The sequence below is a fragment of the Parasteatoda tepidariorum genome, chromosome 9 (assembly GCF_982258835.1).
Source record: "Parasteatoda tepidariorum strain Cologne lab strain chromosome 9, Ptep-v5.0, whole genome shotgun sequence".
Taxonomy (NCBI): domain Eukaryota; kingdom Metazoa; phylum Arthropoda; class Arachnida; order Araneae; family Theridiidae; genus Parasteatoda; species Parasteatoda tepidariorum.
The window spans coordinates 40,570,220-40,641,957 of NC_141763.1; the positions used below are offsets into that span (position 1 = coordinate 40,570,220).

General features: G+C 29.2%; 1 protein-coding gene and 6 non-coding genes across 7 annotated transcripts; 4 read left to right on the plus strand and 3 right to left on the minus strand.

Moving 5' to 3' along the window:
• Window positions 1-23,264: 23,264 nt before the first annotated feature.
• Window positions 23,265-23,338, minus strand: TRNAI-AAU (transfer RNA isoleucine (anticodon AAU)). The gene has a single exon. It is a non-coding gene; the product is annotated as a tRNA-Ile (tRNA).
• Window positions 23,339-23,711: 373 nt separating this feature from the next.
• TRNAI-AAU (transfer RNA isoleucine (anticodon AAU)) lies at window positions 23,712-23,785 on the minus strand. Its single transcript has one exon. It is a non-coding gene; the product is annotated as a tRNA-Ile (tRNA).
• Window positions 23,786-24,175: 390 nt separating this feature from the next.
• TRNAI-AAU (transfer RNA isoleucine (anticodon AAU)) lies at window positions 24,176-24,249 on the minus strand. Its single transcript has one exon. It is a non-coding gene; the product is annotated as a tRNA-Ile (tRNA).
• An 11,585-nt stretch (window positions 24,250-35,834) lies between these two features.
• On the plus strand, window positions 35,835-37,661 carry hry (bHLH transcriptional repressor hairy). Its single transcript, NM_001323826.1, is given in 3 exon segments — window positions 35,835-35,984; window positions 36,101-36,196; window positions 36,603-37,661. Coding segments are annotated over 3 exon segments (795 nt in total). The 5' UTR covers window positions 35,835-35,939; the 3' UTR covers window positions 37,257-37,661.
• A 15,872-nt stretch (window positions 37,662-53,533) lies between these two features.
• TRNAD-GUC (transfer RNA aspartic acid (anticodon GUC)) lies at window positions 53,534-53,605 on the plus strand. The gene has a single exon. It is a non-coding gene; the product is annotated as a tRNA-Asp (tRNA).
• Window positions 53,606-53,865: 260 nt separating this feature from the next.
• TRNAD-GUC (transfer RNA aspartic acid (anticodon GUC)) lies at window positions 53,866-53,937 on the plus strand. The gene has a single exon. It is a non-coding gene; the product is annotated as a tRNA-Asp (tRNA).
• Window positions 53,938-54,031: 94 nt separating this feature from the next.
• On the plus strand, window positions 54,032-54,103 carry TRNAD-GUC (transfer RNA aspartic acid (anticodon GUC)). The gene has a single exon. It is a non-coding gene; the product is annotated as a tRNA-Asp (tRNA).
• Window positions 54,104-71,738: the final 17,635 nt, after the last annotated feature.

Below are 71,738 nucleotides of genomic sequence, written 5' to 3' on the forward strand. Positions count from 1 at the left end.
CCCTTTAGAAATAGATTGTTCAAATTGAATTCTATTTAATATAATATTATATTTACACGTTACTCCTCAACTTAATCTTCATTAGATATTTTTTTCTTTTTACTAAATTTTAATATTTACTGTACCTGCTCATCCCTTTCATGCCAAGCTGCCACATAAAATCTTGGGTGTTTTTTACCTGTCTTTGGCCAAGCAAGTTGCTTCCTTCCAACTTGTCAGTCCTGTTTTGACCAGGACTTCCTTTATGCCCTTTTGTTTTATAAGCCCTAGTCTTCCCTTTTTTCTTCTTTCGTCTGGTATCAGTGTGATCGTAATTAGAATGATTAGACCAATCAGTTCTTAGTATCATTTTAGTTTTATGATTTCTTCACTAATATATTTGATATTAGCTATTGTTGAAAGATCTTTATTTGATATAAAATATTGGGCCAGATGATTCTTAGAATTATTTTTAATTTTTCTTTTTCCGATGTCAGGAAGTTCTGGCATTTAGCATCAATGCAGAAGAATGAAGTTTGTAATAGCCTTCTATGACTTTATTATTGTATTGACAAAATAGAGAGAGCATAGAAAAGAGATTTCTTTAATAATAGACGATCCTCGATATTTAAATTGAATATCATTTGACATTAATTGCTGATTTCTTTGCCACTAAATCTTGTATTGACATTTATTTTATTTCAATTTCATAGACTCCGATTTAGTATTTATATTCCGTATGTTAGAATTTTCATTCTAAAATTACGGTAAAATAACCGACCGCTGTCTGCCCATCTGATCAACCGTAATCCTTACGGCAATCAGATGGACAGACAGCAGTCGGTCCTAACAGTAAGTTAGAGAAAAACTGCAAAGAAACGCTCCTAACTGTAAGTTAGGAACGTTTCTTTGCGGTTTTAAAACCGTTTACATCTGGTATGGTTAAAAAGCCGCGAATAAAAAATTATACAGATTTGTAACTATTATCACTTAACAATAAATAAAATGGGATTTATTATGGAATTTAGACTTTTAGTTAGGTAATGGAAATGGAAGTTAATTTGGAGTTAAGTTTTGTTTTTAAAATGAACCGTGGTGCCATCTATGTTGTGGAGTGTGGCTTAATTATTTTTTCTGATGGTGCCAACTATCGTTAGAGAGGGGAGATACTGTACTTCTTCTGTTAAGCAACTCTGCATTTATGCGGGAATGAGAGTTCTGTATTCTCCAATTGGGAAGTGTGGGACATTGGAAACTCTTCATGAGTTGAAGGAATGGAAGAAATATTGTGGTGTCAAAGCTGGGATTTGAACCCCCATAGCAGGTCATGAGGTTCACAGATTAGCCCTCTAGACTAAAATATGTATCCAGTTTCAAGGAACTTAAGTGGTTTCATAAGGAGGGCGTAGTTGAGAGGATAAAATTATGGTTATTTAACCGTATTAAGTAAAAACACTTAGTAAATAATCATCTTTTTATAGTTATTTGAGTGTTTTGGTTGAATTATTAAAGTGCAAATTTAATAAATTATTTTACCATTTTTTTCTTACTATTTCATTTTATGAACCATTTCTTTTCATTTTAACTGACTAATCTGATAATGATGATCTTTAAAAGAATAAAAGACATTCAGTAACTGTGTTTATAACGGGCAATATTCTATTTATGACCAGGATGTAGGAAAAGAAGTTTTAAAAAGAAGAATAAGCTCACGTGTTTGTCTTACAAATACTGTTCCCAGAGTTGTTATTGGTAACTTCATTGTATTTCTGACTCAATGGTCAGGCAATTTTCAATGGTTGTCATTTATTGATGAAACGAACCCCACTCAGTTGAAAGATTAGTTCAGGTGATTTAAAATAGTCCCGCATAAGGTCCACAGGTGTTGTTTATTTGATCAGGTAACGTTCAAAGCAATGACGCAAGTCTGTTTCTATTGTTAACGGTTAAATCATTTCATTATACAAATAAAATTCGGAAATATCATGTTAAAAAAAATTTTGTAGTTAAAAACAACATTGAAATAAACAATGATAAATCTCACAATTCTCTCAAAAAACATGTGGTTACAAGAAAGAAAAGAAAAAAGTATTTGCTCTTTTTTTATTTTCAAACCTCTCATTTTCTAAACATTTTCACGAGTTTTACTTAAAAATTATATAAATTTCAAAAGAAAATTAATGATTGAAATAATGATAAAATTCTTTGCCTTCTCAGAAAATATTTTGCTTTTTTTTTTTAATTTAAAAAAAACTGCTGCTTTATTTAGTTTCTAAATTATATTTAGGAGCAATAGCGGAATTCTTATTTAAAACTTAACGAAGCCTCATGTGCAAATAAAACAGCAATAGAAAACAATTAATTAAAAAAATATCATTTTACATTTATATGAATTAATAGAGAAAAAAAAACAAATTAAGATAATTTGAAAGAATATCACAATAGACAGTGACAAAAAGAAAATCTCAGTCTTCTCGGGAAATATGTTGTTGCAATAATAATAATAAAAAACATTTTTTTGCTTTTTTCCGAGAATATTATAGTTATTATTATTATTATTTTTTGAGCGAGATTCTGAGTTTTTTTTCTCCCAATGGTTAGACCATCCCTATGCAAATAACATTACGAAGTGTTTTATTAAAAAATATAATTTAAAATTCAAATATTTAAACAAACTGAAGTAAAATAACAAATGATAAGACTCAGGGTCTTCCAGAAAACCTGTAGTTAAAAAAATAAAATAAAATAAAACGAAAATAGAGGACAAAGCACCTTATTAAAAAAATAATTAAAAATATCTATGAATTTTTTTCAAAAAAAAACTTAATGCAGCTAATAACAGTACCAAAATAAACAATGATAATATCATCAGCCCTATCAGCAAATATGGTTTGTCAAACGGAACAAGCAAGAAACACATTTCTTCAAACATTGCATAAATCAGCCTAGCTTACTTAGAAATCCTTCTAACATAAACTGTTTAGCTTTGTTCTTTTCTTTCTCTTTTTTTTTTCTTTTCCAAAGTCTTAAAGATAAAAGGTACGTATCTTAAGTTGCGCATCTTTCTTAAATTTGTTTCATAGGTGTGTTTTGGTTAAACAGAGATAAATCGTGTTTGAGCTATGGGCAGGTATTCGAGAGCCACCCCACAGGATTTTCCCAAGAACTCACGGATCTTATGCCTAACATTGTTACACCCTCTCTCATCACCCATTACACTCGTCTTCTTTTCATTCCTTGAGATTAAAATAACTTATTTTTACACAAAATAGTTTAACGACAAAAGATCCGTCACGTGATTCACTTTGCCTTTTAAAAGAAGCCTCTTTCTTCTCGACTGAACTCAACCGTTAGAAGGGTGTAGACGAAATGGCAAAATACTCTATATACTTTTTAGTTATCTATTGGGTTGTTCGGAAAATAATTTACTTTTCTTTTAAATGAAAACAAAGGTGGTTTTCTGATAGTTTATTTTACTACCGGTGTTGAATAGCCGACCTAATTCTGAATATACATCTATCAATGTTAAACTCCGTAGCCTTGTAATTTTGACTCCAACCTAGAAGACAAGGGAACTCCTGGATCAAGCATTTTTTTTATAATCGTCGTTGAACAGCTAACCCAATTTTTGGGTTTAAGACTACTAATGTTCAATTCCGTAGCCTTGTAATTTTGAATCCAATCCAGAAGACAAGGGAACTCCTGGATCAAGTATTAGGAGAAATTTGTCTTAATGGAGGACTTTTTGATGGAATTAACCCACATTTGCGTTACATGAAGAGGAAGACCATGAGAACCTCCCACGGTTAGCCTGACTGCAAAACCCATGATCCGTCTACCACTGAGGACATTTCACGTCAGCACTGCGGTCGGTGCAAGTCGGATGCGGAATTCGTATCGACCAGCCATCGCCTGGATCGAACTCCGGTTCACCTCATTGGAAAGCGAATGCTCTATCCCCTGAGCCATCGCGGCTCATGTATCAAGCATTTAGAGAAACTGGCCTTCGTGGAGGACATTTTAGATGGAACTAACCTGCATTTGCGTTACAGGGAGAGCAAAACCTCCTATGGTTAGCCCGACAGCAAGGGGACCTTAACTCATAATCCATCTACCACTAGGGATGTTTTACTTTAGCACTGTGATCGGTTCAAGCCGGGTGCAGAATTCGTATCGATCAACCATCGGTAAGATTCGAACCTGGGTCACTTTATTGAGAGGAGAACGCTCTATCTCTTCAGCTTCCACGGCTCCGCGATTTTCTTATAGTGGATAAATATTTTATTGAATTATGTACTCTTCCTGGTCGGGAAAGCCTGGTTGGCAGGGCTCTGGACTCGCGTTTGGGAGTATGGGAGTTCGAATCCAACCGGTCGAAGACTTCCCGTGTAGTAAATGGTGACTGGTGCACATTAAATCTGTCGGGTCACAAAGTCATCCGTCTTAACATAACAAATCAATATCTCTGACGATACTGAAGTGGAGATTGATCGTTCTCTGGTTCAGGTCGATATTACGATCCGTGGATGAATGAATTTGTCCGCCCTATAAACGGGTGCGACGTATGGGCGTAGCAGAAGTCGAACTCTTGGCAATAGATGGTGCCACTGGAAAACAAGAACAATAGCACCCCCTCTGCCTAAATGGCGGACGGCAGCAACAACATGTACTCTCCCTTCTGGCCCAATAACTGTTGCCACTTCTCTTACTGTAGCATAATTCCACACTCATAAAATTTTTATTATTTGCTAGCAAAATACTGATCCAGATGATTCTTGACCTCCTTATTTGAAGTAAAGTTTTGACCTTCTAAAATATTTTGTTGAGACCGGACAACACATTTCTCATACCCAGTAATGATGCACTTCAAAAACGGATAATTTTCCTGACGTTTGAGAAGCAAATCACAGTCGTTAACACGACGGTACTATTTTCTGTCCCTAAGAACATAAGGAACCCGTATGTTGAGCTTTGAGATTAAACCTTAGCTTTTCAAATGATAATGAAAAATCGAATTTGATAAATTTAATGTTTCAACGATCACTCGAGGTGCTATTCGCCGGTTTGTTACAATTGATGTTTTTATTGTGTCTTCACCGTACATCTTGATTGAAACTTCATCAATTTTAAGGTCACGCCAAATACACACACCTGATTTTGTCAGCACTATTTATCAGTAAACATTCACAGAAATCTATACCTTTTTGGTTCACTTTGGCACAAGTTAATTTTGAAGGGTAGAAGTAGATTTGACAAGTAGATTTTTATTTATTTAAGAAAAAAGCAGCCTTATTTTGAAGATATTTGAATAACCTTTGACCTCTAGGACAAGAGCGCATTGAGCAAGTATTGATGCCTTAATATTTAGTGTCGAAGTAGTAGAACATAATATAATGGAAATATATCCCACTATATATACCTAATTTCACAGAAAGTATCACTGCTTGTAAATAGATGCGTATTTTTTTCTTCAAAATTTAAGAAAAAAAGAACTCATTTTTTAATTAAAAAATTCGATAAAATAATTTTTAAAAGCGATTTGTAGAAATAATTAGCTTAAATTTTCCGCAAAATCTTTTTCCTGAGCTGAAGTACATTAACAGCTGATTAAATTATCAGGAAATAATCTAAGAAAAATTTGTTTCATGTTATATTTAGATTATTACTTAGAAGTAATTAATATATGAATTTGTGTTAGTTATATACTGTTTGAATTCGTATATTTATGCATTATATTTTTACAACTGTATCGAAAATAACGATAATGAACACACGTTAAATAGGTTATTATCATTACTTTTAATAAAACATTTGTAATGTTATATCCGATTTCAAATATGACAAAATTCATCCTAATTGCATTTTAGGTGAATAAAAATTCGCTAAAATTAGATTTCTAAAAAAAAAAAAAAAAAAAAAAAAAAAAAAAAAAACAGCAGTTAAATCTTATTGCAAAATTAATTGACATCCTTAAGTCCGGTCAATTAAAATTAATTGAGCGGCCTATGAAGAGTATATAATGCATATGTATATAATACAAAAAGTGTCTTTTTTTTTTCTTGTAGCTGATATTTTGAAGTATCAAAATCAGCCCCATCCCCACCCATCTCACTGGTACTCTGGTATATATTGTAAACTCAAAATTGGGTCGGCTAGTGAACGCTGATGGTTATAAAGTAAGATTCGATGGAGCAGTGGTGGCTCTGGGTTCTCCTCCCAGTGAGTTAACCCAGGTTCGACTTCCAGCGGTGGCTGGTTTATACGAATTCTGCTCCTGGCTTGGGCCGACTACAATCCTAACGTAAAATATCCTCCGGGGTAGACGGATTATGGGATAGAATCCCCTTGCCGCTGAGCAAACCGTAGGTGGTTTACCACTCCATGCGACGCATTTGCGGGTTAGTTCAACCGAAAAAGTCCTCCACAGATGCTAGTTTGTCCCAATATTTGATTCCTGGATTCTCCTTGTCTTCTGGGTTGGGTTCAAAATTACAAGGATATGGAATTAAACACTGAGAATCTTAAACTCAAAATTGGATCGGCTGTTCAATACCGATTATAAAATAAAATAAAGTGAGATTTGAAGAAACACAAACTTAAAGTACTATTTTAATTGAACTACGCATGGAAATATAGTTTGATGTCTATTGCTTATACAGTTGATTTCTTAAGCTTTCTGAAATTAAAATGAAGAAAATATTGTGATTTGTTTTACAAAACTTTTACCTTTAAAAATTGACAAAATAAATTGCAAGAAATATTATTTAAGTAGCGTGTTTTTTAAGTGCATAAAAAATAGCGTCTTCCATATTGTTACTTTTTCTAATGATACTAAAATATAATAGCCAACCAATGATAACGCTTCTCATTTGCAAGATTATTGTACTAAAGAATGCATTATTATGCACGAAACGATGCCGATAAAATTCACATTACATGATACATCGAGTTCTTTAGGAAATTAATTACCGAATCCACTTAATTAAAGTGGAATAGTGGTCGTCCGGTATCATGTAGGAACTTTCGAGTCAATTATCACACAAAGTGGACGATATGTATAGGTAATTTGATAGGGAAAACTGTTTATCAACTGAAAACGATTTCACACAAGTGTCACTTAAAGAACTTTGACTTTCATTATTTTAATAAATTATTTAATACCTTCGTCTTATGTTTCTACCATCATGCTGGCACCTGCTTGAAGGCATAGTTTTTTCTTTTATTATTTAATTTACCAAATTAAGGGTCATTCCGTGATTCCTAAATAGATAATGAAAGTTGGAAACTGGCTTATGGCTCGCATATTAAATCTCCCACAACTAATTTTCGTCTCAACTATTTTACTTATCGTCTGACGTGAATCATTTTTGACAGTGCAACAGTTAAATTGCGAGTAATGAACCAGATGAAGTTTGCAATTCAAGAAAATAAGTCTAGATTTAATTGTCAGCGGGTACGAGATATACCAGAATTTCGTTTTAGAGTCATTATTAAAAAATGTACTCGTATTTAACATCAAATGAACAATAATTAATTTTAATAAAGCATAATTCTTTTAACTAAGCTTTATGAGTTTTCTTTTATAGAAAATAAAATCGAAAATTACTCTGACTAAATACCGTGTGTTAATTTAACAACACTTTTTTTCATTGTTAATTTTCATGCCATCAGTTGCATGTTTAAGTGAAGTTGGGTATTATTTTTGTACTGTGTATGTTTAAAAGGTAAGTTTATACAGCTTTAGCAAGTTTATACAGCTTTCATCATACGATTAATACGTTTCATAACTTTAATCTGTGAAGAAACATTCTCTCACCTATTATTCAATTAATGTTTCGTCTCTCTCCCAAATTAGGACATTAATATAATTTCGAGGAAAAAAATCATTAGGAATGAAAAAAAAATTATTTTTATTTCTTTTATTTACTTTACGTTTAAGTTAACCAGGATGTAATCACGATAGATTTTAACTCTTAAGATAAATGCAATTAAAAAACAGATAAGGTTTTAAAAACTACAACAGGAATCGGATTTATTTACTATGAATAGCAAAAGGATAAAGGTATCACAAAATCAGCCACTTAACCCGTTCTTTCTTTAAATGATAATTAGCTGTAAAAATAATAACAAAAAAGTGAGTAAATAAATATTTGCACAGCAATTGTGTGAAAAAAATTACAAATTTTTTACAATATTTCATTTTCTGTTGTTACAGAACAACAAAAGATTTTTTTAATATCCTTTAAATAAAAAAAGAGAAAGGAAAACATAAACTTCTTAAGCGATAATTAAATTTTATAACGAACTGACGCACAATCTCAATACCGTTAGCCTAACCATGGGGGTTTGGGTGGTTTTCCTCTCCATATAACGCAAATGCGGGTTAGTTCTATCAAAAAGTCCTCCTCCACGAAGACAAATTTCTCCCAATACTTGATCCAGGAGTGCCCTTGTTTTCTTTATTGGGTACAAAATTACAAAACTATGGAATTGAACATTAGTAGTTGGAAAAGTGTTCGTGCGTTTATAATTTTCAATGAAATAGGGCTATATTCATTAATTAAAATGAATATTTTAGAATGGTTATTTAATGATAAGATATTTAGTATATTTCTAACAAAACTGCAAGGAATATTTTAAAAACAAAGGAAAAGTTTATATCCATTCTGAAATATTAATTTCAATTAATGAATCGAGCAATATTTTGCCGAATGCTCTTGAGAGCCACTGTAGCTACATTTTCCAACGCGTGAAGGACACGTAACCACTAAAATTTTAGATTTTTCTTAAAATTTCTATAAATGTACAGGGGTTGGAGAAAAATTATGGAAATCTCATTTTCTCATATTATCTCATTTTTTACATACTATCTCATTTTTTCATATTTCTCAAGAAATACTCTGATAATTTTTTTTATAACTTCAAAATCATTTAGATTATGCCATTTCTCATGCATATCAATGAAATTTAACACTTTTAGAAGTTTGAGGAACCGACAATAAATTACGAACGAAAAAGAGTGTTTTTGAACACCCTTTGCTAAAACATGTAGCAAAAAGCATACAACTTGTGTCGAATACCTTGGTTATTTATATGTAATAATTGCGCAAAATTACGTAAACTAAATATTCAGGAAAATATGGACTTGTTTATATATATAGGGGAGAGTGGGGTCAATTGTAAAATTTTTTACTTAACTATTTTTAACAAACGAAAAATCCACTATATTATTAGTATTAATTGTAGCTAATTAACAATATATTATTAAAGTAGACTATCCTCTACTAGAAAAAAATAAATACCTTATTTTAAATGTTATTATATAAGTTATTAAAAATTTCTGACAGTCGTGCAGTTGTTACAATTGTCCCCACTTACGGGGTCAATTGTAACAGTTCATAAATTCAACTAAAACATAGTTAATTATACACATTATCATAGTTGTGATATATTTTTTTATTGATCAAAATAGTAGTGATATTTTAGGAGTAAAAATAATAATAAGTAGAGACCTAAAGGGTTAAACTTTTAACTTTAAGGGGGTTAAAAATTTTAATTTATGCTGTTAAAGGTGAAAAATAAAATAATGCACATGCAACATTATATAAATGATATAGGAAACTATTGGTGGTCTGTAAAGAGTTAAGTAATGATTTGTAAATATAAGATTATTTATTTTCAGCTGTTACAATCGTCACTTTACTTATTGTTACAATCGTCCCCAAGACGCCATTTCAGCTTCATTTGTTAAAAACAATGCTAGTTAATTAACAAAACTATTTTTTTTATTGAAATGTTAATTAAGGTGTCCACTTACATATTCGGTTAATATTTTTTATTTGCTTAAACAAAATTACTTTGTTACAATATAATATTCTAATACCAAAAAAAGTACTTACGTAGCGTGAAAATATCTTTTGTGATGTAACTCTTTCAAAAGTACATAAAAATGGTTGCCAGCAGGGGTGTACATGTAGATTTATTAAATACACCTTGTGCGCCACCTAGGAACCAAATCTAGAACCCGACACTCGAAATTTTAGCTCTGTTACAATCGTACCCTGTTACAATTGACCCCACTCTCCCCTATATATATATATATATATATATATATATATATATATATATATATATATATATATATATATATATATATAGTGGAACCTGTCTAAATTGACCACCCTCGGGACCAAGTCAAATGGTCACTATATAGAGGTGGTCACTTTACGAAGACTCTTTAAAAAGGACTCTTGAAATAAAACTAATAGAAAATGGTCACCTTACTCAGGCGTTCACTTTACCCAGGTGGTCACTTTTACAGGTTCCACTTATATATATATATATATATATATATATATATATATATATATATATATATATATATATATATATATATATATATATATATATATATATAATGTTAAAACAATTATATATTAAATATAATCCTTAAATAGAGCATTTATCCAACGCGCAAACGTTTAAAAACTTTTCCCACAAGAAAGTAATAATATTGATCTAATTATCTCAAAAAATGTGATGATGTGGCTTCAGCAGCTTGGGAAATTGAGCAGTCCCACGCTACTGAGACCTATTAACATTTAAATATATTGTCCAGAAAGATATAAAAACCCTCTTTCCAAGGTCAAATGTGCTATTCTATACCTATCCACCAGCATGTAAGGTTGTCATTCTGGGGCTCTGGCCCTTACTTTAATAAAATTATATTATGTATGATTCCTGCATTTTCCTGTATCTTTTCCAAGAAGCACCGGCCACACTACAAACTTACAATGTTTAGGCTTTCAAAGCGTAACAGATAAGTCGGCAGTGATAGTTTCCTGTTGCGAAAAATTATTATTGAAAACTGAAAATGATATTTAATTTAATAATGGAATACATCTTTTGATAATCGACTTTCGCTTCTTAAATGATTCGTAACCTTGGATTAGAAATTCGAATGCGTGGGTGTGGTTAAGAAGAACGAGGACTGTTATTTCTCTCTTTGTTTTGTTTTCTTCTCGCTTTAATCACCGATTAGAACTTTATTTTGATGACTTTGGAATTAAGAAACAGAAAAATTAAAAGAATAATGTCTGATTCAGAAGAAAAACAGGTGGATGCTCCAGCACGCATTAATATTTCTCCGTGTGATGATAAAAATAATTTCCCCAACTGGATCAAGTATTTCAATAAAAAATGTGAAATCCTACATTTGGAAGAAAACTGGAAAATAAATAACATATCTGAATACCTGAAAAGAGACTTATTTACCTTCTACATTAATGAATGCATAGAAATTGAGAAATGGACCGAACTCGAGGAAAAACTACAAGAAAAATTTTCTCTTTCTAGAGAAGATAAGTATGAACTTTTTCTATCTATGAGGCCATCTCCAAAAAAGACATTTTCTGAATATGCTACAGAGAAGTGGAGAGCGTCGAAGGATCTAAGCATGGATGAGGAGCTGTTGCTAGAATCCATCAAAGCTGACGTACCAGAAAAATTTCGTAATTTTCTGAGTATAGCATCTCCTTCTACTGTTGAAGAACTTATTAAGTTGTGTTCAAAGTTAGAAAAAAATGAAAAGTGTGCCTTCAATAGACCTACTCCCCAACGACAAAACTGGAATGATAATCCAAGATACTATGAGCAACCAAGGCAGTGGATTCCCCAGCATCGGTACAGAATGGAGCAGCCAAGGCAGTGGATTCCCCAAAATCAGTACAGAATGCAGCAGCCAAGGTTTGTGAATTCTCTTAATCGCTATGGTGTACCTCAGCATGATTCCCAGCCTCCGCAGCACAGCAATAACAACAGCTGACCATCAAATGACTATTTATGTGTGACATCGCGAGTAAACAATAAGAACTTACTAACTATATTGGACACAGGATCCAACATCACTATAATTCCAAAACATTTTATACGACAATCAAAAAAACATTCGAACTCTACTAGGATTTTAATTTCGCAATTTCAAGGAAATATCAAAGGAGACCTCCAAAAGGTAAGTGTTAAAATAGGAAACATTACAAAAGTAATAACATGCGCCTTTATAGACACCCCTCTTAATTATGCAATACTTGGTCTTAATGAAATTTCATTATTTAAGTTACATATTGATTTTGAAAATTTTAGAGTTTTTCAAAAATTTAAAGATGTTACATATGATAAATTTTCTCAGTCTAATAATTATTATAGTGCTAAAAATAAATATCATGCTAATATATTTTACAACAATAAACAAAAAATTGTTCTTAAAAATGTGAATTGTAATGTAAATGATTGTGTTAATACTAGAAATATAGAAACTAATAATTTTTATGATGAAAGAAATGTCAATAGTTTAAATATTCAGGAGCATGGGCTCAACCCACCCTCAGAATTTCAGGATAAAATACCTGTAACTTCTGAAGAGGATAGGGTAAAGTTAAATTATCTTTTATCTAGTTATGATCATGTATTTTCCAAAAATAATTTTGATATTGGCAACTTAAATCTTCAACCTGTTAAAGTAAAGTTAACTTCTGAACTGCCCATATCATTGCGTCCATATCGAGCATCTGTTAAAGATAATGCAGAAATTAAAAATCAAATAGATAATTTATTACAAGCTAACATAATTAAACCCTCCTATAGTCCATACTCTTCCCCAGTTACTCTTGTTTACAAAAAAGATGAAGGTAATAAAACCAGATTGTGTGTAGATTTTAGAAAACTTAATCAGATAACCAAAACTGACTCTGAACCTGTACCTAGAATTGATGATTTAATTGATAAATTGTCTAATGCTAAATATTTTTCAACTATAGATTTAAAATGTGGTTACTGGAATTTAACAATAGATCCAAATGATACTGAAAAATTAGCATTTACAACCAATTTTGGCCTTTATGAATTTTTACGTTTACCGTTTGGTTGGAAAAATTCACCCGCTATTTTTCAAAGAGCTATTCGTCAAATTTTACAGAAACATAAAGTTGATTTTGCTTTAAACTATTTTGATGATATTATCATATATTCTGATAATTATTTAGAACATTTAGATCATTTAGAGAAAATTTTTAAAATATGTGAAACTGAAAATTTAAAACTTAAATTTTCAAAATGTCAATTTGCTAAAACTAAAATAAAATTTCTAGGATATGAAATAGAAAAAGGTCAATATTCACCTGCAAATGCTAATATCGAAACTATTAGACAGTTAAAACCTCCAAAAAATGTTAAAGAGCTACAACGATTTCTTGGTAGTATTAATGTATACCATAAATTTATTAAGAATTATGCAGAACTTAGATTGCCACTTAATAATCTTCTTAAGAAAAATGTTAAATGGAATTGGACAATAGAATGCAATACCTCATTTAATCAATTAAAATCGTCTTTAATTTCTAAACCTGTTTTAACTTTGTATAATCCTAATTATCCATGTCATTTGTTTGTTGATGCCTCAAAAGAAGCAATTGCTGCTGTTTTAAAACAAAAACATCCCGATGGCTCAATGCATCCAATAGCTTTTCACTCCAGATGTTTATCTCAACATGAAAGAAATTATTCTATTACTGAATTGGAATGTTTAGCTATTATTAATGCTTTAGATAAATATCATTGTTATTTGCATGGAAATAAATTTATCATTTATAGTGATCATTCCGCGTTGACTTGGTTAAAGAAAATAAAAAATCCTACAGGTAGACTTTTTAGATGGTCTTTAAAACTATCAATGTATGATTGTGAAGTGAAATATATTAAGGGTCAAAATAATCATGAAGCTGATATGCTTTCTAGATATTCCGTATTTTTTAGTTTATTTGATAATAATCCAGTTGTGACTCATGATGAAATTAAAGAAGCACAACTAAATGAAAATTTAAGTAATCCTAAATTCATAACAATTAATGATTTGTTAACGATTAAGAAAAAAGGTTTGCATAAAATAGTAATACCATTTTCTTTGAGAACAAAAATATTAGAAAAAACTCATTTTCAATTTGGTCATGTTGGTATTAAAAAAATGATTGCTTTAATCTCACCCTTCTACTATTGGCCTAATATAATAATTGATATCTCTAACTATGTTAAATGTTGTGAAACTTGCCAAATTAACAAAAAATCTCACCAAAAAAGATTTGGGTTGTTACAAAGTATGCCCCCTACAGAGCAACCATTTGAAATTTTATCAATTGATACTGTCGGAGGGCTCAACTATTACAACTCAACTAAAAAATATTTGCATTTAGTTATTGATCATGCTACTCGATATCTTTGGACTTTTCCTTCAAAAAGTGTAACAACTGAAACATATACAAATTGCTTAAAACAAATTTTTCAAATTCAAGTTCCAGATAAAATTTTAAGTGATCGTAATGCTGCATTTACAGCATCTAGATTTAGAAGATTTCTTAGAAACTATAATGTTAAACAATTATTGACTTCAGCTCATCATCCGCAAACAAATGGAAAAGTTGAAAAATCTAATGCGACAATAATCTCTAGGTTAAGATGTAAAATCAACGAAAACTCTAAAACAATTCCGTGGACAAAGTTATTAGAAGAAGTAACACATGAATATAATTACGCCCCTCATTCTGTAACTCAATTTCCTCCTGCTTATTTAATGTATGGAAAATTACCTTGTGATTCTCTTGTAAATCAAAATATTTATCCTCCAGTTGATGAAGCAAGAAAAATAGCTGCTCAAAATACCCAAGAGTTTTTTAAGAAAACCAAAATTCGTTATGACACTCATTTTCTGGAACCTAATTTTAAAGTTAATGATTTAGTAATTTACGAAGAATTCCATTATCCTAACACAAGGAAATTAAGTTCACCATATTCTGGTCCATACAAAATTTTAAAGAAATTATCTGAGGTGTCATTTGAAATTGATAAACCTAATTTTCTCACTAAGAAAGAATCAGAAATAGTACATGTAAACAAATTAAGGAAATTTTATCCAAGTCAACAGTTTCAATTGTATGTAAAAAATTCACAATAGCTTTTCAATGCTCGTATTTTCATATGTTTTTCATTTTTATTTTCTGCCCCTATTTTTGGAGTCCCGTTATTTTTTTTTTTTTTTTAATGCATCTATGTCTGAATTTTTTTTATTACATGATGGTTGAGAGTTACTTAGTAATTAGAGTAAATTTAGGTAAATTTCCTAAATTTTATTTTTTCAAATGAAATATATAGAAATGTCTTTTTGAACCGTGGGACTCCTCACATAGAATGTTTCTTTACTGATGTTTTCTCCTCAATTAAGGATCAAGCATGAGTAAACAAACTTAAAACCCTATTTTTTTCCGTCTAGTTGGGAATATTTTACCCAACTTAGACCATCAATTGTTTTCAATGGATAACGCTTATATTTTTATTATTTTGGAATAAAGCATATCATTTTCTACAAAGATTTATAATGCACTTTGTATGTAAATTTTTATGCTATCGAAGAACTTAATTATCATGTGGAAAAGTAAACATTTTAAATTAGATTACTTATATTATTTGTATTGATTTCTTCAAGTGTATGTCATATGTTGTGAATAATTCTACACAATATTTGTGAAAATACATAATTACTAATGAGAAAGTAAGAAAAACTATGTAAATGATAAGTGAATTTAAATGACTTTATGAATAATAATCGTTTCGAAAATGAAACAATGATGATTAAGAACATAAACTTTTTTTTTTCTTCTGAAATGGATGAATAACTTAATAAATTTAGGCCCGAACAATGGATCCAGTTTATTTCAAGAAAAGAACTTTTCACAAGTTGTGAAATTGTGGTTTGATTTATTTTTATTTTATATATGTCATGGTATATTTTGTTTTAGATATTCTAGAGTTGTTTTGATATTTCTTATTCTTTTCAACAGGAAAAGGAAAAATGTACATAATCATTATTAATTATTATAAAGTTATTAATTATTGTTATTCAAAGTTATGCAGAAATATTTAGTTACTTTTATATAAATGTTATTGTTGTAATACTTTACTTATAAATGTATAATATTGGACAATATACCAAAAATAACAAATTTTAATTTGAAATCGCGTGAAGGGGAAGTTCTGACCAATAGGCTAGCATATTGATCAGACCTTTCTTCAGAGGGGGGGAATATTATGTAATGTTAAAACAATTATATATTAAATATAATCCTTAAATAGAGCATTTATCCAACGCGCAAACGTTTAAAAACTTTTCCCACAAGAAAGTAATAATATTGATCTAATTATCTCAAAAAATGTGATGATGTGACTTTAACAGCTTGGGAAATTGATCAGTCCCACGCTACTGAGACCTATTAACATTTAAATATATTGTCCAGAAAGATATAAAAACCCTCTTTCCAAGGTCAAATGTGCTATTCTATACCTATCCACCAGCATGTAAGGTTGTCATTCTGGGGCTCTGGCCCTTACTTTAATTAAATTATATTATGTATGATTCCTGCATTTTCCTGTATCTTTTCCAAGAAGCACCGGCCACACTACAAACTTACAATGTTTAGGCTTTCAAAGCGTAACATATATATATATATATATATATATATATATATATATATATATATATATATATATATATATATATATATATATATATATATATATATATATATATATATATAGGTCGTCGAGAAAATATCTCACAAGCAAATGTTAGCGTTATTTACTTAATTTTTAAAATATTGCGAAGAATCCCCATTTACAAATATGGAAAATATAAAAACAACCATTTTGAATAAAGGCGCTTCAAAAATTTTACTAAGTTTGAAAATAAGACTTTTTGTTTTTTGAGGATAGGCCCATAATAAATTTCATCCTAGGGCCCATAAAACCTATGTTCACCTTTGTTTGTACGAACTTACGTAGCTATTAAATATCTTTTGCTAAAAAGCCTTATTATAAATAACAATAGAGCTTTCGAAGAAAAGGCCTAAGTGTGGTCGGAACATCGATATTAAGTCTCGGTTCCTCGCACGCAAAAAAATAAGATGTGAATTCCAGAATGAACTATCTTTAAGTCGCTTCCTTATAATATTTTTCGATATCAGATATTTCATGGTTTACTATATAATTACGTCATGGATGTGACATCATTTAAAGTAGATGGGACGAAATAAACAGAACGTGCACGCGCTAAACGTGCGCGTTCTCTTTTGTCTCCAGGCCGCCGAGGCACGTCCAACATTTACATCTCACGATCCATGATATAAGAAATGTTTACTTTTTTATCAACTTAGTCACTTCCGTCAAAGATATCTGAAATGACACTTCAGAGCACGATTGCGGTTGCGGTGAAATGAATTCCTGGTGTCATTTAACGCGGTAGATCAAAAGGTTGGGTCGTATTGGTAAAAAGTAGGCAAATTCTGGAATAATATAACTATACTCTTCCTTGATAAAGTCATGACTGAATTGATGAAAGTCGTGGAAATATTAATACATCAAAGTGTGAGTCATTCTTCTGATTCATATTTTACACTGATTTTTTTTTCCGGGGAAAAAATTATTTTACGCGTACACGAGTGTAATGACCACAAAAATATTTAAATTCATACACAACATAACCCCGATTTTAGGACACTCAAGGGACCATGGTTATGTCATAAAAATGAAACAGTTGATTAATCAGAAGGTTCTTATCAAGACAAAATTTCTTATATATAAACATCAAAATATGATTAAAATTACTCAGAATTAATTAGCGACTACAATAAATTTGTAAAAAAATCCTTGAAGTATATTTTTCTATTTAATTAATGATACAATATGTCTACATACACACGAGTGTAATGACCACAAAAATATGAATTATTTTGATTTGAATTGGTATACAGCATGACCCTGATTTTACGACACTCAAGGGACCATGGTTTTGTCATAAAAATGAAGCCGTTGATTAATCAGAAGGTTCTTATCGAGACGAATTTTTTTTTTATGTAAACATTAAAATATGTTTAAAATTACTCGGAATTAATTAGCGACTACAATAAATTTAAAAAAAAAAAACTTAAAGTATATTTTTCTGTTGAAATTAATGATACAATATGTCTACATACACACGAGTGTAATGACCACAAAAACATGAATTATTTTTATTTGAATTGGTATACAGCATGACCCTGATTTTACGACACTCAAGGGACCATGTTTATGTCATAAAAATGAAACGTTTGATTAATCAGAAGGTTCTTATCAAGACGAAATTTTTTGTTTATAAACATCAAAATATGATTAAAATTACTTACAAATTTTAACGACTACAATAAATTATAAGATAAAAACGTTGAGAAATATGTTTCTATCACATTTATATTTTTTATCATGATACGATATTATGGGGGGGGGGGGGGTCACTTTTTTCTTGTCGTTTTCAAGCTGCCAAATGTTACTATTCGTGATCACAACAGTTATTGATTTCAATTTAAAGCCGAAGGACCATAAATGCAACAGTAATCAGGAAAATATCAGTGGTCATAATGTTAAAAGTGTTGGAAGCTCTTGTAAGGCATAAGAAAGGATGACGTATAACCGAAGTGTCGTATGATCTAAGGCTCCTATACTATCAGAGCTGACCTATCAAGCAATATTGGAGCAAACAAGTTAGCAAGTTAACGTTATGTTAGTATTAGTTTTGTTATGCGCTTATGTTAGCTCTTTGCTCCAAAAATAAATGATAAGTCGGCCTGTCTAATTCAGGGGCTCTAGTATGATCGAGTGTCGGATTATTGGGGCTTCACTGGGTCAAAAATTTAAAGTGCCTCGCAGTGCCTCATAAAAGAAAGCTGAGGTGCAGAGTGCCATTTTTAAAATAGAAATAGTCAATTTTTTCCTTATATGTCTATCAATATCTTATGGAACATTTATATATATATTAGAGTCGCCGCGTGATCTTTGTTGTCTAAGTGAAAAATGGACGTGATAACGTGGGGTTGCTATATTGCTTTTACTAAGAAATACTGTGTCAAAGCGCTTTTTGACCAAATTCATGTCCAAGAACTTAGGGGGTCATTTACCTTCCTGCAGTGAAACGAAATTCGCCATGCATAACGTTTAATATGCTATGGTATCAAATAGGGATTTAAATCATTTCTATAAAACTTTTGCTAACTATCGATACATATTCAATGAAAGTACATATTTTTGTTTCAAAAATGTCGTTTGATTTTCTAGGAAAAATTATATCGGATGCCATATTGAAAAGAACGGTTCAGATAGAACGATATATTAAGTGTTAAAATAACATTCCTAATAGGACTTTGTGTGTTGGTCGTCATAATAGAAATGGCCGTTACAATAAAGGTAGATCTAAGGAGTGTAGACTGTATTAAGCCAGCATGTCTAATAGTCCGCATCAATAGATTGTCAAAACAGGAGCAAAATTTTTCTTTACCTCAAAAATGCATAGCGATTCAATTTACATTAACATGTGAATAATTTAATTTTATAAGACTTTTTTAATTTCGTTTTGAACAGTAATGAATTTGAACAATGAGAATTTTTTTTAATTTCCTTTTGAGCAAAGTTTTCAGAATTTATGAACATAAGCGTTTTATTCAGAAATTATACTTCATTATTAATAAATTTAAAATTTCAAAGAGAATCCCTCATGTTACGCAGTGCGTTGAAAGATATGCTCTTTTTAGGGTTATATTCTAGAATAATCTTTCTTGGTAATATATAAATAAAAGTTCGAAATTGGTGAAGTTCGAGAAAATATTTAAGGCATCAAGGTTTATAAAAATTCGTGAAGATGATTTTCATCACGAAGAAAAAAGTTATTCTAGCTATAATGACCATCAGCTATAATCTGTAAGTTTGATCTCACAATTCCTGTGGACAAATTGTCTTTGTTTATCACCGGGCATTTTTCTCGGGTTATTTCATAGTTTATTTTACAACCGACATTGAACAGTCGACCCAACTCTCAGTTAACGAATATTAGTGTTTAATTCTTTTACCTTGTGATTTTAAACCCAACCCAGAAGATAAGGCAACTCCTGGATCAAGCATTATGACAAACTAGCCTTCTTAGAGGACTTTTTGATGGAACTAACTCGAATTTGCGTTACATGGAGAGAAAAACTACGAAAACTCCCTCGTTTAGCCGGACGGGTAGGGGATTTTACCTCATAATTTGTATGTCACTGAAAGTATTTTATTTCAGCACTGTGGTCAGTCTGAGCTGGAAGCGGAATTCGTAACTACCAGCTACCGCTGTGATTCGAAACTGGGTCACTTCATTTGGAGGCGAACGCTCTATCTCCTGAGCTTCCACGGCTGTCATCGGTTATTTTTAGTAATGTAAATAATTCAGGTTTTAAGTAAAAATTAGATAAAATTTAAAAAAAAAGGAATAGAAAAGAAAGAAAGAAAAAAAGAGCCATCAAAATAATTTGGAAAAATTTAAGACTCATAAATGTTCCCCCAGTGCATTATTTTTTGAATTTTGCATTCAATTTAATGCAAATTTCAAATCTGCGAAAAGCATTCAAATAATGAGTGCAATTTATACCACAAAGGTTCCCAAATTTTTTTGGAATTTCACATACTTCACAAATTAAAAAATATTTTAGAGTCGCTTATTAAAAACCATAAGCAATTGTCGGAATAAATAGTTCTGATGAAGCAAGAAAGTGTTGTCGTTAATAAAATCACGCTACATTGAAAAAAATTCCGGATAAAATTTGGGTAATAAGTACTAGCATATAGGGTGCCAATGTATATTTTTACCATAAAATCCTTTTTATCGTAAAATTTTACGAAATAGACATATGATATACGGAATATTTGCAGCAATATTTACGGTAAAAATTTTACGTTAAAATTGATTTTACGGATGCTGCACTCAGGGTGCTGGTATTTTTCGCCGAAATTTTATGCAGTGTAGTGCATGCACCTGGTAATAATATCCTGCAGAGCAATAAGAAGTAATCAGTGTTAATGATTGAAACTCCTTTGAAAGATTGACTCATGATACCTTTTTAAAGCAATATAAGTAACCTTGTGGATGATATCGAGGTTTAAAATATTGCAGTGCTCTGTGGAGCTTATAAGTACAGATTGTAATGATCTTAGTTTAACAAATTTCAGGAAAGCCTGCTGAGTTAAACACATTCTAGGACGATCTTCTTATTCTAAAGATCAGTACTCATTCGACGTTGGTGTTCAAACTTCGTGGGTTGGCGCAATCTTTAAATTTGACGCTAATAAACAGCTTTGTTGAAGCAAGAAAGGGTTGCTGTCAGTAGTAAATTTTCACTGAAATCCATGCACCTGTTATTGACATCCAACAGTGCAACAAGTGGTGAATACTGTAACAGTGCAGCACAATAAGTGAGATCAAGTTGTAGTGATTACAATAGAACCTGGTAAAGTACACGTGTAAAGAATGAGGTAGAAAAAGAATCATTATAGATTCTTTTTTACCTCCTTCTTTACAGACCAGGCTTTGTTCGAAACTGCCTTTTCTGACAAGGTGTGTGGCCTAACTACAAACACTCAAAGCAATGTACGACACCAAGCAGCGCAAAAGGTAAGATCCTGAGAGATGAATCATTGGTGTCTATTATGGTCTATTGGTGTCACATTACGAAACATAACGAATTAGACAAAAATTAGAATTTTCAATAATTTGTTCTACTCTATTGATCTGAGACCAAGCACTGCAATAAATGTATCATATAAAAACTTCAAGTATTTATTGGCAACTGTTTAAGAAGAGCAGAGCGTACCTAGTGATTCCACAAAATTCGCAATGCAGAAATCCTTGGAAATGCAAAACAGAAACCGATTGATCTAAAATTTTAAAAAATGTAAATACGTAAATAGAAACGGATTAGTCATGTTCTATGTAAACCTGAAAAATTTAAAGAAAAAAAGAGTTTTTGATTGGAACCTTCAGGGCCAATCAAAATCAAAAGAAACAGAAGAAGAAAGTAATAGAAGCCCTGTACCCCAATTTGGAATATGAATGTATGCAATTCCTTATTAATGTGAACACAATGTTTCATATGAACAATTATAATGAACACTATTATGAACAGGCACAAAATGATATACTTGACCCATGGGTATGATTGAACCCACGTCCTTCGCATTATTACACGATACTTTAACGAACAGAGTTCACGGACCACAATGGCTCATACAGATATATGACAAAATATTTGAAGTATCATGCTTATCTGTAGTCATTTGTCTACCGTGTTCGAAGTTTTTTTTTTTACTATAATAATTATTATTTTTTTTTTATCAAATTTGATTTTTTCTCATGGAATGGTTTTTAAAAGTTAATATAGAAAACACTTAATTTGATAAAATCTGTAAGTCTAATATGTAAATATTATTCATATTTTTTCAACAAAAAAAAATACTTATTGTTATTATAGATGCTAATTAAATAAATAATCTATAAGGCATTGATAAGATGAACTACAATAACAAGTCAATAGAACAATTTTGTCCACGAAAAAATTTCTTTTGATGCAAATACAAAATAAAACTTTATAAGCACCTGGATAAATATTTGTGTAATTTTCATAAATATTCGTAATGTTCTACGCTGAATTTGTATTTTTCACACAAGTTTTATTTTTTATCATGGAATGTTTTTCAAAGTTAGTATAAAAAAGGGAAATTTTGTAAAACTTTCTTAATTGAGATCTAAAAGGGTAGAGAAACATGTAAATATTATTCATATTTTTAAAAAAATATTCTGGTTACTATAATTATAGATACTAATAATTTAAATAATCAGCAAACAATTGCCCACGTAAGCTATAATAATTTACACATTATTACAATTTAGTCCACTTAAAAATTTATTTTCTGGCCATGGGATCGAACCCACGACCTTCGCGTTATTAGCACGACGCTCTAACCAACTGAGCTAATGGGCCACAGTTAAATTTTATTGATTCTAATACAAAGTAAGACTTTATAAGCACCTGGATAAATATTTGTGTAATTTTCATAAAATGTGCAAAATGTTCCATGCTGAATTTGTATTTTTTACACAAGTTTTATTTTTTATCATGGAATGGTTTTCAAAAGTTAATACAAAAAAAGAGAATTTTGTTATACTTTCTTAATTGCATTGAGTAGAGATCTAAAAGTTAGAGTAACATGTAAATATTATTCATATTTAAAAAAAAAATCAGGTAAGTATAATTATAGATACTAATTATTTAAATAATCAGTAACGCATTGCCTACGTGAGCTATAGTAATTTACCCATAATTACAATTTAGTCCACTTAAAAATTTTTCTTCTGGCCCATGGGGGGATCGAACCCACGACCTTCGCGTTATTAGCACGACGCTCTAACCAACTGAGCTAATGGGCCACAATTGAATTTTATTGATTTTAATACAAAATAAGACTTTATAAGCACCTGGATAAATATTTGTGTAATTTTCATAAAATGAGCAAAATGTTCCATGCTGAATTTGTGTTTTTTACACAAGGTTTATTTTTTATCATGGAATGGTTTTCAAAAGTTAATGTAAAAAAAGAGAACTTTGTTGTACTTTCTTAATTGCATTGAGTGGAGATCTAACAGGGTGGAGTAACATGTAAATATTATTCATATTTAAAAAAAAAATCAGGTTAGTATAACTATAGATACTAATTACTTAAATAATCAGTAACGCATTGCCTACGTGAGCTATAGTAATTTACCCATTATTACAATTTAGTCCACTTAAAAATTTCTCTTCTGGCCCATGGGGGGATCGAACCCACGACCTTCGCGTTATTAGCACGACGCTCTAACCAACTGAGCTAATGGGCCACAGAAAAATTGTATTGATTCTAATACAAAATAAGACTTTAGAAATAACTGTATTAAATATTTGCGTAATTTTTATAAAATATATTTTTCTTTTATCTTACGTTATTACATATCAAATCTGTATTTTTAATATAAATTTTACTTTTCATGTAAAATTAATTTCCAAAGACTAAACTGCCAAAGAAAATAATAGACATTAAATAAAAAAGAATATTTTCATTGTATTGAATGATTATAAAGTATTATAATTTTCAATAATTTATTACTACTTCATCCGATTTATAATAATTATTTATTATAATTGCGTTATATCACCCAGAAAACATTGTATATATGAAACACAAAACTCAATTCTGTCAAAATTATATTCTGTGAGTAAAAATGAACGCCTGGCCCATGGGGGGATCGAACCCACGACCTTCGCGTTATTAGCACGACGCTCTAACCAACTGAGCTAATGGGCCACGTCTAATCGTTTGACATGAGATATAAAACAATTCTTTACTACAAATAATAAACAATAGTGTAATTCTTGTCAAATAATTTGTTTGCAACTTATCTGTAAAACATACTTAAAAATTTAAAGGATTTTAAACCCCATGTATATTTTGTTTGTATTATTTTTTCCTCCGAAAATAGAATAACTTTAGTTTCTGAGAATAAGAAGAAAATGTATGTATACATAATTATATCTTTTAAAATTATGAAACAAAATTAGATTTTTCATGCATAACATAATAATTTTTCTTTATTTTTATTGTAAATCATTAAATCGCGTTAAAGGAAGTAAAACACTTTATTTAATGACATTTCGACATTTGATGCATGTGAACTAATGCAAATTATTATTTATTAATTAATTTATTATTATTTTTTTTGAAAAAAAATCTATAAAAAGAAAGACTTTATTATTCTTGTTTCGTTAATTACATTAATGTTGAAGTCCTTCAAGTTTTAAAATAGCTTAATTAAAATACACACAAAAGGATATATATTTTTTATTTGTTAAGTTTGCAATCAGTATGTAGCAAAAAATAAATTTCTTAGACGTTTTCTTTAAGAAATCAGAAAAAAAATAAATAAAATCTTCACGCATTTGTCGATTACCGGGGAAAAAATATAACTATTGTGAAATAATGTACTTTTTTTAAATTCAGTTTTTCTTTCACAGTTTTGAATTTTTAATTTACTTCACTTCCATAATTCGATTCAAAATTATCCGGAAAAATAGAGAAAATTCAATTTACTCGAAGAGTAAAAAATATTCGGCTTCAAAGATAATTATTTTATTGAGTTAAATTAAAAATAAATTGATTGAATTAATAACATTAAACACACCACTGAAGATTTTGTATTAAAGTTAATTAGTAAAAAAATGTTTCAATTTAGAAAATAATACATTAATTTAGTAAATAAAAATTTAATAATTTAGTAAAAGAATGTTAGTCTGCAATTACTTTCTGAACATATAGTAAACGAATTTCTAATATGTACTTATAAATGTAATAATATTCTTACAATAAGTTCATAACAGCCTTTTGAAAAAGAGAAACCTTGGCCTATGGAGGAATTATTAGTACGACGCTCTAACCAGCTAAGCTAATGGGCTTCGTTGATATTCAAATGGAAAAATTAAATAAAAATTAATAAAAAAGTAAATTTTGATTTAAATGATATTTTACTATTATTCCTTCCTTAATGAAACTTTTATCTGTAGAATATATAAGAAATATTATTAGAAAAACAGTTCATAGGATAATTATTAAAATTTTTCTCATTATCATAAATTGTTTATCACGGTAGTATTAACAATAGTAATCTTAAAAAACAATAGCAGAATGCGTCTTCGTTAACTATTCATTAGAATCAATTCTATTTTAATATACAGGGATACTGAAATGTACTCAGGTGTTTAGAAATGCAGGTTCATGTTTACTAAAAATCAGGTACTGAACAAGACCCAACAAGTGGACGGGTGACACTCTTTTCGGACAATAGGGGGGTGGACAACAACGGAAAATTCCTCCACTTCAAAATCCATAAAAATAAAAATACGAAGCCCCCCCTCCCCATCTCAACTACCCACCTTGTCATTTGAGCTATATCCCCCTTTTTATTCACATGGCATTGAAGGGGGAAAGTAATAACCAAACCTCCTTCCCCGCGCACGGAAGAATGATAAAGAAAAAGAAGGAAGTGGCGACGACGAATGTTTTCCCACGGTTTTCCCTGAGCTTGCTGCAGTAGATTCCCTCATCAGTTGTTGGGGAGGGATGAAATGGAAAGAAACCTCCCGGGGAGGAAAAGAAAAGATGTGTGTGTGGAGGCACGCGCTTGGCATCGCGTCGCCAATTAATGCAGTTTCCGTTCACCTTTCCCACGGCACGCAAGAGAGTTTCTTCTACTTTTTTCTTTTCTTTTCAACGTTCTCTGTGCGGGTTCTTCACTCTCCCTTCCCTACCTCCTTTGCAGACGATGATGGGAATCGTGGAGAAAGGGGGGCAGGAGACAAGTAAAAGTTATTACCTGAGATTCAGCTTACCTGAGAAAGAAGGCAAGGGAAGAGAAGAGAAAGAAAAAAAACGTTCTTCGCTTTTCTTTTTTTTTTCTTCTTTAGTAGACTGAATCTGATTCAATCAGTTTGTTTTATTTCTTAAAAGTCGCCAAATTAGTGCCTAACAAACTACACGTAGAAATAAATTTAAGCGTATTTGCGTACTATTTAATAAATCAATTTAATTGGTTGTTTTATTGCTTAAAAGTCGACAAATCAATACTCAACAAGCTTCAAGTTGAGATAAATTCATTTACATCTGCGTGATACTTAAGAGATTCATTTTGTTAGTTGCTTTGTTTTTTTTAATTCGTCAAATTTGAACTCGATAAAATTGTGGTTCAAACAAAATTATTTGCATTTGTATAGTATTTAATATATCAGTTTTGTTGGTGGTGTATTTCTTAAAAATTGACAAGTAGATACTTATTAAGGTACGGAAAAATTTATTCAGATTAGTGCAATATTAAATAAATCATCTTGTGTATGTTGCTGTAATAAAAAAAAAAAAAAATTTGGAAATAAATTTGCATGCGATTGTTTAAAACTGAATTAAATAGATTGTTCAAATAGTTTTTATTTCAAAGTTGTCAAACAAGTTCTTTACAAATATATACGAAACAATAATGAACTCTCATGTTCTATATTCTTGAAATGGTGATTAATTTTATTCAAGTTTTACTAAACAACCTTACAAAGAAAATATTAGTACCTATTATTTACCGGGGTTAGTTGGTTCACTTTTCGTTTTTCATTCTTTATCTCATTGAAAAATTAATAATATCGTCAAATCGCTTACTTACCCCCATTTATGATTTTTTTTTTCTTTCAAAATGCTCAGTCAGAAATTTTTTTAAACAATAATTAAAAAAAAAAACTTAAAAACTTGTAGAGTTGACTAACATGCCCCGAGCTTGGCCCACCCCATAGGGTGTATTAGATCACGCAACAAAATGCATTCCGAAACAATATTGGAGGTTAAATGCTATGCAACATAAACTTTCATTATATTCTTTAGTATTTAATATTAAAAATCCTATATCTTATATCTTAAAATGTAGAAAAATCGATAATAATTCTTACTGCACACAACTGCATAATGAAGCATGACATAATAGTTGAAAAATAATTTTTAGCAAATTAAAGTACTGAAAAGACATGTAAAACAATGCAATAAAAACTCTGATCTTTTCTGAACGGAATTTTTTTTTTAATTATATAATCTGCATTCACTATTATTTATCAAGATTTGTTGGGCATAAACATTTTTATTGGCAATGCTGCACTCAAATTCAATCCATCCTATAACTTTAAGACCTTAAAACATACGGAATCTCACTATCGTAAAACATTATTATTAATTATTAAGATTATTAAGACACAATCTCACTATCGTAGTTTTTAGGAGTAAAGCAATGATTATTCAGCTCAATTTTTTTTTTTTTTTTTTTTTTTTTTTTTTTTTTTTTTTTTGTCCAGTTTACTTCGGAACTAAATTCTGATGCAATTTAACAAAAGAAGAAAAATAACGTTGCTGACAAATTTTACTAATGAAGGTGGATAAAACTAGTTCAGTGAATTTTAATTTTTGAAGCACTTTTATGATATGATTGCTGGCTTTGAATTTCTGAAATTTTGTTTTGGTCCTTTTAGATTTGTGTAACTTAGATTGTTAAAAGAAGAACATTTTGAAGGCTTTTCACTTCTAAATAATATAAATAAATTCAAATAATCATTTGCAAATATGTAAAGGTAAAATAGTTCAACTCAAAAAATTACTTAGCAACACTCAAATACAACTTTTTGAAATAAAAAGGAACACTTTAACTAAACTATGTTCTTTTATGCGATTTGTGGTACAGTCGTCCCCACTTAATCGCCCCTCGGATAATCGAATAACCCGCTTATACGAATAAAATTTAATGGAACCAAATCATTTTACATTAAACTAATGTTGAACTTCCCCGTTTAAACGGTTATTTGTTGTTTTTTGCCCCCGCTTAATTGCATAAAGAAGTGGTACTGAAATGAAAAAAAAATTTTCAATTTTAGAGAAATATTTCACCAGCTAATATAGAATTTCCCTTTTTCAATTAAGATATGGTTACAATAGGTGGTCATTTCAATAGGGACTTCTTATTATAGTAGGTGCTTGGGATGAAGTTGAAAAATTAATCAAATCTTGCTGTCAGTTATACATTGAAGTAAACGAAGGAGGTTTTACCCCTCTTTGACTTACTTCACTCACACATCATTTAGTATGTAAAAAAGGGATAGAGTGATTTGTTTTTAGGTCAAGACTTGTGGTCCCCTCTTGATGCACTATTAGCTTTGATAAGAAAAAGTTTTAAAAACCTAATACACTAGTGTAAAGAGTGTCTTTTTCTTAAGTGGAATAACGGTTTAATCCAGTGAATAATTTTGAGTTGGTTGCAAGTTGAGCGCGAAAAAGTATGATTTAAATTTATCGGAAAAAAACAATGACTCTTAGAAACAGTAAATTTCAAAGAAATCCCCAACTAATATAGCGCATTAATTAGGAATTTCTCAAGTTTCAAAGATTAGAAGAAAAAAAATTCGGCATGTGTTTGAAAGGAATACGCACAAGTTATGAAAATTTTTGTAGAAACAAAAAGGGAATATTTAATCTTGATAAATTGAAAAATTAAACCGGTATACAAAAGTCTTCAATTATAGAATTTTTCGGAAAGGTTTAAATAATATTTTAGTTCCTACATGATACTTTTTACTATCATTGATTCATTTTTACGTAACTGCAAATGACATTTTTTTATGATACTAAGGAAGAAAGTTTTAATTATAATTATTTATTGATCATATAAGTGAATTTATTTAATCAAACCGCGATACTAAACCATTAAAAAGTAAGATTTCTTGAAAATTCAGAATTTTAGATTGAATATTGCATTCCCCTTTTAATCGAATAGCCCGCTTAATAGCATAGATTTGGCTGGAACCGATGGTATTCCTTTAAGCGGGGTTGACTGTACTAGAGATGCAACCATGTTAATGGGAAGGAAAAATAATACATAAATATTTATAACATTAAAATAATTGATCCCGTTTCAACGGCTTCTTAAATCCAACCTACCCCCGCTCTCTCTCCTCAATACACAGTTTTATTTTGAGGTAGTGTTAAATAAAATTTACGACAATCTATCAACAAAGGCTTTTAATGGAAAAGTAATTTATGACAGTTTAAACTAATAAAAAGTAAAGTAAAAAATGATAGATGTTTTTAATTACAATTGTAGCTGTTGCTAAACTGGAAGACTGAGAATAAATTCAAAATGTATTATTGAGTATATTGGAAACTTTATTCGTAATTGGACGATGTAAGCGTAAGTCATCGATAATCTGTAACCATAAACTATTTACTTTAAACCATAAAATAAACATTCGGTAAAAAATATCTTTAGAATTTTTAAATATAAATTTTCAAATTAAATTATGTGTATTTAATTATTTTTCAATATATGATTAATTAATGTACATATTTTTAGACAGTATAGAAAAAATTGAGCATTATTTCTTTCCTTCAAAATTTAATAGCATCTAAAAGTTCCTCAGTAAATCAATATCAGTAGTAATTGAATAACATTACGGTGATATTAACATAAAATCAATTTCTTTAAAGAAATAAGTTATTATTTTTATTTATTTACCTTATACATATGGAACCTGTAGGATTCTGTATTTTCTCAACATATTTAATGATATACCAACATTAATACAACAAGTAAACATGAATAACAGATGATTCCATCAGGAAAAGTTATAATGTTTTTAAGAAGATTATCGTCTGATTATTCTTAGACGATTAAAATCAGTTTTAACATTTTATAATAATCTTTCTCGAAAATAAAATCTCAGTTTGTCGACTTAGCCTTTAATAATAAAAACCAAACTAAGTTTATTCAATAGAAGTAATTATCGTCCGTATAGTTACCATTTTTTTATCGTTTTCATATAGATTAGCTCATTTATTTAGTAATTAACTATAGTTTGCATACGACTTTAGTTTCTGATAATTTTCACATTATTTATTTATTATTGCTAAAATTTCAATTATTTGTAAAATGGAAGAACAAAATAAAAATATTAAAAAGTAGAAAAACGTTATGTATCAAAATATATCAGACGATCAGTCCAATAATAATTTATTCTGAACAACTACACTAAATACATTAGCAACTAAATACAATAATGCAAAAGAGACTTTAAACATTGATAAAATAAATTAAAATCGCTAAAAAAATATTTTGCATATAATTATGAAAGGCTCTTATTATTTTATTTTTATAACATTCCATGAGAGTGCGCCATGGAATACCAAAAGAAACAAAATAGCGGCGCCCTCTATATTAACATCTCCAGTGGGGGTGCATAGCAGAGCTTACCGCCTTTCACAAAGCTTCATTTTCATTCAGCAGATCCTCTCTTTCATTTCCATCCCCCTCCCAAGCCTTCCAATTGAGTGCTTTTGGAGAATTTTTTGCTACGTTCCCACGACATCGCCTTCGAAAAGGTTTCAAACTGTCGTCCCCTGCCCCTCTACCAAATAATGGTTGAGATTCCATTAACGTAAAAAGTTTCCTTGCCCCATGCCCACCTGTATAACTTTTTCAACCCCCCCCCCCCTTTCTTTTTTGCACGCATCAGTAAACTTCTCTTGTGTTGTATGTTCTTTTTTTACCGTAGGGAAAATCTGTTTCCTCTTTTTGAAGGCAATAGGGAAAAACACTCTTCCTGACAGACACGCTTCTGATGATATTCCACAAAACTAGTTTTTTTTTTCCTCCTAATATTATACAACGGGTATTACAAATCAAATTTTCCTTGTTAAATAAGTTATTTTATGTATTATCTATTTCATTAAATGTCAATTCTTTAGTTTTGAAATTTTACAATTGAAATAAATATACAATCTATGCCCCGTTTCAGGGACGGTTTGAAAAAATTTATCATAAATTCAAAGGAATAAATTATTCTACGTAAATCTTTTATATTAATTTTATCAACGGCAGCACTTTTCAAGCAATCGGTTAATTACGCAGTCATTATTTATTTTTGTTATTATTTATTTTCAGTTTCGCCACTTTCAGTACTTAGCAATTATAGGAATGAAAGCATTATTTTGTTTAATTATATAGAGTATTTTATTCACTTTCAGCAAAGAAATTTATTTCCTATATTATTCTATTTTTATTAGTCTTACGTAATCTTAGAATTCAATAGAGTTTTGATTTTTGCATTGTGTATTTCTAACTTTGGTTCTGATTTCAACTCTAAATTACACGGAATTTTCATTTTCAAATGAAACAAAATGTCTTCTATCAGGATTTTAGTGGTTTTCACGTCGTTCAATATTAATGTAAAATTGCATGATGCAATTTCACATCTCAAGAATTTGAAAAGAAGAAAAAAAGAAAAGAAACACAACTGGAAAAACATTTGAAAAGAAAATTGCATTTGAGTTTCAAACTGCTGAATTTTAAACTGCTTATAATATATTCCCATTTTTTTAAAAATTATGTTTTAAATTTAATGCAAAATTTTCATATTTGAATTTTTTAAATAATGAAACCGAAATTCCGACCAAAAATTGCGTGTTCAATAGTAATTTTCGCTATATCATTACTATTTTTAGTTAAATTCAATCATATTTCAATACAAATTTTTATATTTTTCAGGTCTGTTTAGGGCTTAAACTAAACCCGATTAGTAAACAAATATGTAAACATAATGATGAGCATAAATAAAATCTTATTTATGAGTTAAATTTTTTAAAATCATTTTTAATAATTTTCAATTTTGCTTAAATTTAAAGAGAACGTTTTAATGAAAAAGAGAAGTTACGGAATTCCGTTGTTTCCCCTCACGAAAACTGTTCCCTCCAAAAAATCCCTCAGATCGTTTTGATTTATCCCTATCTTTCTGATATGTAGAATAATTTCCTACTAACACCGGGATGTATTAAGTCCTGGCTACCCCCTTCCTTTCCCACCCTGTCAAAAGCAGGGTGGGGAGCAGCAAGTGGGGCGCGTGGGCACAGGGGGGGAAAGATTCTCAGTTGTTTACACTGCAAGCCCGCTGTTTAGTTCCTTCCTTCAGAAACGGGGCGGAGTTTTCCCACACTCAAACGCATGCGCTCTTCCATAAAAAAAAAAGTCAGCCACGTGCTACTACTATGGGCATATGTCGCGATTTCGACTCGATTTGTGCGTGGGGGAACGCAGAGAATAAAGGGGGGAAGACAATTGATTGGAGATGCTGGAAGTAAGGTGAACTTGCATCATGGAGGTTGCTATATTTGGCGATCTCTCCACATTTTAGAATATAAATCAATGCATATGAATAACATATAGAATTTTTTTTTAAAACACTAATTTTCGGAGAAAATAAAAAGCTTCTTTAATGGCCAAATTCTAATAAGCATATTTTGTATCTAAATTTGCATATTTTGTATCTTGTTACATAAATTGGGCACTAAAAATAATAGCGAAGAAAGTAAATTCTTTGAAAAATTATTAAAATTTAAGAGCTATTAATTTTTCTAAACTCTCCCTGTTCAACAATTTTATCTAATAATTTGCATGAAAAAAAAACCAGCATAATTGAAATGAAAAGAATGCAGAAAAACTGTGAAAAATAACCAGCTGTGGTGAAAAGTTAATTTATTTTTCTAACCAAATAACAAACAATATTTCCAAGGAATAACTGTTATTTACATCATACCAGAAGCCAACATAAAATTATGTCTGAAAGTTACATTTTCTGTTTAGTAAAACATGTTACAATCGTTAATTATTTATAGAAAATAATATATTACATTGAAATAATGCTTATAAATTTAATTACGTTATACTATTAAAATTATTTGTCCCCCCCCCCCCTATGTTTGATTGAATAATATTGAATACAAAGTTTTGTTTTGATTAATTGTCCTACCGTTCTCGTTCCGGCAAAGTCCTAAATATTTGTGTAAGTTCCATTGACTATGTAAAGAGTATTATTAATTATGTATGACGCTCTTAACTTAAAAACGTCATAGATTTAAATTTTTATGCATAGATATGTACACATTTATTCGAATTATATATATTTTTTTTTGATATTGCATTTTGGATGTTTTTATGATAGATGTTTTTAGGTTGAGTGGTGTAAAATTTTCGAATTTTCAATCAGTTTAAAAGAAGAATCTAACCAAAGGGTGCAGGAATATTTTGGTATATTATAACAGAAATTTACGGTTAAAACTCCATATTAATTTTACTTAATGATTCTATTAATACATTTGATAAGTTTATGGTTTATTGATAAATTTATTATAAAATTTGTTATGGTTAAAATTAATTCTATTAATTAACTTACTATATGGTAATATTATTTAATTATATTTATTTATATATTTGGTTAATGCTATTCTTATATTGATAAAATTCTACATTAGCCTTAAATAACAGTTCTATTAATAAATTTGATATAGTTATGGTAATGTTGAGGTCTATTAATGAATTTATTGTGGTTAAAATTCTGTACTAATTTTACTTAACAATTCTATTCATAAATTTGGTATGGTTATGGTAACGTTATGATCTATTAATAAATCTGTTTTGATTGAAATTTTATATTAATTTTACTTAACAATTTTATTCATAACTTTGCCCCCACCTTATTTTTCCCGTTTTTATTCCAACATATCGTTGTTTGAGCTAGTTATTTTTAAATTACTTTGTGTGCATTCTACCACAAATTAGTTAAATAGCGACTTTTAGAAATAAAATAAAAATAAAAAAAACGGAGCAAATGAAGCTTATATTTATTTTTAAAAAATGCTATGTTCTATCATTGTACTAGTTATACATGCAACGTGCATATTCGATTTCAAATTGAAACAAAACGGTTTCTAACATCTGTTGTCACGAGCAACAGCTGATGAAACGGAAAAGAACGGGGCTTATGAATGAAAATCGTGATTGAAGTTTATGAAGAGCTATTAAGAGCTTCCTTCCATAAACAATACACCACTCACGTGAATGTGTAGTAAGTAAGTGGCTAACTTCCGGACACACTAAAATTAAACTCATTCAATCATTTTAAAGAAAGAGTCTTCTTACGAATTAAATCAATCTCTTAAAAACCATTCAATGGACACACAATACGCAGTTTAAAAATAATTCATTTTCATTTACAAGAACAAAGATGGTATTGTGTTCTATTAATTTGCATTGTATGAACACTTACCACGCCTATTTCATTGAGGAACAAAGTTGCAAACTGTTGCGCAACTTTTTAGAACACTTTACTTGTTGAAAATTCATAAGGAACAATTATAATATTAGTTCTCACCGATGTAATAGAAATTAGTTGTATTTTATTATAAAGAAGTATTGTAAATTGGCATACTAGATATAATGCTGGTCAAATTGATCAATTATCTAAAAACAGCAAAAAAGTGTTAATATTTTTGGAAGACTTTCACATTTATACTTTAAATATTTATGAACATATTTAGAAATTTATCTTGTGTAAATTAATTATCTCACTTGAAAAACATAATAGGTTTAACAGCTCTGTGGAATTAATTTTTTATTTTTGAGTTACGGTTAAATTTTTTTGAATATTTTTCTCGTTCATTTCGGAAAAAAAAGCATTTTCAAAACGTTATTAAAGATATTTGAACTGTAATAAATACTACTATAACTATATTATGCATGAAAAAACTTAAAAATGTGTAATTTAAATCTTTGGTAAAAAACGTATTTTTAAAACCTCATAATTATTATAAAATGATCTTAAGTTTTACATGGTTGTAAAATCACAATAAAGTTTTTAGGTAATAAATTTAATTACTAAAATTAATACGAAATTTTAAATCCATATTTATTATGTTTTCATAATTGTTTAATTAAGCACCGAATATAAAAATTAAAGAAAAAGCTTTGAACATGCGGATGATATTTAAAAGGATATCAAATTTGAACTAAAATAACAAGTAAGGAAATTAAGGAGTTTAACTAATAAAAAAAGTTCAACACCTCATGTAAACAGAAAAGATTATAAGATATTTTTTCAAGTATTGATGTCTTATGTTCGATTTAAAATGCAATTTAAAAAAAACGAAACTATCCAAAATTCTCCATAAAATATATTCAAAAGGTAGACGCAACACAGATTCACGCCAACCGAAATCAAACGCCAACCACCAAAAAACACAGCCAAGAACTAAAAATGGCACACCTGTTCACGCGTCCGCTTGCTTATCGCCTCACGCACTACAACCCTAGAAAAGAGCCACATGTCCGTCGCGAGCCAGAACACAAATGCTTCCTTCTGATTGGTCGAGAGGCTTGGGATCTAACCGTGGGAAAGTAACGCTTGACACGCTCTCAGGATCATGGCTGGGTGACCCTGCCTCGTAATAAAACTAACCACCCGACCTCAGATTCCTACACTTTTGCTCTTGCACGTGTTCTGATCAGTCGCTAGCTTCGAACGCTCTTGCTCTCTGATATTTTTCAAACTTGTGTTTACATTTTCTTCCGTACTTTTTGGATTACTTCACACTTGATAATCATGCCTTCTGAAAAAACAGTGACAAAGTCTAGCGAGACTCGACGGGTAAGCTATTAATTATTGTTATTATTATTTAAATTAAAATTTATTAAAAATTTAATATTTGTTTTATATGTTTATTTTGAACTGGAGGACTTATGATTTTTCTTGTTTATTTATAGAGTACAAAACCTATTATGGAGAAACGTCGAAGGGCTCGAATCAATAACAGTTTAACGGAACTCAAGAATCTCATCTTGGATGCATTAAAAAAAGATGTAAGTATTCGTACTGTTGTGTTTATTATTCTAGATATACTACAGTTTAGTATTGTTAAGTAATTAATTGTTAAAGATTCAAAGTGTTAAAAACCAGTATCAAATAAATAAGACTGATAATTTTCATTAAAATGCAAAATTATTAAATTAATTAATTTTTTTGCTTAATCTATTTAATGTTTAAGTTTACAAGATTGAACTTAGTACTTTTAACTTTTCATAACTTAGTATTTTTAACTTTTCATATTTTTTTTTTAATAAATGGGTTTTAATAAACTTCAAATTTTAATAGAAAATTAAGGTTAAAATATTAATGACTTATAAAGTTAAAAATTTGAATATTTGCAAATGTTGTTTTCAATTAAAAAAATTCATGATTACTTATGATTCTTTTAATCTCTTTTAGAATGCTCGCCACTCTAAATTAGAGAAAGCTGATATCCTGGAGATGACAGTGAAACACTTGCAGAATCTCCAAATGCAGCAGATGAACCCTGATCCTGCCATGATTGCCAAATTCCGTGCTGGATTTGCTGAATGCGCCAATGAGGTCAATAGATTTATGGGTAGAATCGACGGTGTTGACCATACCATTCGTCAACGACTCATGAACCACCTTGCAAACTGTCTCACCGGCATGAACAACCCACCACCCAGTCCTCTTCCTCCAGTTCATGTCCAAGTTGGAGCTTCCACCGAATCTGACAACACCTCCACCAGACTGCTTGGCGGTGTCCAGCTTGTTCCAACCAGACTGCCCAGTGGTGACATTGCATTCCTTTTGCCTGCTCAATTATCTGTTTATGCACCATCCACAGTCCCCATCAGTCCAGCCAGCTCCACATCATCCATATCTTCACCAATGTCCACAACATCATCTCCAGGTCCTATCAATGTCCTAGGTTCATCTGGTATCCTTAGTCCTGCATCAAGTGACCGATGCAGTCCAAGTCCTCTAATGCATCATCATCAAATGCAAATGCCAGTTCAACATTGCCCAGTTATCGTTCCTGCTATGAGCATCAAGCAAGAATCCAAGGCAGTTTGGAGGCCTTTCTAAATTGGACTATTTCATCTAAAACCTTTATTGTTTACCTTGCTGAACTGGACTAATTCTCGAGATTCCTACTTATGAACTGTTAGATTCATAAAACCATGAGTTCCTCTACAGAACGACCTAGTTGGGAATTCTAAGACATTTTTCTCTTTTACACCGAGAACTATTCAACAAGGACTAAACGCACAAATTGTAAATATTATTGTAAAAAATGTTAATATATTATAGAGCTTTATCTTGCTATAGGACAATTACATGTCCTATTTTATCTGTGATAGAATTCAAGCCGGTGCTATGTTGATCATTTGTTGACATCGATATCTGATACTCATTCAAATTTTTGCAATGCAAAAAAATCTCCTTCCATATTTCGTCGGAGAATAAATAAGATTTTATTTAAATATGAAACTTGTGTTTTCAATGGCTTCTTTTGCTTTTCAGGTAAACATTGGATTATTTTCGCAATATTTGCCAACTGTGTTTTCAATTGACTAGATTCATGCTTTTATTTCATTTACTGATGCTAAATTTTTTGTTAATTAAATATTTATTTAATATCTTTGAAATTTTTTCTTTGCTGAATTAATTTTTTACTAGTTGGCAATTGTTGTTAAAATATTCCAAATGCTCATATTTCAAATCTGCAATTGAAAGTTGTAAAATTTTATTTTATAGCATTTTAAAATCATTTTTTTGCTAAGTTTAAGGTAGAAATGTTCTAATTTTTCATTCTGATGATAACTCAGATAAGCATTTAATTTCTTTGTCAAATTTTTAGTTGGGATTTTAATACATGCTATTTGTCTTTAAATATTACATTTAATAAGATTTACTACTGTAAAAATAGGAGAGTAAAGTTATTGAAGATGACTTTAAAGGAAAGTAAAAATCTGTTAAGATTTCTAAAACTGTTTCAGATGTTTATTTATTTAAAATAAGAAAATTAAACATATCAGGAAATACTCATTAACAACAAAAATCATACTTCATTATCACAGTGAATCTATCAGCTTTTATTTTAAAGAAAAGCATTTTCAAATCAAAGCACATATAGTAGGAAATTGAATTCACAAATGATACTTAATGAAAAAAATTTTAAAGCAATAACTTCATGGTTAGAGCATTTTGAAAAAATTAGAGAAAGTTAAAAGAAAAGAGAAGGTTTTTAATTTCAGAGGGGGAAACAACATCTTGTACTTTCAGAGCTGTGGGAGTAAATATGCTAGGCCCAAGCCATATTTTTTTCGAAGAATCCAATAGCTTAGTTGATACTAGTTTAAATAGGGACATTTATTATCAAGTAATTATTGTTAGTTTCGATAAAGTTACAGAATCAGTTAATTCTGGTTTGCAATTTGTTAAATCCATAGTATTAAAAAGTAACAGTGAAAAACAAAAAAGCATACATCAAACGAAGCTTTTATTTAATATTTAAATTAATTTTGTAGGGTAAAATACTATTTCCTTCGTATTCAAACACCATTTAATTCATTCTCTTATTTTTTTTGAATAAAATAAATAGTTAAAATATTAACTCATATCTTAGTAAAATTGAATTTATTGGAATAAAAAAAAAAAATTCTCAGTATTCATTTGTGTAAAAGAACGAAATTTCTAGATTAAGCCGAAATATCTGGAAGCTTTTCTTTCTAAACTTACTTAAAGTAAATTTAGCTAATCTGAATAACTTTAATTGTACCGGAAATTATGTACCCCCAAAAAATTATAGACCTGACTCAATCAGATTGAGGGAGTATGTTGAAGGCAATGAAGTGAATATAGGAACTCAAGAATTCTTAAAAAAGCGAACGCAATTTTTTTAAAAAAAATACAAATATTTCATCAGCCCCTTAAAAGGATTTTTTTTAAGGTGGCATTGGTCATCTTAACTGCGAAAAAATTTTATTTAAAAAGAAAAAATTAAATTCATGTGGATCGTAACGACATATAAATAAATTAACAATTATAATTTTTACAAATGATAGATTTTTTTCAAAAGGTGAATTTTGATTGATAAGTGTTCTTTTGAAACCCAAAATCGATATTGCACTTTTCTGCCTGAGTCTTAAAATATCAGATAAGAAGTTAGAAGTTCACAGTTAAATTTTACAAAGCCAAATAAAATAGTTGATTGAAATTATTTATTTACTAAACAAATAATGCTCCTTTATTTTTTACATCTTATAACTTTTGAATTTTTTAAATATAATTCATAACTGAACAGATTAAGTATTTATTTATTTTGAAATCTGTATAAAATTTTAGGAAAAATTCCATTGCTTACTAATAAATGTGTCACAATTTTAAAGAATAGATATTCACGCTGAATTTTTTTTTTACCTTTGCTTAAAGCCGACTATATTTAAATATTAAATTAAATGAATATTAAAAAAGTTTATTTGTACCGCCCCCCTTACAAATTCAGTGATCTTAATATGTATTTTCGTTTTAATTCAGTTGAAAAGTTGCACCAATTAAACAATAATTTGCTGATATTTCAGTTAGAGATTTTTGTACATGCTCTCAATGAAGGCAAATAGTTTTGCAATAGCTCCAGAAGACGAGGTATACATTTATAACGTGTGTAAGGAATAAATAAGTTTAAAAAATAATGGTTTATGTTTCCAAATTCACTTTGACCCCCCCCCCAAAAAAAAAAATAATACATTCGTAGCCAAGCTCTAACTGTTGGCTTTCACAGAATGCTAAAAATGATTTCAAATATCGGTATTTCGTTTTTTTTTTCTTTTTCTTTTCATGCAATATTTGATTAAATTCATTTAAACAAATCGGTCGGATTCTTGAGTCTCAATTTATTGTATTTAAATATTCGTTCCAATACAGATAGATTTTTCTTAGAATAAATCAGTTTGAGGTTAACGAAAAAAAAATTTATAATAATTACATATATTGTATTGCGATGTAATAATTGTGTACCAATAATACTTTTTCAACCAATATTTCTTTTTTTTAAATATTCTACTAAAATGAATCATTTCATAGTTTTGTTAATATTTATAGCTTATTACAAGATAAACCTTGTGAGACTATTGATATTGATACTTCATACATGATAATACCATTATGGACATTATTCAATTAAAAAATAAAATATTAAAAGTTTCTGCTATTTTCAAATTAATGCTTGTGAACCATTGAATTTTTAAAAGTAACACATAATTACTAAAGAGTATATTATTAATCACATTGAACTCGGAGTAAACGGCCCGAATTAGAGCTGTCGTTAAATTTTTATCAAGGGTGCTTTTTAAGTAATTCTCCTGTATATTATTTAATAGTAATATTAAAATATACTGTTTTTTTTTCCTTTGAGATGACTGCCCAAATTTTATAAAAAACTGTAACTATATTCAAATATTTAAATTTCATAAATCAACGAAACAAGTTAAAAAAATCTTAGAATAATTATTTAAATGCATTTGGGAAAAAACAATTTGGATAAGCCTCAAAATTTCTCTGCAAAACAGCGCTATAGGCGATTTTCAATTAAAATATATACCTAATAGAACCATTATAATAAAAAATAAAGCAATTATTGGTGATATTCAACTAAAAAATTTAAAATATTAAAAGATTCGTTCTGTTAACTTCTAACAAATGTTTGTATACTATAGAGTTTTTAACATAGCACATAATTACAGAGGAATATACTTTTAATCACATCAAATTATGGTTTAACTTCCCGAATTAGAGCGGTCGCTAAATTCTTATGAGTGGTGTTAGGTAATTCTCCTGTGTATTACTTAAAAGTAACACTAGAGTGTTTTTTTTTTCTTTTCTTTCTTAGAGGTAATTTCATGGAAAACTATTTTCATTCATGGAAACTATTTTCAAAGCATTTCGTGGTAAACTATAATTAAATTTAAATTTTATAAATGAACGAAACAAGCTAAAAACAAATTTTAAAATAATTATTTGAATACATTTGGGTAAAAACAAATAACATAAGCCTCAAAATTCCTTCGAAAAAGCGCATTCCATGGGAGAACCAGATGTGGAGCGCAAATTTTTAAGCTCCCTCCCCCTCATCGAAATTCCACTGCGTACTTTAATTTCGCCCCCCTCTCCCCTTCTATCCATTGCCCAGTACATACAGACAGGGGCCTGCGAAACCGTTCACCCTGATCATGAGCAGCTGCAGATCCGTGCGCGGCGGCATGCACACGAAACTGCGTTCCCACGCTACACGCTGCAGAGATTCTCCGTTGGGGGGGAATAAAAATGGGGGACGAAACTAAGGGAAGCAACAAGTGCGGGGAGAACCAGCGTGGGAATCTACGACAGACGACATGAAGAACTCTTTGTTTCGGTATTCCTTTTTTTATTGCGCAGCCCCCCTTTCTCCTGTGTGTGATTGTATTCTCGCTTTTTAATATCTCAGGGCATCATGACAAGGTATATCCTAAGCGCCATGTTTGGCCATAAGCTGGAAAAACGTTTGCAAAAGCTATTTATTTATTTAATTTTTTATATTTTGGACTGTAACGTTATGAATAGCAATTTCAATATGACCAAGTGGCAAGAGATATAGATTTAATATTTCGTAATATGCAATTTTTTTAATTTTTTTAAAGATAGTAATGTTTCAGACATTTAGAACCCTAGTTAAAATTTCTTGTTTTCGTTTAGTTCTTTTAGTTATTTGTCATTAAAGAACTCTTGTAATTTAATGCTGAAATACATGTTCATAACAATACATATTTTAGAGTGTGCACTACATTGGCCAGTATGATATCTGAATCCCCGGATATTAGAAAACAGCCAATAAATTAGTAAATAAAATACATCTTAAAGCAAACTATATTATTATAATTTTTCCTTTTCTTATCAAAAATGATAAAAATTAGCCTCCAAAATTATTATTCAGGAGCATGTAAGAAAACACATATAATTCCTTTTTTGAACATGTCAGGTTTCGTGTATTTTTCAAACGGCTTTTTTACTTCGGTTACCAAATAAAGAAAAAAAAAGATTAATATGTCGTATTTAGAAAAATATAAATATTCACCAAAAGAAGATGGAAAAAAAAAAGCTACATTAAATTTATTTATATTGTTTGCGCAATTTAGCATTTTAGATTGTTAAAAATAACGCTGTATAAACTTGTAAAAATATACTTATTAAAAAATACTTATTGGTATGTATTGTATATATTATTATATATTTAAATTATATTAAAAAATGTATACTATTTCTATAAAAATATCACAGATTAGAAACTTATTTTAAGTAATACTCAAATTTTTATGTATGTTTTAGTTTAGTTTTTATTGAGATCAACTCCTTTCTAATTAGTTTTTAAAAAGTTTTTTATTTTTATAATTGTATTAAAATCATAAATTAGCAGTCATGGTTTAAGTTATGATTTGAAAAAATACTCAATAATCATCTTTAAAAATACTCAAATTTCCTTTTTTTACTTTAATTTTTAATTGGAATCAACCCTTTTCGAATTATTTACATAAATTAAGGAAAATTTTAAACTTTTAAAGAGAATTTTTTATTTTTAAAATCGTAATAAAATCATAAATTTATAATCATGGTTAAGTTTGAAAATTTTGTTAAGAAAAATAAGCTTTAAAATTTAGCTTCAGAAAAATTCTTAAATTTTTATAACTTGTTCTTTTTTCTTAATTTAAATAGTATTTCGACGGGATCATTTACACAGTCGAAAACAATTAATATGCCACAATCATAAGTGAAAAGTACCTGCGGGACCTTAAATGGCGGCAATCGCCAATTGCAGCCATACTTTTCAACCGCCAAAATCAAGCTTGGGCACGCGATCTTGAAATTCGAAAGAATACGCTTTCTTTTCACCCCGCGGCTAGGGAAACCGTTCCCTATTTTTTCACTTCTATATTTTATTATTATTTTCTTTTTTCCCTCCCATTTTCCTAACATTGCCTTAAATGGGTATATAGGGTGATTTCAGTATTTGGGGATACCACAGCGAGTGAGTTGGCGCTGCGGTCTAGAGGAAGAAGGGAAGGGGGGCTATGTAACGATGTTATTAATTACCTAAATGATGTAAAAAAAACGTTTATCGATTTTCCTGAAGCCAGGTGTACTGGAGTATTTCCGGTCAATTATTTCTGGCTACTAATAATGGAAGGTGTCTGTGTACAAATTAAGATGTTTGAAGTTACAATGTAATTGCGCGGTCCGGGATTTTTTTACTTTTATTGTTATCCATTTTTTTTTTTCTTTGTTGCAAACTAGTTTATTCTATACTCGACGCTAAACAGTCGACCCTATTCTGAATTTACGACTAGCAAAATGGTTGCCTCGTAATTTTGAACTCAACCCAGAAGGCAAGGGAACTCCTGGATGAAGCTGTGTGACAAACTAGCCTACGCGCAGGATTTTTTTTTTTTTTTTTATCTAACTACTCTGCATTTGCGTTGAATGGAGAGCAAAACCACGAGAATCTTTCATGGTTATCCCGATGGCAAATGGATTCTAACCCATGATCCGTCTATCAGTGAAGATATTTTAAGTCATCACTGTGATCGGGGTGACTCGAGAGCAGAGTTCGAACCTGGGTCACCTCATTGGGCGGCAAACGCTATGTCACCTGAGCTACCGCGGTTCTTTGTTGCGTTATAGTTTTTAATTCAAAAATTATACTGTCGAATTTAAATTTAAATGAATTAATTTGATTTTAGGTAATGTTATTGCCACACCAGCGCGCTAAATAACAAAGTTTTATTTTAATTTATTTTTTATAGTGGAGGAAATTGTTTTAATATAATCTTATCATTAGTTTTTTATCTATTAATTTTTTTAGCAAAACAGTAACGACTAAAGCAATGCATATCAGTCATAGTCGTTTGTTAAATTTTATATTTTAAATTAATTTGAATTTCAAATTTATGAGCTGACAATTTTTTTATTTTTTATGCTAATAATAGTTACATAAATTATAACGCAAATATTTTTTTCTTAATGTTTAAATTTTTACCTATAATTACTTATATTTAATATCCTTTTCATATATGCTATAACCAATACATTAATTATGCAATACATAACTAATATGCTTATAGCATTATTTAATTTTTCCAGTTAATTACTTTGAACAAATACTAATGCATGTAAAATAGTTCATTAGTTTTTCGGGAGCTTTATTTTACGTAATATAATTTATTAAAAACGTTCGTTTTTAAAGTTCAAATAAGGATAAAAAAATTTTTAATAATTTCATGATAATATTAGTTTAATAATATCATTAATTAAAAATGATGAAAAGTCACTTTTATCTATAGAAATGCAAGAGAATTCATTTATACTATTTAATTTTTTTATAAGAAGAAGTTAACTTAATTTTTTATCAGGTCAAAGTTTATTAGTTTTTCGGGTGCTTAATTTCACATAATTCAATTTATTAAAAACGTTCAGTTTTTAAAATAATGATAAAAAATTGCTTTATAATTTCGTGATATTATTAGTTTAATAATATCATTGAGAAAAAATGACGAAAAGTCAGTTTTATTTATAGAAATACAGTAGAATTCTTTTGTATTATTTAACTTTTTATCAGATGAAGTTAACTTAATTTGTTATCAGGAGAAAAAGAAAGCCTGTCTAGAGAGTTCTGGAACTGTTAATAATTATACAGAAAACTAGTTTACATTTAACTAATCAGCATCTACTGACGCAGTGGGAAGGAAAAGTTTATCTTCTCTTAACTCACGTGCCAGAAAAACTGATTGCGAAAACTATACCAGATAAAAAAATATATAAATAAAATAAAATGAGTTCTGGTATTTTTTTTTCTCTATTGATAATGATCAGATACTTTTACTTTCACGTGATGTTTATTTAACTATTTATACAGCTATCATATGTAGCTGAACCTTAAAAAATTGTGACAGTCTTCAATAAATTTAGCATTTCCTTTTGTGCAGTACAAAATTTTAGAACAACTATTAAAAAAAAAAAAAAAAAAAAAAAAAAGACTGTTGATTAATTATTTCAAAAAACGACAACGAAAATATAGATACCTTTTTCTGAATGTGATATTTCGAAGAATTGGATTAAAGATCTATAACAATCATTAAGTTTTAAATTACAAATAGAATAACAATAGTATTTTTTACAGATTAAAGCGTTATTAAGTCTATTTTTAGAATATTTAATACTAGATTTTAAGGCATAAAATACTTATTTGCCTGATAAATTTTAACAACTGTTAAATAACTGTTTAATTAAACAAAATTTAAAATTAAATTTTTGAAGAAAAAAAGATTTTTTTTTGTGAACTTTTTTAACTTTTTTTTTCCTAGTACAGGTTTCATTTTGATAAAATACACCAATACCTGATAATATTTTAAACTAACCCTCCATCAGAATAATTTGAAATTTCAAAATTATCCAAAATGTAAATCATATAAAATTAAGTCTTAAGTAAAAGAAATTCAATGTTTGAAAATCATGGTTTGTTATATTAAAAGAATGTTAAAAAGGCTTTTATTTTTGAAATAAAATATAATTTTGTAATTCCTTAAAATGTAGCACTTGATACAGATTAAACGATAGAAATAAAGAAAAAAATGACATTTAAAAATAGTATTGTGAAAAATAATTCACTATTTTTTTTTTCACTTTAGTTTTTTAATTCTGAAATTCTTTTTTCATTAATGCTATCCTTTAATGTTATTTTATAGTTAAGTTTTTTCATCAGCGTCGTTTCCTTTTCAGATAAATAAATTATATTTAGGTTACTAAACCTTGTTTACTGAGATAAACTAATTTATTTTCATTCATTATTTTGAGGGGTCTAAAATTTTGAAAGATTATTTCCGTTCGTATCTTGAACAAAATAACTTGAAAATTTTTAAAAGCGTGAAAAATATTCTAACCGAAGTCATACGATTTTGTTTTGTTTTCCAAGAGCGCGGCTTATTGTGGTTAAAGTGCATTGCGAAGATATTCTACCCATTATCCGATGATAATGACAAAGTTTAAAGAAATCTCAACCCTATTGACCAGCAGAGCTTGTGGCAAATTAACTCGGCGAACTCTTTTGATGTGCTGATAATCAAGCTTCTGAAGGGGCACATCTTTACCCAGGGGGGGGGGATTAAAGACAGTGGAAACAAGTGATGGTGTACCACTTGAAAAGCGATTCCAACACCACGTCTTTTATCTGAGAGGGGGGGGGATGCACTTCTTTTTCCAAAACTAGTGAAGTGCCGGTAGATAAACGGGCTCTCAAGCTATCAGCGAATATGGGGGCGCGGACATCTTGAAGTTTAGAGTCCCCCCCCCCCAACTGCATATTCTTTCGACGTCGTGACCCCCCGTTATCTTTTCTTTTTCTTTTTTACTTATCCTTTCTCCTTCTCAATGAAAACTCTCTGGAAATGTTGACTTTTCTCACGATCCGAGATTGAGGTTAGCTCGGATCGCATGGAACTGTTGATCAGGACATATTGGCGATGTTATGTTAGTTTGGCGGCAAAAATTGTCGGCACTTGGATGGTTTGTATGACTCATGGAATTAAAAAAAATTCTTTGTCAAAATGACTCATGAAAAAAAGAATCGGAAAAAAATTCCTGGAAAAATGAATCTTTAAAATTGATTCGTCAGCTCCAATTTGATGTAATAGAACGTTTATTCGAATGTGGTATTGCTTTAAAATTTGAATCAGTATACTAGAATTAATTCTAAGTATGCAGAAAAAAAACCCTAATTTTTAAAATTTCTAGAGCTTTTTTTTTTTTTTTTTTTTTTTTGATTGTATAAAAAAGCACCAAAAAAAGTCCCATAAAAACGAAACTCCGGACAAAAATGTTTTTTTTTTACTCAATTCGTGAGCCTCAATTTGATATATTTTAATGTTTACCCGAATGGATTAATGTGATTGTTTTTTAAAAATAAATTATTAATATTCTAGATCAGTGATTCTCAACCACTGTGCCTCGGCACTTTTGTGTGTCGCCAAATTCTTAAAATGTGCCACCAAATATTAGAAATGATACAATAAAAATTATAATGTTTTTTTTTTTTAAATATTACGAGTAAAGTTTAAATTAAAGAAAAGTCATATTTGTCGGCGATTGTCTGATCTTAAAATAAGTTAATATAAGAAGGAAGAATTTAAATTGTCTTTGACAATCTTAAAAAAAAATTTGAAATAAGTAGGATATTTAATGATTATGTAAATTACTAATTAGCGAAGGAAAGCAAGCTAAATATTTACTTTCAAACGAAAATAAAAGCTAATCATTAAAGAAAGCTATGCAATAAATAGTTATAAAAACAAATTCATACAAAGGATAACTAACAAAAAATAAGCTAACAATTAATAATTAGCAAAAACACTAGTTAACAAGAAATCACCAAAAAAAATTAATGTAAGAAAACTAACAGATAATAAATATAGAAAACAAACTAACAATTAATAACTAGACAAAAAAATAACTGTTACTAACTAATAAAAAATTAGTCAAAAGAAATAATTAATCCCTTAATGAACGTGCTTTTGCAGTACATATTATTTTATTTTGCATTCAAAATTATTATCACAAACTATTTAATGCAGTGTATTACAGGTAAGTAAACAACTTTTAAACTAATTTTTTTCATTGTGTGCCGTCAAATTTCGAAATCGTTAAAAGTGTGCCGCCACCAAAAAAGGTTGAGAATCACTGTTCTAGATAATAATTAATAATACTAGAGTACTAGATAATATCATAGACTTATAAATTATTGATATACTAGAAACGGAAAGGAAATTCTAATAATTTTTTTTCAATTTCTGTAATACTTCTTTAAACTTTTCACATAGTATTAGAAAAGAGTTCTTATAAAATCGATTCGTGAAAGTAATTAAATATTTATTTGAATGCGTTTAGATATTTTTTTAAATAGTGAATAGCATACTGTAATTAATTTAAAGTTCATAAAAAGGCATTTTTTTAAAAAATATTATATATTTCTTATAATAATAAATATATATACTATATACATAAAAGATGCATCAGCTAATAATTGTCTCTTATCTGGTTTATCTTTTTATAAGTTAAAAACATAAACAAAAAATGACTAAGTGTTTAATTTCAATGCAATTAAAAAAAAAAATATCTGCTAGTTCAAAAAGTTATCTTTCTATTTGGTTACAATTGGTACTCTAATTGGAACATAAAAAATTTATATACTTCCTTAAGAATCCTAATAAAATAGATATCCTAAGGAGAGTTTGATTCTTATTAATCATTGATAAGAATCAAACTTAAGAGAGATTTTTCTGGTGCTTTGTTCCAGGAAAACAAAAATCTCTTTTAGATTAAAAGTGAGACCAACGTTTTTTTTTTTTTTTCCTTCCGTTGCTTTTTTTTTAGGATTATTCATTTGGTGATTTTTTTTTTATTTACTGATTGAGTAAAATGGGTTAGGGTGTTGCTTCAGTATTGGAAGAAATAGTTAAAATTAAGAAATGGTATAAATTAGGTTAGAGGTGGGACCTAAGTTTCTTTATCTGGTCCCTCAATGTTGCTCGTTTACTTTAAAAAGTTTCTAATAACGATGAATTTTTAAAAACTCTTAAAAAGCAAAGCATATTGCTTGATTTGAAAAAACGAAATTGTCTCATAAAATTATGAAAATATTATACCCTGTTATTGCATAAACTGTGTTATTATGAGCCCCCGTTTGATTTTTAATAAATTGATTGATAAGTGTAGCAAACCCAGCCAATAATAGTTTATTTATAATAGATAAGTTAAATTTAACTTTCTTACAAACTGCAAATCGTTAACGCAAAATAAGCTTGAAAACGTCAGCAGGAAATTTAAAGTAAAATTATTATTTATTTATTTATTTTTATAAAAATAAAGAAAATACATTTAGTTAATTATAATTCAATTAAATTGTAATGGAGAAGAAGAAAAAAATTAGAATCAAAATAGTTTTCTATTACTTCGTTTGATTTGGATTTACATAGAACCAAATTTCAATTAGATTTTATCTTAATCTTTACAATTATGATAAGAAATCAAGTTTATCAGTAAATCAAAAAAAAAAGAGACTGTTAATGGGATTTCAAATAAATTATAGTAGTGCTGCTATATATTATCTGCAATACATCATTATGTCTTAAAATTTTAGGCCAAAAATATTTTTATTGGTCATTTGTATAAGGGAAAAAAATTAATAAGGAAAAAAAAAGCAAATTAGATAATAATAATAAAAAAATGTGGGTAAAAAAGATGCTTCGCATTCTATATGTCGCAGACTAATTCAGAAATCTGGCTCTTTGTAAAATAATTTCGCAATGCATCGGGCTAATTTGAAAGTCTGCAGTATTTTTTAATAAGCCTGATACTTTTTAGGTTTATTGAAGTAAGCACACACACCTTTAGACCAATTAGAAAGCATATCATTCAATGCTCAATCAGCCTGATTTATTTCAGACAGCTTGAAATGAGACCAGAAGGTTTACTTATTTGAAATAGTTTTATTGAAAGTTTATTACAATGAGCTTAAGCAAATTCCTCGCGTATTTCCTAAAGAGTCAGAAAAAAAAATTATCAGTTTATAGTTATAAGCCTGAAAATACCAGGCATATAAGAAAGTGCAGATTATTTTTCCAATTAGCCTAGTGCATTAAAAAATGCTGGTTAAATTTGAAAAAAAGCCTTATTTTTAATTAGCCTGCAAAGTAAACATAAATATTGAAAAAATAAATAAAGAGTCTAATTGATCGTTTTTATAGTTATATTTTTTTGCGTAACATTTCTTTAATGTTTTAAAATGCTTGAATTAAGTGATTTCGATTCAGTTTGCAGAAACTAAAGTACATTGCGAAAATAAAAAACGGACTACCAAGAATAACTTTTGATCTAATGATCGGATCTTCACGTTCTGGGACTCAATCTTAAAGATCAGAGGCAGTGACTTCAACTATGCTAATTTATTGGTGCAGACAATATTTTAAGTTACGAAATCAGAAACAAAAGCGCATTTTCTGTGAATATGAGCTCAGATTTCTGACCGTCAATATATATATATATATATATATATATATATATATATATATATATATATATATATATATATATATATATATATATATATATATATATATATATATATATATATATATATATATATATATATATATATATATATATATATATATAATCAGAGCCCCTTACTGAGTTTCCCACTTTTCCAAAAAACAGGGGTTTTTAATTCGAAAAGAAGTTACCTGTTCAGGCGTAGACCACGTCACCTGATACCACCATGAGCAAAGTAACTATAATATAAGCTGACCTTGAGGTGGAAATTGATAAAAAGAAAATAGAGTCAAATGAAGTAAATTTTGATAAAACAAATGTATCAATAACCCAAGTACGTGTTTGATTCAATGCATGTCACGCATTCGTATGTATATTCAGTTGCTGTATCAATATATCTAAGTTCTTATACTCGGTAACATTTGGATACGAATCGGCAAACGTCGATATCTATTTATGGCTCAGATTGGGATCCGCGTGGAGCTCGAAGACGCCTGTGTAAGTACGAGAAATTTATAATTCAGCTTATTCACGCATTGGTAAGTTAGGATATCACGAGATGCGAAAATGAGTGTAAAAAAATCGACTTGAAGTTGGCAGTTTTCCTTTCTTATAATGGAAATTCATACGGAAATTCAATGGGAACAAGGAAATTTAACGGAGGAAAAAAAACAACTTATTTTGCATTTTAATGCCATGCAATAGATTTGAAAGTAGCTCTTCAAAAAGATACAAAATTGAAATGCTTGCGTAATTGTTCAATTAATTCGAATTATTGCGAAATTATCAGTATCCAATATTAGAAATGTTCAACAATGTACACTATCGAATATTGATTATTGCAAAAGGTATGCAAAATTGTAAAGTTTTTAGAATGGATTTAAAATTTTTCGAAAAAATTCTTTTTGTATATTTATTTCTAAGTCTGTCAGTCAGTTAATTCAAATGGGTTTTTCTTGAAAACTTCTTTAACTCTTAAAAGGCGATTAACTTTTTCTTTGAAGTTACGATTAAATTTATTTATTTATTTATATTTTTAACTGTGAGAGAAATAAAAAAATTAGTTAAGAGCATCTGAAAGTTATTTAAAGAAATAAGGAATCCTCCAAAACATTTTTTAGAAGAGTACAAAAAAAAAAAAAAAAAAATGAGAAAATTGAAGAAGAAAAAAATCTCTAGATCGAGTTTTTGAAAGAAAATCCCCCGACCCCCGTAAGTTTTTAGATCTTGTTATCGCGAGTACTCTTTCTTACTTGCATAATTATTAACGCGTGTTATTCCTATGTTAATCTATTAATCCTATATTAAACTTGATTTAATCTCTGATATTTTATTGGCATTCCTTAATAAATACATATGCTAGAAACAGCTTTATATTTCTTTTTTCGCTTTTGGTTCCTTTTTACTTTTAAAGAAAAATATTAAAGCAGTAATTTTTTACTTTCCATTCAGTACTTAAATATAATGATCAGTCTTATTGTAATATTTACTTTAAAAAATAGCAATGTTAGAAATCTTTCGATTTTAGTGCTGCCATCTATACGTGATTTTTTCCATCAAATACATGCATTAAAAAAAGCTGATAAGTAGATAAAATATAAGATTAATTTTTTTCGCATTTTCATGTTCTTTGGGAATAAAAAAAAAACCTGAAAGTTTAAAATTATCTTGTTTCTAGTTCATAAAAAGAAGGATTAATTTATCAGCAGTCAATTAGAAGAAAAATAAAATTAATAGAGTGATCTTATTTACTTCATAAGACAATATGTATTACTGAATAATCTTACGTAAAAAGTATTACAGATGGCAGATATTGTTTAACGAAGATCATAGTTCTTATTGAAAGTTGAGTGAAATTTTAAAAAAAAGTAAAATTGCATAAAATAATTATTCGAAACATAATATTACTCATATGAGGGAGAATGAATACTGAATTGGTTGAGGAGGAAAAAATAAAACACAGAAATATAAACTCTAAAAATATTGTTAAGTAGAAAAAAATGCATCCGTTTTTATTTTTTTATTTATTTATAATTTTTTTATACGCTACAGAATAATATAGAAATGTAGCTACGTACTTCACAAATTGCCGTGGAGTGTAGAAAATTGAAAAATCAACGCAATATAAATTAAAAAATATTTTATAAACACAATGGAAACTGAAAGTAATGAAGACGGTGTTAGTTCGAACAATTGTTTCCTATTATTATTACATCAAAAATTCACAAAAATTTTAATTTTGCTTGTAATTATGTGCTGCCATCTAGTAAGCAAAATATTGACGTAATTGATACCCCTGAAATATGATTTTTTCTTCTCTTCGTAAATGTTTAGTTTACTGAAATAAATTAATATCAATTGAAAACTAAAAGAGGAGAGTCTCAGTAGCAACAATTAGCTTCAATTGTTGTAAGGGAATAACCAATAAAGTAACATAGAGCTATATCGACAACAAGCGAATAAATTTTCAAAATTGAATAAACTATCAAATCATTGAAACATTCTACCACATTTTTTTCTCTATCAACTAATATAAAACCACAAGTTTCCAAGTTTCATTTAAAAAATCTAAATATTGTAGTTTAATCTAAACTGTTGACTTTAAAAACTCGAAGTTTCATTAATAAAACTTATTATATTGAAAAGCTACCGAATCGTTCTTATAAATATACATTCAAAATTAGCGTGTGTTTTTTATTTAATGAAGAGATATGCTCCTTTTAGCCTTACTGAAATTGACGAGAAAAATGCATGCAGCCGTAATAGAATGTGCTTGAAATTTTTTTATTTAAAATCCTTTGAAAATTCTGTTACATCAAAAAAAAAAAAAAAAATTACAATACGCAATTTTTAATGTATAAAAAAATTAGACTAAGAAAATAGATAAATAAATAGAAAAAACTATAACTTTATTACTTTCAATCAATCAAACTTTTTTCTTATCAATGTCTTCGCTTATTTCGCGGGAGACGGCGGTTTGTCTCACAGTCCTGTTGAACGAATAAAATACAGCAGTATTTAAAAATTATAATAATTGAAATAAATCAATTTCCCAAGCTTCACAGTTCTCGGTAGTGTACTAGTCAGGATACCCGCCCCAGTCATGTAGCAAACCGGGGTTCGATTCTCCGCCGGGGAGAGCTGATTATATTTTTATTCACAATTAAACTTAACTTTTACATTTAAGGAGTTGTAATATTTTAAAATTATTATAAATTTCTGCAGTGTACGAGTCCTCGGTAGTATAGTGGTGAGTATCCCCGCCTGTCACGCGGGAGACCGGGGTTCGATTCCCCGCCGGGGAGAGCTGATTATATTTTTATTCACAATTAAACTTAACTTTTACATTTAAGGAGTTGTAATATTTTAAAATTATTATAAATTTCTGTAGCGTACGAGTCCTCGGTAGTATAGTGGTGAGTATCCCTGCCTGTCACACGGGAGACCGGGGCTCGATTCCCCGCCGGGGAGAGCTGATTATATTTTTATTCACAATTAAACTTAACTTTTACATTTAAGGAGTTGTAATATTTTAAAATTATTATAAATTTCTGTAGCGTACGAGTCCTCGGTAGTATAGTGGTGAGTATCCCCGCCTGTCACGCGGGAGACCGGGGTTCGATTCCCCGCCGGGGAGAGCTGATTATATTTTTATTCACAATTAAACTTAACTTTTACATTGAAGGAGTTGTAATATTTTAAAATTATTATAAATTTCTGTAGCGCACGAGTCCTCGGTAGTATAGTGGTGAGTATCCCCGCCTGTCACGCTGGAGACCGGGGTTCGATTCCCCGCCGGGGAGAGCTGATTATATTTTTATTCACAATTAAACTTAACTTTTACATTTAAGGAGTTGTAATATTTTAAAATTATTATAAATTTCGGCAGCGTACGAGTCATCGGTAGTATAGTGGTGAGTATCCCCGCCTGTCACGCGGGAGACCGGGGTTCGATTCTCCTCCGGGGAGAGCTGATTATATTTTTATTCACAATTAAACTTAACTTTTACATTTAAGGAGTTGTAATATTTTAAAATTATTATAAATTTCGGCAGCGTACGAGTCATCGGTAGTATAGTGGTGAGTATCCCCGCCTGTCACGTGGGAGACCGGGGATGAACTAATTACATTTTCATTCACAATTATAATTACATTTTACATTTAGAGAGTAGTAGTATTTATACATTATATAAATTTATTATTATTATACAAATTTATTATAAATTTCACAAATTATTATTATAAATTCCACAGGCGTCTGAGTCCTTCGTATCATAGTGGTCAGTACCCCTACTAATATTTATATTTACAATTGGATTTAACATTTCCATTACATTAGTTGTATTTAGTAGGTAGTGTATTTAGTTGTATTAGTTGGAGTAATTGTATTAAAAATTATTATATATTACCCAACCGTCTGAGTCATCTGTATTATAGTGGTCACTATCCCCGCCCCCCCCCCACCTGTCACGCGGTTCGCTAGCGCAGGCGATAAACTTGCCTATGCTAAGTCACCACACACAAATAATGTTTTTTTATTATTTTAATTTCAGATTTTATATTCTTTTAGATTCTTTCTCAAACGATTATTATTACTGTAAAATAAAATAAATAAATTTACTAGCGCCTTTACTAGGTAGTATAAAAATTATTTTAAATTTCCCAAGCGTCTGAGTCCTCGCAGTTACTGGTCAGTATTCCTGCAGTATTCCAGCCAGTATTTCATTTCTGAAGTTCGATGGTGTTATGGTTAGTGGCAAAGAAAAATATAGAGATCAAAATTTTCGACGCGAAGACTTACAGTCGGCCTTATTTCGCACTCTATGAAGTCTGAAAATATTAAAAAATATCTGGCTAACAGAAGCATGAATAAAAGAGAAACAAAACAAATAGAGATAAATTAAAAATAAAAGCACGAGATTTTGATGGAACATCAGAGAGCTGTTTATTTTTGAGAAGATAGTTTTTGTTGGTTTATACCAGGGATGGCCAACCTGCTGCTCACGAGCCGCATGCGGCTCTTTGAAGGATTATTTGTGGCTCTCGATAAATATACCCTAGTTCCCTTTTTATTTTTGTGGTATTATATTTTTAAAAATTATTATCGTTCCGTATGTGTTTCAAAATGTCTTTTAAATTACTGACAACAAATATGAAAGATTAAGTGCAACGTTGTAACAAATTTCATTTCCGTCCAAACTAAGAATGATATGACTCATCGAAAATTGCGCGAACATAAACAGTGGCGTAATCGTCCGACTCCAGACCTATTAATACGATCTACCAATAATTTATTCTTTTTTTCTAAGAAATTTTCAACAAATTTTAAAGAATTATCAAGAGAAGTAAAATAAATGTTTTAAATTTTTAATATTTAAATTCAATACGCATATTTTGTACTTTTATGTTTGTTTTTTGTACTATGTATGTTTTCAATAAATATAATTTCAGTAAAAAAAATTTTAATACCTTTTTTTTGCATACCTTTTAAATACGTATTTAATTGCGGCTCGCAAAAAATTTCAAATTGTGAAAAATGGCTAGACTATCAAGGAGCTTGGCCACCCCGGGTTTTTCTATATTTTTTTGCAAGATTATTACTACGTGTACTTTAATTTCGTTACTGTATTTGTTGCTGTGAAAATTTTATTTTTATTTTTCTATTTTTATAGCAGAACTGTTTCTTAATACAATCTGTTTCGTTACAAAACACAAACTGTGATTTTTTTTTCTCTTTAAACATTGTGTGATAAAGACTTCAGCTGTCTTTATAGAAAGTTCTTATTCGAAGCTGATCTGACTCCAAAAAAAAAAAAAAAATTATAACGCGATTCTCGTTTTTGTCATGTCACGTGACGATGTCTCATATTCAAATGAGGGAAAATTCTGATAGTGACTTCATCGCAAACAAAGTGAACTGACTCATTCGGGGTCAAAAATTTTTTCCAGAAGTTTATCATCACCTACCTACAAAGATATTGCGTCATCTTATTTATAGAAAGAAAAAAAAATATCCTATAAAAATTTACAGGATAAAAATTTTCTAAATTTTTTATTTGTTGCGTTTTTATTATTGTTCTAGAACCTTAAATCAGCGCTTCCCAATGGGTACTCTGTGGAACCCTGGGGTTCTGTGGAAGAGTTAAAGGTACTTTTATAACCAATTATTAGTACTTTTTATAACCAATGATGGATTTTAAAACCTCTGGTTATATCTAGATCTAATCAATAATTCCTATTATTTTTATTTTTTCGGTTGCCTTTTCTGTCAGAAATTATTTCAATTAAAATTCCAATAAAAAAGAAATGACATTTTTTTTCTTTAAATTAATTATTTTTAATTTGGAACAAATTATATGAAAAGAAAAAGAATTTACAATATACTGCATTAGTATTTCCTATCGCTCTTTACAAAGCAAAATAAAATAACTAATATCTTATATAAAGAGATATGTTATGTAGATATGTATATATTTAGGTAATAGTTTGGTAAGTTAATAATAATAATGCGATATTATTAGAGCAGAACTTTAGATAATAATTTCATAAGTTAATAATAATAATAATGTGGTATTTTAACCCTAATAACCATTTTCAAAGCTTATAGCATTTCTGTTAATCATTTCAAAAGAAACCACAGGTCGGCTTATTTTATTTATTTTATTTTATTAATTTCCAATGTATAAATTAATAACTTACCTAGATGCAGCTTAGGGATTGTAAATTTAACAGTCGGACATAAAACCTAATTTGAGATTATTAATGATATGACGATGAAAAATCTTCATTCCTTTAATTAAATACTTTAAAAATAGTCTTTTATAGGTTAATGCATTCACAATTACCTTAATAAACTTTATTTATATACCACTGAAAGAAGATTGATTATTTAGGGTTCCGCAGGCGAAAAAAATGGGGAACCTCTCCTTTCGATAATAGTTTGGTAAGTTAATAAGAAGAACTTTAGATAATAATTTCATAAGTTAATAATAATAATGTGGTATTTTAATGCTTTCGAACTTTAGATAATAATAATGATAGTATGGTTTTATTAGAGCTTTAGATGAAAGTTTGATTAGTTAAAAAAATATAATAATAATAATGTGGTTTTATAAGTACTATGTTTAATAATAATAAAACTTAAGAAAATAGTTTGTTATGTTAAATAATAGTCATAATTATTGCGTTTTTTTCCCTGAAAAATTATGATATATATGATAATTATTTAGCTTTTTTAAACAAATTAAGCTTTAAAATATTTTTTCCCTCAAAGAGCGTTAATCGATTTTTTTTCTATATTCATGGATGAGCGATTGATTTCATCTTATAGCGATTCTCTACCAGTTCTATTTTAATTAGAAAATTTTCCAACAAGTAAAATTGAACTTGTGATTTCTTTCTCCATTAAGAAAAACAGAAATCATTCTAAAAATAATCTTTGGTAATCTTATATTATTAGGTAGCAGTAATATTCGATCTTGTTAGTCCGTCATTTGAAAATTGCTTTTAGACAGTAAAGCTAAAAAACTCACGGATTCCAATTTTAAAAAAATCAACTTCTCTTAATTTGCTGAATTCGAAAATCGATTAAACAGCAGCTGTTCCTTAGCGAAGATTTTGACGAAACCGAATCTCACACTTACACCTCAACTCCGCCTTTCACGGTCTACTTTTAGAAGTTCTAATGTTCTACATTGATTGATTTGTGGGCGTGGAATTAAATATTAAGAGCCTAACAATGATAGAACACCGACAGACTTACAGAGTGTTTTTTCCTACCTTTTCTAAAAGCCCCTCCTAAATGTTGGTGAGGATTTTTATCAGATAGATACATCTTAACGAAACTTCTGCTTTATATTTTAGTTCTGATAATGGATCATAAGTATTATTACGGAGAAAAGTGAAATATAATTTGATAATTCGCTACCAGTAGCCCGTTCTTAAAATCAAATGCATCATTTGGGTTACAGCAGCATTTGCGAAAACGGGCGTCGCAATTTTCCCAAAAAAAACTTTTAGATAACAGATAATGCATCATTTCTGAAAGCAATGCGATATTTTGAAATATTTATCGCGCTTATGAATACTTTTTTGAATAAGAACGATCTGTGAGCAATAAATGTAATTATTTCTGACTTTAAAAGTTACCGATAATGAATGTAATACGTAATTTTCACTGACTTTAAAGTTGATGGTCAAGTAATGAATGGCATACGTAATTACTACTGCGATTTTAAAGTTATGAAGAGAGGAAATTGCTTTATCTCAATTATTGCATCAACCGATAAATAATTGGTATTTTTTAATTGATTGTGGATGTTAATGAAATTCAAAAGTGTTATTTTTCGAATTGCGTTTCATTTTAATCAAGACATTAATATTAAATATAAAATAAGTGCAGGCAATAAATGGAATACGTAAATATCTTTCTAATATTCGAGTAATAAATGCTATATATAATTTTATTTACTCCTTTAAATTATAAGAGAAAGGAAATTGTATATCTCAATTAGTCCATCAACCGATCAATAACTGATATTTTCTAATTGATAATGGATTCTAATGAAATTTGAAAGTCTTAGAGTTGTGTTTAATCTAAATTAAGGTATTCTTTTTTACAGATTGCGCCCTTATAAAAATCTACAATTAAAATTAAGCCAACATTCGCTTGCCAATGCCTCCTACTTAGGGACCGTAGCGCATTATCGTATCTAGGGGTTGATTTTAGTGGTTCAACTCTTAAACAACAGTAATTAAATAAAAAAACTATTTTAATATTAATAAATTGTATGTATAATTTTTGTACAAAATTTTAATATAATCATTCTTCGAATGAAATTTTAAATTTAAATCTAAGTTTAGTATTACTTTTAATTAATAAAAAAACATAATGGATAATGCACACCTAAAATTTTTCTATTGATTAGTAAAAATTAAATAAAAAAATTTCTTAGGGATTTATTTTCTTCAGACAAATACGGATTCCACGACGCCGTTTCTCTGTCGTTTTATGTTTCGTTATTGCCCTCACTCTTTTTGTTTTTTAATCAGGTACAGTTTTTAACACCGTTTGGATATTTTACTTAAAGTTTGCAATATTTAATGCTTTTTACACAAAACTCGACTCAGTTCCGTTCAGTGTCATTAAATTCTACATTGAATCTAATTTACTACTTTTTATTTTTTAATCAGGTATAGTTTATAGTAACACCGTTTGGTTTTTTACCTTGAAAAAGTAATATGTTAATCTTTCAATTTTACTCTCGGTTTTGACCAATATAGCCGCATTCGACTCTGAGATTAAATTACAACATTCACTTCTATTCAATCAATACTATTGAAATGGTTAAGTCAAAATGAATTTTAAAATCGATATTTTTTTATTTGGTGCAAAATGTCTATTAAATAATACAAGGCGAATTTTTATATAAAAATAAATTCGAGGAAATCAAGTATTTCTTTTAGGAAAAATGCTACTGAGTACAAGTACATCTCTTTTTTTTTTCTGAGGTAAATAACAACTGATATTCACTAATTATATGGAAGAAGTTGTGTACATAAGGCAATTTTCACATTTGCGATACCATTAAATTAGTGCAATTAAAGTAAATAGTAGTCAGTGATGATTAAAAAAACCAGTTTTCGAGTAGTATACGATAATTACGGGCACTGGATCCATGTTCAAGGGGTCGTGGGTTCGATCCCTGTCAACCGAGGACTCCCCGTGAAGTAAATGGTGACTGATGCACGTTAAATCTGTCGAGTTACTAAGTCCTCCATGTTCCCATAATACATCATACCTCTGGGGGTACTGATCCGTGTGTTTCCTCGTCTTGTTCAAAATTACAAGGCTACGGAGAACATTAGTAGTCGTAAACCTAAAATTGGGTCGGCTGCTCAACGACGGTTATAAAATAAAAAATAATGTTAGTTTTTGAAGTGCAGAAAATTTGGGATATTTCTTTCAGAAAATGTAAATGTAATATTTTTCCCATAATGGCTCATAATTGAATTTTTTTAGGTGTTATTATTGTTAAATTCTCATTGTTTTCCTTTTTGTATAAGTTTATTTTTTTGCATTGGTAACTTATTTCTCAATTTATCGGTCTTAAATCTATTATAGTTCATGTTTCATTTGATCGAATTAATGTGTTTCAATTTTGGTTATGTTGCAATAGTAACGCATAATAGTGCAGTTTTTGTGTTATTTTATTTATCATTAGTTGAATAAAAGAAGTTAAAGAATCAATAAATCAGTTATGAGAAACACTACGAATTCATGCTCTGAACTGTAAGGCATATTACGACACAATTTAAGAGCTTGGTGGAAAAACCAGGTAAGTGACATTTTTAGAGGAATTAATAAATCTGAGAAAATAACAAAAAGTAGTTGCATCAATATGGGTTTGTTAAATGAAACAAAAATGGTTTTGTCTTTACTTTAATCTTAACATAACTAATCCACATTAGTTTTTAGTATGCTTGCATGATTTTTAATACAAATAGGTAGTGGTAAATAAAATTAAGCAAATAATTATTACCCCCATCTCCTAATAAATTGGTAATAAAATAGATCGGATAAAACTTTTTTTTTTGCTTTGAAAAGGTCACTTACCTGGCTCTTCCACTAAATTTTTCAATTAATATAGCTAAAATAATTTCAATAGCTTTATTTAATATTATTTGCTGGCCTTTTCAGTGTTTATTGAAGTAAGTTAGCGTTATTGAAGTAAGCAAAATTTCTTTTTTGTAGTTCATCCCATTAGAATAAAGATAAAATGCATTTAGCATCACTCGTCATGATGCTATAGCTCGCTGCCAACTCATGATAGTCAAAATTTACCACTATAAGCAATTTTATCCGATACATTACCCCTCCGAAGGGAAAATCACTTATTTCCAAAGTATCAGCATTTAAACTTCTTAGTATTGGAGCAGTTTTAACAATCACTAAATATATCAGTATTTTCTAGTATATTTTTTATTTATTACATAACCCTTCAATATTTAAGTTTTCTGAGAAATATAATTGTAAGAGGCAGCCAACTATAATGCGGAATTTTTTTTAAACGAAAAATAGAATTCTTATTAGAAATTGATAAGCCTGACCATTTCACTATCTGACCTTATTTTATAAAATATTTATAATTATTGGTCGAAAAAAGTTCTTTTAATTCCAATTCTTTTAATATTAATACACTATCTTTGCTACCATTGGAAAATATATTCTGAAACTACGGAAAACGCGTAGTAGAATTCTTATCAAAACTGCATCAATGACCATAATACCAGTTGTACATATTACCATCCGTAGTACACATTAATTAAGCGTCATCTGGGAACAGCGATTTTCTACGGTTTTCCTAACAGAATTTCGCACTAACCTTTACTTTTAACTTTGTTTTTTAGAACATAGCTTATTTTATTTTATTTCAATTACTACGTATTATCAATATTATTTAAGCATTTGTGTCAATAATATTAGAATAAATAATTATAATTTATTTTATGTATTTATTTTTTGATGAAATAGCAAGCAATTATCACTCATGTTATCTTTCAAATTTGCGAAAAACTGAATCATCTATAATTAGATTTAAAACAATGGCAAAAAATTCCTTTCCATTTTTCGCTCATCCTCCTCGAACGGTTAGTCGTAGAATGTTCTCATATCGACAGTGACCTTCTTCTTTTGTTTTGGTTTCTTGTAGTTATAATAAAATAATCCGGGATTCAAATATGCATGTTTGATACATGTTTTGAGTGAAATTGTATTTGTCATTTTCACTTAAGTTTTATATTGTCTATGCCTATTTTGCATATTAAAATATGTACACGCTGCTATTGTTTATATGGATCTTTAAAACAATTGTTATATGTATATTTTAGATTGAATTGCAATTTATATTGCTGTTGACCATATTCCAAATTTTTTTTTTGCTTGTGCTTTGGTTATCTTACATTGTGATTGCTTTAATAGTTCATTAAAAAGTGATGGCTAGTTTGATCCAAGAGTTTCCTTGTCATCTGGGTTGAATTTAACAGGCTCGGAGTTGAACATTGGTTGTCGTAAACTCAAAATTGGTTCGGCTGTTAAACGCCATTTTTAAATTAAAATAAAATGATTCTACCACATACAATTCCAGTTATTGTCTTTTTAAAGGAACATGAACTCAAAAATTTATCTTTTTACTCGATAGTGTTTATTTTCGGAAGAAAAAAAAAGCATATTCACTCTTTTTTTATATTGCAAAAAGAGCATTGATTTTCAATAGCTTTCAAAACCTTCTCAAAATGAACATTGAGGACTTTCAAGAATAGCTGTCATAATTCTGCGACGAACGGGGTGGAAAAGGAGTGACATATTTTCATTTCTGGGTTTTACAGGGTTTAATGTAGCGTTAAGGATTCCCTTTATGATTATCTTCTGCTCAAAACTTACAACCCACACGATGATAAAGCATTATTGTATATTTCAGAAAAGAGTTAGGTTATTTTCTTTTTAAAAAATCGTCTGAAAACCATTTCATGCGGTTCCCCCCACTCCGCCCTCCAAAAAAATAATAATTCTGCGTCAAAAGGTAAAAAAGGAAAAAGTTGTGATTGCCTTGTTGCTATACTGGTTACCCATTTTGGTCAAATGGTCGTTAAACACCACAGCATTTCAAATCATGGGTTGCAAAAACTGTCTCAATTGATGTTTGTCGTCGGATTGATTTTCAAATTCTGCCTATGTACGTGTTTCAAGACGTCACAAAATACTTCTTCAGTATTCTTATTTATATTGTCATTAATGAAAAAAATATGAAAATACTTTAAATTATTATTATGTAATTACATTAAGAATGCCTGCTAGTGAAAAGAAAAAAAACTGCAATCGCCATAGCAACGTATGCAATTACAATGCATGCGCACTGTTTTCTGTTACTCTTGAACGCAGTTGAAAAGTGTGATGGCGTCTAAATAAGTTGCGCACGCCATCGAAGTCAAAACAACACCCATTTTGCCAAAGGGTTTTTAAAAAAAATAGTATCACTTAGTAGTGTTGATTTTTAATGTAACCAACTATAAGTCCAAAGATAAAACTAGCGTTCTAACGTGAACTCGATATGTCATGATTAGAGCCCGGATTTTGATGACCTAAAAAATCTCAATGCCCTTAAAAAGGGTAAAAAAATGCCCTTACAAACTGCAAAAAATACCCTTAAAAGTGCAAAAAATGCCCTTAAAATGCGAAAATTGCGCTAAAAATACATTATGACATGACTTAAATAGAAGTAAAAATATTGAACTAAAACAATGTCTTACTCTTTAAAATTATTATCAGTCGTTTCAAAAAATATAAAGCAATGCAATACTTGTTTTACGTCCATTAAAGTTTTAAAGTTTGAAAAATATGTTACATCCTAAAATAACAAAAAAAAAGGAAAATATATTGACTCCAAAACATTTTCATTTTGTATAGAAACTTAAATGAATATAACAACTTCCATCTCATAATATTACTAAATATCAGAATTACAGTGGATTATTAATTTTTTTTTTAATATTTTGAAATGTAAACGAGCGTCTCTTGTCTGAAAACAAATTTTTATACCAGGAGAAGATTCCTTCAACGTCTACTGATGTTATTGGTGCGTACTTGAAAAGGACGGTCACACTTACTGACAATTCTTCTTCAATTTGAAAAGATGTTGCTTCACCTGTTAATATCCTAGAGATTTTCTTCATTGTGTGGAAGCCAGTGTAATAATAAAAAATTATAAAAAATAATAAAAATTACAAAAAATTAACAAAAAATTCAAAAAATGCTATAAAATGCAAAATACGTCCCAAAAATTAAAGAAAATGCCCTATAAATCTCAAAAAATGCTCTAAAGGACAAAAAATGTCCAAAAATGCAAATGTCATTAAAATCCGGGCCTTAGTCATGATTATCCACAAAAAAAAAAATTCATAATTACTCTTAATTAAAAAATACTAGACTAAAGAATTGGGAAACTAACACAATAATTGATAATAAAGCAACTTATATTTATTTTTTAAATGTTAATGTGCCATTTAAAATAATTTATTAAAGGTTGAAAATGCATTTAAGATAGTGATTTGCTAATTTTTTATTAATATTTATGCCGATATAATATTTGATAAATAGTGAGCGTTAAAATAACATAACGTCTGTGGACGCTATGTTACGCAAATGAGATTTAATATATTGACAGCTATAGAGAAGAGATGTATTATACGATTAATAACTATTCTGTAATGCGATAAAAATGTTAACATTTTCCTTTCTATTTTGTAAATAATTAATTCTGTGATTGATTATTCAGTAAAATCCGACGAAAAATTAGCCTAAAAAAATTTAACAACAGCGCCACAACTCACAGGGGTGTCTGTCAAAATCTTTGATTTGATACGATGGGTTAAATGTCCCTTAATAGTCAATTACTCAGAAATTTTAATAACTGCATTGAAATAGAAAGAAAAGGTAATCAATAGGTATATTAATTTTGGTATATTACCCTATATGCACAATGAATTCGACTATTTTCTATAGGAATTACGAGAAAAAAATTACTTTTTTTTTGTTGATAAAAATAAAATACCATGTTCTTTATCCTTGACTTGATTGGCAAATGGTTGATTGACTAAAACAAACATCTCCTTGATACCGTTCTTCAGACTGATGTTTATCAACTAAATATCATGTTTAAATATGAGAAAGATTGAGTGGACAATAAGCCTTCTTTCTTTCCTGTAATTCTCATTTAGGAATTTATAAATCTAAGGAAATTCTGCCCAAAAAATACTATTGAATTAAAAGGAACAACATTCAATCATAATTTATTCAGAAAATGTTTATTCTTTTATTTTTATTATGGATATCTAACAAATACTGCTTTTGTTTTGTCTTAATAGTTTATTTTTTGACTTTAACTTTGATTTTATAATAAACAGAACGCTTCTACTATTTTAAGAATTTGTTCATAAAACATTGTTTCTTCTTTGACTAATACTTTGGATTTGTAACAAATAGTACGTTTGTATTGTTTTAAATCAGAGTATTTAACTTTACAACCAGGGTTGGGCAACCCATTTAGAGTTAAAGCTTTCAATATTCAACTTTTTGCAATTTTGCACACATTGTAGCAGGCAAGGGAATAATTTTGAAAGATGACCAAGCTTTATCACCAAAAAGATTTTTAAGTGTTTCAAAACGGTAATTTTAGGTGTATCAAAAATTAGAAACCATAAAACTTTTATTTTTATAAATTTAAAGAGAAATTAACACCCCAGTAGAGATTAGTAAATCCATTTTTATCATGTTCATACGAGGTGAAAAAGCAAACAAGCAAAGCAAAACAAAGAAATGCATTTAATAAATTTATACCGGGCACTTTTATATACTTTTTCCTTTAAATCAAGGGCTCTATTAAATAATCTTAAACACTCTACGCTTCTACTTGTTGCCAGTTTCTAAATCCAATAGTAACCGTGACCACTCCACTGAATACAAGATCATGATAAGAAAGTAGGGCAAGATGATAGTTTGACAAATTTGATATTGTTTGCTCAATAGTAACCACAACTACAACTCTTGCTTCATGCCAGCGGATTAACCTTAAGAGAGGTTCAATAGTACAAATAAAAGTACCCAAATGGATCTAATGCACGTGCGTTAGTTGTCAAACTAAAAACTAGACGTCTCTTACATCCGTATTGTAAAGATTTGCAATGGGATTAGCATAGATTTTTTTATTTTTAATTCAGATAAAAGAGAAAAATCAACAGCAGGTGCCAACTGTTGCGACACGCTTAATGGCTAAGACAGCATTACTTCAAAGTGCCATTGATAAACAAATCATCCTATTATCTTGCTCAGTCCAGTAATTAAAACCCCAAAAAGGCTTTTCTTCGGAAAAAATAGTGCCCAAGATATTTTTTGACAAAAAATTGTTTGTTGGTCTTTTATAAATAATATCCGGAAACTTTCCTCTTCCCGTTTCCCTCTTTTTTTTTATAACTGTCGTTGAACAGCTGACCCAATTTTGAGTTCACGACTATGAATGATCAACTCCGTAGCCTTGTAGTTTTGAACCCAATACAGAAGACAAGGGAACTCAAGTGTCTGGAGAAATATGCCTTCGTAAAGGACTTTTTGATGAAACTAACCCTCATCTGCGTTACATGGGGTTGAAAATCACGGAAAACTCCTACGGTTAGCCTGACGACAAGACAAAGAGACTCTAACCCATGATCCGTTTACCACTGAGAATATTTTACGTCAGCACTGTGGTTGGTGCGGAATCGTATTATCGATCAGCCATCGATGGGATTCGAACCCGGTTCACCTTATTAAGAGGCGAGTGCCACCACCGCTCGCTTCCCTCTTGGGGGGGGGGTGATATGAGGGGAAGAATTTAAATTCTTCTAGACAGAGAATGATACATTTTTTCCAATGTATTTTTTTCACGCCGAATTGAATTAGATTGATTTGATTGAACCAGTTTAAAAATTATAAACGTTTCACGTAGGGTAAACTAACCAGTGAAGGAACACTTAAGCTTCGCTTGCCTTTTAAAAAATCATATTATTTCAAAATTCGTAATTTTAGTTATATGACAGTGTCAACATATTTGTTACTAATTGCAAATTATGTAAAAAAATTTGTAGAGAGCTTACATGATATTGTGTTAAAGTTTTGGAGGTTCAAATAACAAGTAGTAAGAAGACCAAGTGAAGGAACAGCTCTTACCAGTGAATGAACACCCAGTAAAGGAACACTTAATTTTGGTTATTTTTTCCTTCTCTTTATGAATTTATATGCCATAAAAATATTTAAAAAGAAGTTTATTCATGAAATTATAACATATAAATACTTGGAAAATGATAATTTTTTTGTAATCATGAATTGAAAATTAAAGTGTCAACACATTAACACATACTGCTCATTCCCTGGGAAATCTATGCCCAGTAAAGGAACATGCCTGTTCCCTCCCTGGTTAGAAGTTGTTTTTCGTATTTTTAACATACTTTTAATGCGGAACATCACTAAAGGTACAAGAAAATTAAAGTTTATCTTTTATTTTCATTAACTTAGAAAAAAAAAACCAGTAAAGAAACACTTGTTCCTTCACTGGTTTTTCATCGTTTGGTGATCCAGTGAATAAACACTCCCTTATCTCAGTACTTAATTATGCTACGATGCTTTAAAAAAAAAAAAAAAAACGTAACTTCAATAACTATATTTTGAATTCTCTTTTTCACAGTGAGAAAAATAAAACTATTACATGCAATTAATTCCACTTCAAACATGTAAATACAAACACTAACCTTATAATTTTTTCAACGAAACAAGGTGTTGCAGAGATAATAACAAATTCAAAAATTTTTCCAGAAAATTATATTTGAGCAGGTAATTCAAAACATTGCTAGATGACTTCCTATTGTTTGGCAGTAAGCTATTGTTACCAATCAATCTAACGAAAAACTTTCAAATTCTTATTTTTAATCAATATATATGAAATATTCCTTCACTGGGTAGTGTTCCTTCACTAGTTCGTTTATACTACATAAAGTACAAATTTGTAATTGAACCTATTTACGCGTCTGGCATTACTATCGAAACAAGTGAGACGCTGTTCAGATGTATTTTTTCACGCCTAATCGAATAAGACAATACACAAATCAACAGTATAAAATTGCAGGAGTATTTTCTTTAACGCGTACTTACGTATACACTTTAAATTGATATCCTGCAACTATCTGAACAAGTGAGGTATATTTTCTGATGTAATTTTTTAATGCTGAATTGTATGTTGAATTTTACGCTGAATTGTATAGGATTAATACCGAGATGATTAGAAGTTATAAGCGTTTTCTTCATTATAAGTGAAATTCAAAAATTATACTTCTAATTTTAAAAAAAAAATTCCATTTTTGAAATATTAACTCTTTCGATTCGTTTTTGGTTTTATTCGATTAAATGAAAAACAAATTAATAAGGAACAATGCATCAATAGCAATGTAAGGTGCGTAAATAAGTGCAAGTACAAAATTGTACTTTATGTACATAAATCACTTATAACTAAACTAAGGGTCTCTAAAGTGGTCGGGGTTAATCCGATACTTCGATGAATGAATGAAGGCAGACTAAATGAATGAAGACCAAATGGTCGAAAAAATGTTAAGGGTCAATGAAACAAGACCAAATGTTATTCAATCTCAAATTTATTATATTATAATATTGACTTTTTTCATGGAAGTAGATGTTTTTGGTTGTGTAATAATATTACTTTAAAAAAAAAAAACAATAAAATTTAATCCAAATTTTTTTAAATAAATTATAAATTAGAATAAACTTGTTTTTTAATCACTCTGTAAACTGCTTAAAGATTAAAATAAGAAGAATTTTTATTTATTCAAATTTTTATTCAATTTATTTTAAATAATTAAACCAGAAAATGTCGTTAACATCTAGGCAGGTGTACTTATCTAATCAGTAATGTGCGTAGAAAACCTATTTTGAATTTCAATTTCAAACACTCTCATTAAATTTTTTGACAATACTACATTTTTATTTAAAGATAATGTCTAATCAAATTAGATTAATGCTTAAATCTCGTTTGATTTATTTTTTTAATGATAATGAATTCATAGCTTAATAAATTTAATGCAGAGGTTATCTATAAGAAAATACTCGGGAGCTTCATTATTATAAATTTTACAACAGTTTTTGATAATGAATTTAGGTTTAAGAAATTTTCGGAGTTTTTCTTTCCGTGTGGCAAAATTGCGATTAGTTTCATTCTCCTTGTTCTTGTTGAAATTGCAAGAATAGTGTATTGAATGCTAAAAATAACGCAACTGCTATATGATTGAACAGTTCTAGATAATTCATATTGTTAAATAAAAAAATTATTACACAGTATCAACAGGTACTACGTAAATTTTTGCTATACAATAATATTGGTAGAAATTTGGAAAGTTTTAACTTTTAGAAAATCTGCTTATGATAAATCAATTTATTAATCTTCCAGCTAATTAATGTTTATTTTTTGAGATGCTCAAAATAATGACATTTTGAAATAACAATAAATAGTTTTATACTTCAGTAAATAGGTCCTAGATAAATTTATACTATGCAGCTATATTGGTAGAAATGTGGAAATTTTCAACTCTTGAAAAATCTTCTAATAATAGGTAAATTCCTGCCTTCTAATAAATACTTGTGTGCTTTATTAATCAATTAAAAATTAAGTGAAAGGTGTTTACATTTTTAAAAAAATTCCTTTTCTTTGAGAGTATAAAAAAAGGAAGAATTTTACTTTTAAAACATTTTTTGAGTGTCTTTTTTTTCCTTTTTAAATTTTAACAAAAGTCAAAAATTTAAAAGAAGTAGGTGAAAAAGGATCTTCAAATTTACGTTTAAAATTTATAACAGTTATGAGAATAACTAAAACTATTTCAAAGTAAAATATAAAGTTTATAAAAGAAAAAAAATATTTTAAAAGAATATTATTTAATTTATTTATATTCTTTTATATATTTTTTTTCCATATTTTATATTTATTTAATTGAAATAAATGGGCAAAAATAATACTGTTTTAAAAATATAGATAGCATAAAATGGTTTTAACTCGTACTTTCATTTTAAATTTAGCTTTGAGATCAAAGCTTTTTTTCTCCTACTTCAAAAAGGTATAAAGGATATTTGTTCAATATTTTATTTTTCTATGAAAAAATAAATAAAAAAGATTCCACTGTGAATATATCTTAACTCTTTCTCTACTTTAGTAGCATGCATACATCAATAACCCAACCACAATAATCAGCCAGCTGGCATGTAATTTGACAAAAGCATAACCATTTTTTTCCCATTCCTTTTTTAAACATCCATACATCAAACGCGGCATCTGAATTCATCCATACATAATTCATAAATATTGCGAAAAGGGTTACTAAAAAACTCCAGACCCCCAAGGGGTTGTGACACCCCACTTATAAAGCATATTGCTTTTTTTTCTTTTTTCGAAGCATCACCCTAATGGAACATTCTTCCAAATGTCCATTACAGCACAAAGAAGTGGGTGAATTCTTCAGAAATCGGTAGGACTTAGTTAAAGAAAAAGAAGTGGAAAAATATTCTAACAAAAAAAGAAAAGAAAATATGTATTTGTAGAAGAAAAGGGAATAAAAAGCAGAAAAGATGTGAGTCAGAAAGGGTAAGTTGAGTAGTTTCACAGCTGGAGGTGAATTCTATGAGAGTAGTATCCATGGTATGAAATGTTTCACCTGCTTCACATTTTAAAGAAAAAAGTTCTGAAGAGCGAATCATACAAATAAAACACATCTGATTATGAGTCAGTATGACATGTGTTTGAAAAATAAAAATTCTAAAAAACTTTGAAAAGTTTTTTGTTCAGCTAAAGGAAATCGTTTGCATTATTACCTGCTTCACAATCATTTTTTTTTTTTTTTTTTTTAAAAAAAGAGGGGTTCTGAGGAGAGAATTAGACGATAAAAATACATCTGATTACAAATCAATATGACATGTGTTAGAAGAGTAGGATTTTAAAAAAGTTCTTTGTTCGGCAATAGAGAATCGCTTGTCAAGTTTAACAGAGGGAAAATTACCTAAGTATTTTATTCTAAAAAAATCTATTAAATATTTCTGAAAACAAAAACAAAAAAGAAATATCTACTAGAATATGTTACTTGAGATTGCAATGCTTAATTAATTGGCATAAAATAATATAAGAGCCTCATAATTAAATTGCAAGTTAACTAAAAGTACTTGTAATAGAGGGAACAAATAAAAGAGGAACATGCACTGGTCCAAATCACAGAATTTACGCTAAATTCTGTGATTTGGACCATCCTAAACATTATCTGCAATTTTTTTTATTTTATCACATTTCAAGGTAAAATGAATTATTATAAGATTTTTAAAATTGCAAACACATTTTTATTAACTCTAAATAATTCGACGTAACAGAAAGGACATGAAATGTAACAGAGGGGACGCGTTACAGATTCAACAAATAGTCAAAAGGAAATATCACTGTCAAAAGGTGGACACTTCGGTTATTTTAAGATGGAGTTGGCAGCACTGTTATAATATCTGACATATGAACCCATGCTACATCTTTGTAGTTATATTTGAAAGTTTTTACTATACCAGACCATGTTAAAAAGAAGAAAAAAAACGCATTGTTTTTTTTCTTCTCAATTTCAGTTATTTGGCAACAAATCTAACTACCCTATTTTTTCCTTAAACTTTTAACACTTTCAAAACTATCTATTGCACCATTAAAATAATCCCCGTATAGTAAATGGTGACAGGTGGACGTTAAATCTGTCGGGTCACAAAGTCCTCCAAGTTCCCATAACATATCAATACCTTTGGGGTCACTGATCCAGGAGTTCCCTTGT